Here is a 72,089-nt window from a genome sequence, read left to right as displayed (position 1 = left end):
AGAGTCAACATTTGGAACCTGATTTATTATGTATGCTTATTAAAATCATTGAGGTGTAAAATGAAACAGACACCTTCCATCTCATTCAAAAATAGAAACAAGACTGGAACAGAACCCTTGGCCTCAGTCCAGTTGAAGGAAATCACACTTCTGTAGCTCCTTTGAAGAGTAGAATCTAGACCTATTCCAACAGCTCTGCAAAGGCAGCTTGGACTCTGAGTGGAGCTTTTTTGTGGATAACTTAAGCCCTATAAGACATGGTCATCTGCTGACAAATAGGGATGTCTTTGCAGACAATGGCAAAATCAAGGAACTATTCCCATGGGTATCTCTAATGAATAGGCTGGACAGCAACTGCTGGGCTGATGGGGTCATCATCTTGAGGGACTTGACTGGCACTGGTGGGGAAAAGACTATGTGATGCCTGAGTGCCTTCTTTGGTCTTGGAGAATACTTCATCTTCTTCTTCGATAGCTGGTTGTGACTAGAAGACGTGACAGAGGCTGAAGCGAGTTCATAAAGGTTCTATACACCTGACTGGATCATCTTCTTCTTCTCCTCCTCCTCCTCCTCCTTCTTCTTCTTCTTCTCCTGCTCCTCCTCCTTCTTCTTCTCCTCCTCCTTCTTCTTCTTCTTCTTCTTCTCCTGCTCCTCCTCCTTCTCCTCCTCCTCCTCCTCCTCCTTCTTCTTCTTCTTCTTCTTCAAATCACCCTCCACATCCTGCTATGTCTGGATGAGTATAGAACCCCTTCTTCAATGGGGTATTCAGGATGCAGTGCCTGAGCTCCCCCCAATGCAAGACTGTCTCGTTTAGGCAATCTTGCACAGGCTTGCACAGGCACATGCCTGAGCCTACTGTCTTAGCGAGATCATCAGCAGTGCTCACCACAAACAGTGCACTTTAATCACATCCTCTTTGATCTCAGACTTAAAAAGGAATCAAAGCTTTTCCATTAGCTGGTAAGAAATAGAGGACCAAAATCTGCATACATGAGACAAATAGTTGAGGGTTGAAAGTTTCAATGTGTCAAAGAAAAATACAGCCTTGCCCATTCTATCCATGGTGATGAACAGTTTGTGGTATCTAATCTTGCTCCTAGACTGGAACAAGAAGAACACAGAGTAGTCAGCCCTAGGATGTCTGGACAGGTTCTTACCCTATTCATGTAGATTTATTGACAGCATCTGCTTCCTCAGAAGCCAAAACAGCAAAATGTTGGTACTTTAAGGCTGCCTGAATCTGAAGGCTTAAACTATGAGCCCTGGGGTGAAAGATCTAGTGGACTCTCCTTTCTTCAGCCTGTTTGGCCTGGGGAAAGATGTGGGAAGGACACACCTCTGAGATATGGTCAGGTGACTCAGAGGGCTGCTCCCTGAGGTCAGTCCAGTCATGGGTATGAGTCCCTACACCACAGGGTGCACCCCCTAAGGTGGGAACCAGAAATGCAGTAATGCACCTCCTTAGGGCTTTTCATTCTCTTTCTTGCTAATTAAGGGTGAACTTTCACAATGTGCAAACTGCAGAAATGGCTGTTTCTAAAATATACTTACTCCAGAAGAGGTTGACTGAGTCCTGTCCTCCATTTCCCTGACCTTTTCTTAATACTATGGAACAAGTGACTGCAGATGGGACTCATATCCAGATCCCTTTGCGATGAATGCACAACCACCACCATTTTCTGATGACAAGTCAGGCCAGGAAATCCCCCCCCCCCAGTGTCTGCAGATGACTGCACAGAATCACTGGCACATGCAATAGTATTTCATGTCATGCCCTTCTCCCAGGCAATTGAGACAGCTGTGGAAGAGGTCCTGGCTCATTATGTAGCCACACAAATACTTAGAATATGTCATTGCTTTAGGCATTGAACATGGGAACTTTTCCATGACACAAGCTAGGACTGCGATCCAAACTGTGCAAGTGGCCAGCACTGAGCTACAAACTGTGGGAGTGACCAGGACTAAGATACAAACTGTGCGAGTGATCAGGACTGAGATACAAATTGTGCGAGTGGCCAGGACTAAGATACAAACTGTGCAAGTGATCAGGACTGAGATACAAATTGTGCGAGTGGCCAGGACTAAGATACAAAATGTGCGAGTGACTAGGACTGAGATATAAACTGTGTGAGTGGCCAGGACTAAGATACAAACTGTGCGAGTGATCAGGACTGAGATACAAATTGTGCGAGTGGCCAGGACTAAGATACAAAATGTGTGAGTGACTAGGACTGAGATAGAAACTGTGCGAGTAGCATGAAAGAAGTATCAGGTTCCTTGTGGATTATGCGACATCACAGCCTTTCCAAGTAGTTTTTCTCTGACAGTTTGATTTTTGCAGTAAGAAAATGTCAACCTTTTTGAAATTATTTTAACTGCCATATCCAAAGGATATAAAATGCAGTATTTATTCAGTATTGGAGTATATAAATGAGGTGTAAAATGGCACTGCGATTTAACAGTGGTGGCTAGGTATGCTTTTTGAATTAGACTGCCTTTTAATTTATGCTGTTCTGAGTTTCTTAGATACACATAAGTAAATTGTTTGTTTTTAGATGTTTGCTATCAGCATATTTGGTTATTCACTGTCCATTTCTTGCATTATATGTGAGGAATACACCAGAAAGAAGTGTCTCCAGTCCATGTGAGACTCCGTTATTAACCTCCACTGGGATATATAGGTAATCAGCCCCAATTTGGCTTGGTCTGTCTTCTGGGTTAACTGGTGTTTTATCAACTGAACTGCATATGGATTGATATTTAATACTGTTAATTTGCCATACTGCAATGTGTAAATAGTGCCAAATACCTTAGCAATAGTGTCAAATGCCTTAGCAGAGGAGCTTGAACTCTGTTTCAGACAGCTCTTGACAGTTTAACTGCTATATACCTTAATGACTGTACTTCAGTTCTGCACAAATGTCATTTTAGATATCCTTGCACACTGCATAGCATACAGTTGTGAAGAACATTATGGCATCATATTGTTAACATAGAGTTTCCTTTTCTGTACTGACCCAATAACCCCTCCCCAAAAAATATGCATTCAGTATTACACATTAAATAGTGTTGTAAATCCTGGTCTGTATTCAAGCTGCTTTGTCAACAGTGTCATTGAGCTAAAGCAAATTCAAATTACTGAAGTTATTAATAAACTGTTATTATACAATGACCCCCCGATTAATATTCCAAAACCTGCATGCTGATTGGCCAGCGTGCCCATTGTAAATCCCACAATATACCAACAGAAAAAGGTCCGGTCGCCTGGACTTTTTTCTGTTGGTATAAAGTGCTCCAGCAAAACTAGAACTTCAATAAGTGACCTCCCAAACCTCTTGTATCAGAGGCCCATGGGATATATGCAAATGATCCTTATGAACATCAGGTGTTTCAGCTAATTTGGCAATTCTGAATGCCCATGAATTGTTTCATCATTTTAATGGGCAATTTCAGGCCAATAAAGACAAACCCCACTAGCTGTGGATATGCATATTTCGGCCTTGTTATGACCTCATCGGCACAGCACAAGCAGAGTGTTTGACTAAGCATTAGAAACACAGGGCTGTTATACCCAGCTGATGTCCATTATCATTAGGGTCACTGCAAAAATATCCCAAACAACAAACTAAAACAATGAGTGAGAAGGTCACTGAAAAACCAATCAGTAAAAACAAAATGAAAACTCCAGCAAAGCTAGAACTTCCAATAAGTGACCTCCCAAACCTCTTGTTTGGGAGGTTTGGGAGGTCACTTATTGGAAGTTCTAGCCTTGCTGAAGTTTTCATTTTGTTTTTACTGATTGTTTTTTCAGTGACCTTCTCACTCATTGTTTGTGTTGGTATAAAGTGCTAAAAAACATTTTTTTTAGAAAAAAAGAAAAAACAGAGCAACGGAGACTTTCTTTTCTCCATTGCTACCGTTTCAAAACATTTATGTACTGGGTATGCATGGGACGCAAATCCCCTACGCATGCTCAGTACATCAAAACAAGGAAGCAGTGTACCACAACCAGCAGAAGAACAGTAATGTGTTGATATACAAAGACATTATTTAAGAAAAGTAAGTATTTTTTTCTTAAATAATGTCATTGTATAATAGCAATAACCAACTCCGTGGTTGTGGTATATTGAAATGTACCCACAGTTGGCTTTATTTAATCACTCGGGCTTCACCCTCATGATTAAACCACACCAACCGTGGGTAAATCTTCAATATACCACACCTCGTCGTTGGTTATTGCTTAACTGTAATACACTATCAATTTCTCATCTGAAAAAACAATTCGGGCTTATTATTATGTAAAACTGCTTTTACCCATCATTCTGAGTTTCAGCACATCTTGTTCTCATTTAGTAAGAAGTTACACCTGTAGAAGCAGTAGTGTACGTAGTACGTGCTTTATAACAGATAGCCACAAGATGGCACTGTGGCATTTGGTAACACATCTCAGGAAGCACTGGAAACAGCCTTGATAGCCTGGTCTCTTATAAGTTGCACAACAACCTGGGACATATGGAGACAATGAGGTGCATCCAAACTGACTCTGCAGTATTAGTATTAGCTTAAAATGACACTCTATTAACTTACCCTAAGCAACTTGGCAAACCTGCTGACAAATAATATAATCTAAATCTTAACTGCAATGATACTAGAAAGGTGAGCTTGACGGAGTGTATTAATTTAATTCATGTTATGGAATAATGTCAGTCATTGACACCCTTGTTTTTTGTGCATTTTCATATTTGTATAAACTATAGTTTTGCTATTTGAATGGCAGCTTTGTTAGTTTATTGTTTGGTGGTTAATGCTTGTATTTCAAATGTTTTAATGTGCAAAAAATCTGTAAAAAGTTACAGTTTTAAAAACGTTGCAAAACCATTTGTGCGAGGTGTGAAAGAAATATCTTGCTCTACATTTTATGGCCTGGATACTTCATTTTCATAGCTCCTATTACCCATTATGTGCTTTCTCTCTACATCCAGGGCGATTATTCCGAATATTATTTAAGTGAAACTGAGACTGCCAGGGCCTTTCTTCTACATAGGTTCATAGGTAGGTACTAGGCTATCGGCCCTGGGGCCTATACAAACCCAGCCAAAAAGGTACCCTGGCTTTTGCCACCCAAGAAAATTGTTTTCCTGTGCCACTGAAGAGCAGAGCCACAGAGGTGATCCCCAGGGTGAATTTCTTATTTCCCATCCAATCATCAAGATTTTTCTTGGAGTGCTAATGAGGAGCTTTGTTTGATATAGATAGGTAGTTTATTCCAGAGTATGGGAAGTCTCTGGTCAGGAATCTATCCCTCCGGCATTTTGTAGTTAAAACTGTGAAAGTGTGCAGAACCATTTATCTGTAGTTATTTCAGATTTCCTGGAAAATATGCAGTCAATGTAGCAGTATTATTTCACTTTTCATAGTGATTGCAAAAGTATGTTTCAGTAGACCTACATATTAAAACACGTTTACCCATGATATTAATTTACATAACTGAAAATACGGTATAACTTTCTGCTTGAATGTTTCTTGACCAATGCCATCCTTGCAACCCAAGATCAAGCAGCAGCTTGGGCATTTGATGGAGCTGGCAAGCAAGATGGAAGTACCTGTCTTGGGATGCATAAAGCACAGATCTCTCCCTGCCCGGTTCAGTGTTCAGTTTACGGCCAAGAGACCTCACAAGACATCATGTCAAGCCAATCTCCATGAAGAGATAGACCAAAGGACCATATCACCAAACCAGTTATCATCTTCCTTTTTAAACACCTGTAAATGATCTGGTTTTCTTACATGCACTGGTAATCTATTCCAACTCTTTCCAGGTTTAATTTTAAATATTTCTGATCCTCGATTCTTCCTTGTTATGTAAGCAGACACAAAAAGACTATTTCCAGTTAATTTACTGGACATCCCAAGCATAATGACTAAACATGCTACAATAGATTCATTATGCAAGCATTTAAATATCCATACTAAAATCACATACAGTAAAAATGAACCAAATATAAATGTAAATTATTTAATCTGTCTTCATATTTTAACTTTTTCATATCAGTTATACATTTTTGTAAAAGGCTTTTAAACTTTCTTCAGAATACTAAAATTTGCCCTTCTCTGTAACTAGAAAAGACATTTTCATATTCTGAAAATGTTCTAACAATGCTTTTTATATAGTGGAATCAAGACAATACTACTCTAGAATGCATACGTCCTAGAATTAATTGATTATTCTGTAGCATGTTCTAGTCTGTAACCTAGTGTGCCCTGCAAAGACTATATCATGTGTTATTAAATCTCCAACATCATTATAGTTGACTCTTAAAGGCATTATTCCATTGTTTATTCAATATAGATTTGCTCAACTTTCCTTCCTTACATGAAGAACATGGCACTTTTTTTTTTTTTTTTACATTTAAGCATCACTACGTTATTGAAACATAAATGCATAAAATAAATCTAGACCTAAAATTGAACTTTGTGGTACTCCACTTGATGTAGTATATTCACAGGATTTTATATAACCTATGTATACCTCTGATGTTCTGCCTTGTAACTAACTACTTATTCATGTTATCAAATGTAAGTCCAGCTATAGACGCGAGCATCTCAAAATCCCAGGACAAATGTTTTTCTCTGTTGGCCTAGTATCTGCGAGCTCAAAATCAAATATCTTTCTGGTTGCCTAGTATCAACTTGCCATGTGCACGAATATGTGGTTGAATATTCAGGGGGCCGAATGGAGGCAAAGATTATCAAATAAGATTGAATATAACATGTTGGAGGAATAGATATGTCTCACAGAGAATACCACTTCTCTGGAATCTTCTCATCTCATAATGGTGTGAGACAATATCAAGAAAAATTTGAAGAAAATTTATACAGAGATATTGAGTATAGTAAGAAATAATTTTATAGATACATAAAATGTGGAAGGAGTAAAGACATATCATTTAATAAACTGTGTGTAGATTCTAAACCTTTTTTTCTCAGACACAACAGATTATAGATATATTTTCAAAATCTTATGCAAAACAGTTTGGCATGACAAAGGCGGTGATCTGATCTGTCTTTCGGCTTTTCCCGGTTAGGGGTCGCCACAGCGGAACTCTTGTCCGCTAAATGATTGGCAGTAGATTTTTATGTGCTGGCTTGCCGGGCCTAATGCACAACCTTCAACAAAGGAATGCCCATTCACGCATGTCGACACACAGAAGACGCTCTAACTGAGAATCGAACGTGCAACGTCTAACTGTGATGCGACAACGATAATTTATCCTATTCAGGTAACCTCAGATACTGAAATCAAATGAGATTGTATTGAAAAAGAACTATGCAAACTGGAGCCAAACAAAGCATAGGGTGGAGACAGAATTAGTAATAATGACCTGAGAAAAATTCAGCAAGAACTTACAATACCATTAATATCTATTATTTACTAGGTAGTATAAATATGGGAAGATTCCTCTACATTGACAAAATACACTTATTAAAACCTGTCTTTAAGGGAAAGAGAAGTGGGAAAAACCCTTTCCCAGAGTCATATAGAACCTTAAGTCTACTTTCATGTTGTGGAAAAATAATAGAGAAGGTAATATTGGATAAGTTATTGTCAGAAATGGAAAGGTTGGAACTTGAAACCATATATCAGCATGCATATATTGAAAATAGGTCTAGTACCACCTGTAACATAATGTTCTATAACAGTATAAAAACATATATGAATGATAAATGTGCTGTGATGTAATTTATATAGATTTAACTTTTTCATAGATTCATAAACTGCTACTAGGCTAACAACCCAAGGGGCCTTTCTAAGCCTAGCCAAGTTTTCCCAAAAGAATTATGATATCCTGAATCCAAATAGGACATTGAGGGCCAAGCATTTATAAACTACCTCTCTCCATAAGGGGCATGGGTGCCAGGCCTGGTGTACATTTCCTATTCCCCATCCACTGGTCTGGGTTGTGCTTAAACTGGGTAATAGAAGAACAGCTTCACGTGGATGGGAAGTCTGTTCCATAGAAGGGCAGTCTCTGGGACACATCTGTCTCTCCAGGATGTTCAGTTTATGTCACAGAGAAAATTCAGGTCCTTAGACCTTGTAAAATACTCTGCACTTAGAAATATATAGGAGATTCATAAGTGTGGGGTTTGTGGACACCTTGTAAGCCAGGCATAGATAACCCCTCAGCAATCTATAGGACACTGAGTAGAGGGAAAGGGCTTTACGGTGATCTGCATAAGGCAGGTTTGTTACACCTTGTATTCCTTTTGTAAGGAAACTAAGGTCACTCTAGTTGCTGCATATGCCTGGTCAGGTACATACCAAATGGAGCATTGTACTCTATGATTGGTCCGGTAAGGGCAAAGTACAGTGGGATATGACATTTTTGGACATAGATGCCATGCCTCACTTATAAGTTGCGCAACATAAAATGATTTCCTCACTACTTGTGGTGGTCAAAGGTAAGGCTAGTCTATGTGCATACCAAGATCCCTTACCACTGGGTCAAATCTTAAAGGTGTATTACCAACATGGCAATTGGCCAGGATGGTTGATTCCCCAAAGGGTACAATTATGCTTTTCTTAGCACTGAGTTTAAGATCATGGCTTTGGCACCATTTATTAGTTAGAGATAAAACTTCTTGAAGATCACTAGCATCTGCAGGGGAGTTGATGATAACCTCCAGCTTGTAATTATCCGTAAACTTAATCCCCATAAACCTTCAGCATTTGCTTCCATTTCATGACTGTGTATAAAGGTCTGCCCTATAGTACACACACACACACACACACACACACACACACACACATATATATATATATATATATATATAGATATATATATATATATGGTTCCCCTTCACAATCTCGAATTACTGAATGCTCCAAATTCAGTAACTCGAGACTGTAAAGTCGAACCAACAAAAATCCCGAAACCCACAAGCACGAAAACAAAAAACCCCGAACATACAGAACACATACACCACACAACCCGCACACCATACAACCCACATCAAATAAACTACAAGCCCTACACTACATGCACGCAGGGGGGCAAACCCCCTGTACCCCCCATGTGGGGGGCTGTGCCCCCCACACCCCCCGACTTATATATTCTAACTCCGAGATCGCACTAATACACAAAATAAAAAACACCACACAGACATTTTACACTGTCTCGCACACACACACACACACACACACACACACACACACACACACACACACAAAGACACATCCAACACTCACACTCATACTCCTACCTCCCTACCCTAACCCACACACACAATTTACAAAACACACACATACACTCACTTCCCTTCACTTCTGTAAAACATGCCGACTCACACACTTCCCATCCCGTAGCTGACATGCATAAGTGCAAATTCAAAATATTTGAATTTGCGCTTATGCAGATTCGTACTTATGGGTTTTCGACTTTACAGTCTCGTGTTACTGAATTTCGAGCATTCAGTAATTCGATATTGTGAAGGGGAACCATATATATATATATATATATATATATATATATATATATATATATATATATATATATATATATGTGTGTGTGTGTGGGTCTGCTTATAAATTTCAAACTTTCAAAACATTGGCTTTCTTAAGGTTGAAACCATAAGATCAAAGTTTTGAAACTTCGAACCATTTAAATGGAGACCACTGTACGGCGCAGAATGGTATAGTTACCATTTTCCTCGCTGTAGTGTGATCTCGGAGTTGGTATAATTAATTAGCAGGGGTGGATTTTTTTATTTTTTTTTTATTTAAAGTTTCAAAACTTTGATCTTATGGTCTCAATCACAAGAAAGTCGACATTTTGAAAGTTGTAAATTTAGAAGTAGACCTATATATATATATATATATATATATATATATATATATATATATATATATATATATATATATATATGTATAATGTTATAAACATTTTAATTGCTAGTATTCTGTAATCTAGGTCCATTTTTTGAGATTCTCACTTTATCATTGCTCTGTCTCTTTTCTCTCTCTCTCTCTCCAGGTTTCCTTGAAGAGGATCCATGGCCTTAGTTGCCAACCAAAATTCTGTATATTTGAGCTTGAAGAAGTGGCCCCAAAAATATCTGTAGTTCTGAACCATATTAAAATGATGATGCATAATTTATGCAAAGAGCTCTTGTTTTTTCTTCATTAAGGACAGTACAGTGGTGCAGAGTTACGTTGTCATCTCACAGCAAGAGGTTCTCTGGTTTGATTCTCGGATGTAGAGCCTTCTGTGCAAAGTCTGCATGTTGTCCCTGTGTTCATGTGGGTTTCCTCCATGTACCCCGGTTTCCTCCCACATTACAAAAACATGCATCTGGAGCCTTTCTGCCCGGGCCTCCATTGAAAATTGGATCATTCCAAGTCGGACTTTCCTGGTAAACAAATGTTAAATAAATAAATTAAATTTTTATCCCACCATGTTATTGGCATCATACAACAGCTCAACACTGGTATATACTGATATGATTTCATTAAGAATGCTATTATAGCTGCAAACAATGCTAATTTTTGTTCTTTGTTATGGCTGTGTCAACCCTGTATTCTTGATACCTATTATTGTGCTAATGTTTCTAAATATATCACGAACAGTAAGGGCAACATAGGGCATCCTTGTTTCATGCCCCTTTGTCTATGTCTGTCTATCTTGATAGCCTCCGATTAATTTTAATGCTCAGCATTGACCCCTCTTACATATTTTTCAACAGCTAGCATAGAGTAATAAGGATTCCCATCCTTTGTGAAACTATCTACAAGTACTTCCAGTCCACTCAAATAGCATTATTAGGATTAGATGCAGAAAAAGTAATTCCCTTTCAGTGAGCTCTTCTCTTTGTGTCAAATCTGCCAGCAATATGTTATCAAATGTTTTCCTACCTTTGATAAATCCATATTAATTTACGTTTATTATTTTTAGGAACATGTTTTGCTAGTCTGTTGACTATCATTGATGTAAAACGTTTATAATCATGGCTTAAAATCACTGTTGTCTTATACAATCCTAGGTGTACTGGATCTTTGTTTTATTTAACAATATTTTATAGCAAAAAAGTCATCCGTGGCTCCGGGAGAAGATCAATGATTGCAGTCATTAGAAAAGGCGATCTCCAGGACGACAACTTCTTGTCATATTTTCCATATTTCTATAGGTACTGTCACTCCATAAGGGTTTGCCATGCACTAGGTTCAAATTGTACTCTATTTACTGGTCTGTTGGCTGAATTAACTATTGTCCTGCTTCATTGTTAAGACATTGCAGGTTTAAACCTTCCAGATATAGGTTTGCCCTATTATTCCAACCTGCTTGCATGTCCTGCCTGGACAGCTTTTCAAAGACTACCCTAAACACTGAACTTATTTGTAATGGGGAGAACAAATGCAAGATCCAGAGCAATGTCTTTTACTTTCAATATAGTCCTCTCTGCTTTTTGCTGTTTTAACTTGCATACTAATATTTTATGAAGCCCAGGGTGCTGCTAAGGTATTTTAGGTTCAGAGTTTTTTTTTTAATCATCTAATTAGTTCTACCATTCTTGATGCAACTCTTCCAAGCGTGTTTTCTGCCTTGTTCTTTTCTGCATATCTTTAAAATTTCCTTCAGCCATTGCACTCTTTTTCTAGAAAATTTTCCCATCCTCCCCCATCAAATAATTTGAGATTTTAGTTTTAAGAGTACTCCACTCCTTTAATAGGTTTTCTACTAACTGCTATTCTCTCAGCCCCATACTTTTTCTTCTACTAACTTTTCCTTTTCCTTGGAGTTCTACCAATTACAAATAAACAAAAGTGCCACTGGAGGGCAGACTATATGTGGCACCTCAGTTTGGGTCTATATCATATGAGCGAATCGCACAAATTGCGAACACTCATAATATCAAATGTACCGGACCTCGAACTTCCTATTGTGGGGGGCTGTGCCCCCACACCCCCCGCTAAATATATATTCCAACTCCGAGATTGTACTACAGTGAGGAAATGGCAAATATCCCATTCTTCACTGTACCGCAATCTCAGAAATAGCACTTCAAGGTCTGGTACGTTCGATATTATGAGCATTCACAATTTGTGCAATTCCCTCATATGATATAGACCCCCTCAGTTTTACAGCTTACCAGGATATGACAGCATCCTGGCACCCATTTCAGCTTTACCAAATATTCATGTTCCTTGGAAATTATGTTTTTCTAATTAATTTATTACACACACACACACACACACACACACACACACACACACACACACACACACACACACACACACACACACACATTCTTGAAATATCTGCCCACCCACGCATCTTATTTATCTGCTCAAGCAGCCTTCCCTCAGTAGTCACCTGCACAGTTATAGCCCTCCTGTCTGCATCCTCATCTGTAATGTTGGAATCCCCTGCTATTATTGTTATTCCTTGCTGAGAGTCAAGGATTTCTCCTGTAACCTTCCTCAGCTCATCACTCCCTGTCCTTGGTGGGATATATATGCTTCCTATCAGTATTCTGCACTGTTTACCATTCCCCTTAGCAATATTTACCTCCCATACTTATCTTTGTGGTATCTATTAACCTTTTGTCCTGTCTTGCTGTAAGAATCACTCTTTTTCTACATTGGTATGCTTCAGAAAAATACCCTTCTCCTCCATATCTTTTTAATATCATTCACACTACCACAGGAAATGCACTAAATAAAGAGGAATGCCACTTATCCTAAAAAAATGTCTTCAACTATTCTTTTTGACCTGACTTCATCCACAAGGCCATTCACATTCCATGTAAATTTAGCTTTAGCCTGATCATTTGAATTTCCCAGGTATTTATTTTGCCTTATTACTTTTATACTGGTGCTTGGCCTTCGGTTGTTCTTTTAATTTATTACATATTCCAAGCATTTTTCTCCATGTAACTTTGCTTAGACTTTATTAACTTGTCTTTGAACTTCTGATCTACAACAATAAGTGTGATTACATATCAATAATTGTCACCCCCACTCAAGTCTGTACATGTAGTTACACTTTTATCCTTCATGCCATCAGTGAGATTATTGTCTCTTCACCTTATTTTCTTCGTAATCTCATTACTTATTTTCTAATCATTCCATTTCTCATCTTTTATTCTCTGTTAAATAACTATCTCTTGCCCTATGTTTTCTTTCCCTCTGTCTTATCCCCATATGTTCTAACTTGCAATTTCCCCCTCTATCAGAGAAAACACATCTTTAATATTGACAAAATATTAAATTGAACTAAAAATCTAATGATTACTGAGCTATGCAACTCACTACTAGACTTGCCATGAAGTGTTCAATTCTATGTTGCTTGCAGTGTCCTTACTACAAGGCTTTTCATTATAATTTGAAGTAAATTGCATGTAAAAAACATGATTAGAAGACTTGGTAAGACAGACTGTAATAATAAAGTCCCATTAACTCAATCCGTCCATTAATATTTGTCAGTAAGTCCATTCTGATCCTGTTAATCTTCTTTCTGCTGTACCCCTTAGATAGTCATCTCCTGAATATCTCCATTTCCAGTCTCTTCACTTAATTTCCTGGCATTATCTTCCTGCCTGTCTCTGTCTATCTAACATCCGTTTTCTTGAAAACAGGGAAGGGCTTTAATGGCCACCTTTCCACCTGCACTTTCCTTCTCTGATCATTCTTGGCTTCTTTACCTTCACCTGTTACTTGGACCTCTCTATATCATTCCAGCGCTGACTTGGCTTCAAAGTCAGTAAAGGATTTCAGCACATGACGGAAATGTATTTTGAGAATCATTAATATTTTCTTTCTATTCCCAGCATCTTTTAGATAATGGTAGACATTTGTTTCTTTTGCACAGGTACCTGAGGAATAGTCATTAAAAGAGGACTATTGCCAACTATTATTTACTTCCCTTTTTTTTTCCACAACAGGGTTAAGGGTCTTTTAAAGTAGAGTTTTGGAGAGTTATCACATTCAGTCCAGGGAATTTCTTTCTAACCCCTGGCACTGGAAAAACCCTCTGTGCTCCATCTATAAAACTGGAATCTGGATGCACATCAGTCCACTCCCTAAGCTTGTTCTTAACATAGGCCAAACAGTCCTTTCCTTTAATTCCTCAGGGACATTAGATAACTGTAGATTCTTTCTCATCACTCTGTCTCAGTTCCATCAGTTTTTCCACTATATTATTTCAAGCAGCTTCAAAATTGGCAATTTTACTAATAGTTTCACTCCCTATTTTTTCTTAAGGTTACCAGCTCTTTGGAATGCACCAAGTGCTTGATTTGTAGTGCTTCAATCTGCTGGTCTGTCTTTCATACAGTCCAGCAGAGAGTCACTATTTTTTTTTTTACTTCCACATGCATCGCCCATTTTTTCACTTATTTTGTCACAATGAGTTATACAGTTTCTTAACACTGCATCACACACAGTTGTCCCTTTCTACACACTTTCTTCTGCATTTTACTCAGCATATTTTGAGGTCACCTGCTCTATTACAATTTATTTTTTGCGGGTTTGTGTATTTCTAAAGGGCATTTTAATCTACTTTTGTAGTGTGATGGGACAAGGGAAGATGTACTGGGTGCTTCCAGCTTGACACCATCACTGAAGTTAGTTTCGTCCAGATTTTTGATTTTGTTGCTGGAATCACACTGGGAGGTGGGTGGTTACAAAGGGGCAGCCCTCATAGACTGCCCTGATGAAGTCAGCAATGAAGATGTAGGTAAACCTTTGGAGATCTGAGCTTGGGAAGACAGACACATAGGAATCCATTTGGCTATTTGTGAGCTACAGCATCCTTGGCCTGACCCCGTGACTGATGGCCCACTGTCATATTCACTGCCTGTCTGTAGTCTAGAAGAATATAAATGCATTCCTCTCAGCTCTCTGATGTTCTCTGCAAATGTCATGATGTTCAAAAACGGGTGGAGATGTCTCCCCTGAGAGAGGCCCAAAAGGGTAGTAAGACCAGGAAAACTGCTCTCATTCAAAGAACATTTACATTAAGATACTGCCAAGGCAAGCAACCTCAACCTACCTAGAAAAAATGCAGCTATGGTGACTGTGGCCTAAAGTGTTTCAGCTTTTAGCTTAATATGGTGTGCATGTATATACAGCTGGTAGGATCCTGAGTTCTGAACTGGAAAGGAGTGTTGAAATGTTGGGAATACTGTACCAAACTGTCCAGTGAAGCACCCTCATGTGTAACATAATATTAAGGATCCTAAAAACTAAATCTGCATTAAGACTTCAAGAAAAGTCTCTGTTGCACACTGTGTAGACAAAGAGGCAATGGATGTTCAGTAGCCTATCCTGTCACAGGAAAGCTTAACAGACATGTTTTAATGTACATCTTATGAATGCAAAAATCTGAACCAGTAGCAAGTGTGATTTTGTGAGGTACTCTGAGGGAAATTAACAGCTTAACCAGAGGCCCTTTTTCTAAAGAGAAAATATGTCACTTATTGTAGCAAGTTTCTAATGAAATGAAATATCTGAGAATGGACAGAAAAAAAAATGACACCACCCCACACACACACACGAAGGGTCACTTCAGTCAAATTACAGTAACTAACATTTGTACATATGTATAAATCCTAAACAGAAGTATTCCAGTTTATGCAGCTTGCAGTAGTAAAGTTTTTTTAGACGTCTAAATCCGGAGTGGGACTGCAGTTCAGGAAAAGTTGCAGTGCCATAAATTCTCCAAGAAAAGGTGGATATCTACTTTGTACAGCAGTCCGCTGCCTGTTGTGCTTCTCCAGCTTCTCAAGTGACTCTGAAAAATTGCCAGCCATTTGCAATTACAGCCTGATCACCTGTTTTCTTGCTAACTGGTAAGACTTTTTTCTGTGTCACATTTTTAGTATGGATGCTATTAGACAGTTTGCATATTATTAGACATTTTGGATGTTATTAGACAGTATGGATATTATTAGACATAATTAATGTAGGAGTAAACCAAGCTTTAGTAAATTGCAATGTTGGTATACACAGCACATTAGTAAATATAAAACCTTATTAGGGCAGGTTGATAGTAAGGCATTATTCAAATGTATTACAATATTTGACTGGTATCTCAAAGAAAACCATGTGGGGTATGACAAATGTTTATTGTGTGATTCAACAAAAACAGCATTTTGTGTATTATGCCATAAAAAAAGTATTGCATCATATTGCTAAAAAAATAGACTGTGGAGACAGATCTGTTCATGATACAGAATTAACTAAGGGTAAAGTGTTTCTATTATATTCAGATGTTGAACAATTATGTCCTGTCACCACGTGAGTCAAATCAGTTACTGACAGGACCTCTAGTACCTTTTGTTACAAAAGAATGTAATAAACTTCTAAAAGACAGACACAGGGCCGGATTCACGAAGGCTTGCACGGAGTCTAAGAGTAGAGTAAGACTCCAGCAAGCCAACATGCCTGCCGAGCGATCCAGGAACAGCCGGCAGGGGCGTGCAAGAGAACTCCTAAAACGACTCTTGCACGGACAGGGTTAGTTTATGCAAATTACCTAATTTGCTGCTGAAAGCTATGCAAATGAGGTAAATTTGCGATCCAGGAAACACTAACCTGTCCGAGTAAGAGTAGTGTTATTTGCAGAAATTAACTCGATTGGCAACTGAGTACCGTTCTGCAAATAGCAAAACGGAGCCATGACAGCTCCAAATAAAGGATGCATCCAGTTGATGAAGCATGCCAATGTCCAAATATATGGCCGTTGGCATTTTTATGTGTTGCAAAATAATAAAAAATATTTTTTTTCCTCGATCTCCGATGTTTAAACGTAGCAAACATGCGGCGTACTAAAAAATCAGAAAATCAAAATTTAAAAGCCACAAATATGGATATAATTCAAAATATTCATCTGCCATGCAAGTGAATGGCAGGCTGAAGACAACATGGCTACTGAGTAGTGGTTGCTAAGGGGGGAAGCTCAGTCTGAGAGATGTAACCAAGCATTAGTAGGCAATCCTATGCAAATGAGGATAAGGATAGTGAATCCCAATTTTTCCTGCTATGTGAACCATGTCCCTAGAGTGTAAGAGTAGGATAAGGGGAGTAACAGAGTAGAAGATGGGTGACATCATGAGGGGGTATGTATCAAAAAGACTGTAAGCTTATTGGAGCAGAGTGGCATGTGTTTGCTGTGAGTTACTCAGGACTAAAAGAGGTGTGTCTACAGCTGTCTAAACTGAAACCCAGAAACTGAAGGTGTACGCTGTGGCTATCACTAAAGTTTCTTGCAAAGCTGCTTACACTGTGTGCACGCATGTGCATGCATGTGAACCCGTCTAAGCCTGTGTGCGTGTGTGTGCACCCGTGTAAGCCTGCGTATGGCAGTCTAAGCTTGTATACACGAATGTGCACCCGCCTAAGCCTGTGTAAGCTTGTGTGTGTGCGTGTGCGCTCATGTGCGCTCGTGTGCACGTGTTTGCGCTTGTTTGTGCGGTGCTGCCCCCTGTGGAAACAGAAAGGGAAAAGGAAGGAAAAGAAGTAGTAGGAAGTTAACCAAGGAGAACTAGCAGAGCTGCCAGGTGAAATCAATCAGAATCAGCCAATTACACAGGCAGTACACTAGTCCAGCCCAGCCCAGCCCAGCACTTAAAACACTGCAAACAACATTCCCCCATGTTTTTCTCAGAAACACTGTAACACTGCAGTCAACAAAGAAAAGTGAAAACTTACAAAGCTTAAACTGAGACATAAAAATGTTAGGGGCTGCCATTGCTGTTATAAGGCAACATGTGCAAGATGCTGAGGGTGGTGCCATTGTGGATGCTGCTGAGCAACCCACAGTGAGGAGACGGAGAAGAGTGTACAGACCCAGGGTAACCTACCAGGGGCTACATGAGCTGGAGCTAGTGGAGCGCTATAGAGTGGACAGAGTACTCCTGCAGCAAATTGTTGAGCTGTGCAGGCCATGCCTCACACACAGAACCAACAGAGGGGAACCCATCCCAGTGGAAACCAAGGTATGTGTTGGCCTATGAATACTAGCAACAGGTACCTTCCAGAGACCATCAAAAACAACGAAGAGGCACCAAGTAGCAAGCAGCAAGTAGCAAACAACGACCACAGTATCCAAAAAGTTCTTTAATAAAATCTCTGACGTCTCGGCCAAAGCCTTCAAGGAGAATAAAATTGTATACAAGCATCCACATTTTATAACAAACTAATAACTCAATTAAACAATTAAGCAATTAATTAAGCAACACTCTCCAATTGAACTCAGCATTGAGCCCACAAGGAGACATAGTTTTATACTTTAAAATAAGCAGAGCTTCTTTTTGCAGTAACACAGTTTTAACATCCTGCTGACAATACATTATTGGCTTAACTTGTTCTAAAATAGTGGCTTTTAAACCTTCACTATTTTTATTATGACATTCTAAAAATGCAAAGCTACAGGGCTTTCAATATTACCATTCTTAATGTCCCTTATATGCTCTAACAATCTCAGTTTAAAGGCCCTTTTGTTTCTCCTATGTAATACATATTACATGGACAACATAGAGCATAAATAACCCCTACTGACTTACAACAAAACTGCTTAACAGGAGTAAACTTAACATCATTAATAAATGGAAAACATGATGTGATATATTTGCAACCTTTGCAATTTCCACAAGGGAAAGTGCCAACTTGGCATGGTTCTTTATATAATGAAGGTGGAGGCAAAATAAATTTACTTTTAACCAAAAAATTTTTTATATTTCTACCTCTCCGATAGGAAAATTGTAAATTAACATTCAGCCACTGTTCAACATTTTTGCAAGAAAGTAAAAAAGACCAAAATTGTTTTACTATATCAAGAAATTGAGAAGTAAAACAACCATAAGTGGTTACAAAATACATATTTTCCTTACAGTTATGTAGCCCTGTAGCTTTGCATTTTTTAGAATGTCATAATAAAAATAGTGAAGGTTTAAAAGCCACTATTTTAGAACAAGTTAAGACAATAATGTATTGTCAGCAGGATGTTAAAACTGTGTTACTGCAAAAAGAAGCTCTGCTTATTTTAAAGTATAAAACTATGTCTCCTTGTGGGCTCAATGCTGAGTTCAATTGGAGAACGTTGCTTAATTAATTGCTTAATTGTTTAATTGAGTTATTAGTTTGTTATAAAATGTGGATGCTTGTATACAATTTTATTCTCCTTGAAGGCTTTGGCCGAGACGTCAGAGATTTTATTAAAGAACTTTTTGGATACTGTGGTCGTTGTTTGCTACCTTCCAGAGACCAACTGGTGATATGGTGGGGATTTCACAGGCATCAGCATCAAGGGTACTGCACCAGTTCCTGAATGCCATGTCAGCACATGTCGGTGATCATGTATATTTCTCCAATTCCTGTGAGGTATTGGCCAGCAATATGCATCTTTTCCAGCAAATAGTAGAATACCCTGAGGTAGTGGGTGCAATTGACTGCACGCACATACACATCAAAGCACCAGCTGGTGAGCGGGGTAGGGCCTACATCAACTGCAAGGGCTTCCACTCCATCAACTGCCAGGTCATGTGTGATGCCCAGGGCATAATACTGAATGTGTGTGCTGGCTGCCCTGGAAACTACCACGATTCCTATATCTGGCATCTGTCGCAGCTGTACCAGACATTTGCCAATGGGGACATCCCTGATGGTCACCTAGTGGGGATGCTGGATATGCACTGGAGCTGTGGCTGATGACACCCATCAGAAATGCACACACACCTGAACAAGAACTCCATAATGAGGCACACGCACAAACATGAAATGTAATCGAGCGTGTGTTTGGGATGCTCAAGTCACAGTTCCAGTGCCTGGACACATCTGGTGGAGCCTTACAGTACTCACCAACTACATGTACCCAAATTGTCATGGTATGTGCCATGCTACACAATATGATCCTGCAAAAACAGCTGCAGCAGGAACAGCATGGGGCAGGGCCAAACAGCCCCCCCCCACCATTGCCAAGGCCTGCACAGGCACAGCATGACTCGGAGGAGGAGCAACCTGAGCCTGCCCCAGTAGGCAGAAAGCGGCATGCCCAGTATGCCTTGTCCTTGGCAAAGAGGAAACACATAACACATACACTGGCTCAGTAGGAACCCTGGAAATGATACCTCTCTCTGACTCGCACATAAAATAAAAGGGATGCCTAACTTGACACTGCCTGTTTCCAAACATGTATAGGCAGTGTAGTATGTGCATCCAACATAGGCAGCCCTGCAGCACCACCTGAGGCATGATTGCCATGTTTTAAGCAATATAAAGCAGTGCTAAGCAGCTTTCACCAATATCTAGTATATGTAAACAAAATTGCTCGTGCAATGTTGGGCAAGGTCAGGGCAAGTTGAGCAAAGTCAGTTAAACATGCTCATATCTGCTTTACTGTTCCTTAAGCAGTCTGGTCTGGCCAGCATGAAAATAAAAAGCAGCGACAGGCCTTGAACCCAGGTTACTGTGCCCTATAGTCACAGTACTGAACCACTAAGCCATGACAGCATTTCAGTGGCACAGACACAGCAGGACAATTGTACACTAATGCAAACACAAAGCAATGCTGTATCATGCCCCTAAAGAGGCAAATGGGTAACCTTCTCCGCACGCCTATGCAGACAGAGAACATCAGGCCAGGCGTTGTGATGTGAGTTGTGTAGGTTATGAAGTCGCAAGCTAATATACGTGACATTGGACACTAAGATCTGTAGTACAGTAGTATGCCTCAAGCCAGTATGATAGGCAACAGTACAAACTGTAATGGTGTCCTGTACATAGCAGTGCAGGCACAGCAAATGTGTATAAGTGTCAAGTGAAACCCACATCCTATGTACACCCACAGTAACAATCCGGTGTGCCCACGGGTAGAAATGTACAAAGAATAGCTGTCCCCCCATGTATGTAGAAATGTTGATAAGTCTATGCAAAATGTCTCATGGAAGCCCTGCAGGCACAGCATGACCCCTGTTGATCTATGACACAAAGGTGAGCCCTGCTGTAAAAATACAACTTGATTTACCATACACATATAGTATAAATGTATATACTGTGCGTGCTCACACACTCCAACAAATGTAGTGGATTTCATTCAGCATCACACTGAAAGGTTATACTGGGCATGCTCACACACTTAAAGAAATGAAGCAAATGTCAGGCAGGAAGATACTGAAAGGTCACACTGGGCATACTCACACACTTAGGCTAAATATGGATGTGATAATAAGGGATCTATGGACAAATGTGTATAGTCATCTCTACTTCCAAAAACACATTCACAAAGTGATCTGAAAATCCTGCTATGTGTTCACACAAACTGCCAAGGTCTGTGCATGTAGGTCAAAGGAGGTTGCCACTACTCAGCAGTCATCAGACCTGTCAGAGAGTACCGCAACACACTTGCAATGAATCTGACTAGGCACGTTCAGCAGCTAGAAAGACCAATGAAGTACCTTAACAAGAGGATTACTGGCCTCAAATAGTTGCCCCATGCAACAAGACTGAATGTAACCCAATCTGTACTCTGTTGCATACTGTCTACTCAGGAGATCTCTGCCCAACAGACAGGTCCATGTCATGGTTACACTCAGATCTGGTCTGAGTTACAGCTCAATGGCACTAAATGTACAGAGCCAACTGATATTGCCAACATCCTGGCAGATAGGATCAGTGTTAACTTTACCCCCCTCTCACCGATGAAAGAGCACATGTGTATAATGGAAGACTGCAAAGTTGCTGTTATCCCGGCTGCACAGGTAAAAAACACTCTCCAAATCCAGTATCACAACAGCCATGGGACTAGATAACTTCCCAGGCTGTGTAGTATCTACTTCCCTGAAGTAAACATTAACATGGAAGGCCTGTGGCTACTGAAGTTTCCAGAGGACTGCAAACTAGGAGCCATCATTGTAAACACTAAAGATGTGGACATCCTACAAAAGGGCCTCACTGAGACAGATGGCTGTTGTCCAAGCCATGGGCTGTAGCTCAATGCCAAAAGTTGCATTATCATCACCTTTGTTAAAAACACTGTAGCCAAGAATGACAACATAGGTGGTAGTATACTTCACAAGTCTGGCAAGAGACCCTGGGTCACAGGTGGACAGTGGATATAACTGTGATAAGCACATTCCCACAGTAGTCAGGAAACCCTCTTATGAGGCACACCTCATCACAAAATGTGTCTCATGCAGAATAGAAGAGGACATTGTTCCCCTCTACTCACCACTCACTAGAACTATAAAAGAGTACAATGCCACTGTTGCTATGTACCTCACAAGACAACTACAACAACTGGAAAGCCAGTAGCAATACCTCACAAAGAGCATTAGTGGCCTGAAATACATGCCATACACAGACCATTGCAAAATGCTCCATCCATACTCCCTTGCATATCGCCTACTCAGAGGTGTTCACTGCCTAACATACAAAGCTATGTCAAACACAGAGCTGTTGGATATGATCCATGTAAAACACTCACAATCACTCTGACCTTCGGACCCAAGACCATGAGTGAAATACAAAAGGAAGGGGTGTAGCCATTTACCTTATGGATATCCACACCTTCAGGTTACTGGCACAGAATGAGGCCTTGGAGACCATGCAAGTGCAACTAACATTGGGCAAAGCTGCCCATCAGATTGTAGCCTGGTACAGATCATGTACCTTGTCTCAGGAACCTCACTCAGTATTCTGGAGAACAATGGCAAATATAAAGGTCCTATCAAACACCATTATATGAGGAGATTACAACTACCCAAACATTGATTGGGTGAATTACTCGTATACAACATCCTTTGCCCAATGTGTCCTAGAGTTAAGAAACTCTAACACCCTGGAACAGCTGGTCAGCATGCCCACTAGAGGTGATAACATACTGGACATGATCATCACCAACATGGGGTACCAGTGTTCCACAACAGAGATAACCCCCTCACTGGTAATATCAGATCATTAAGTAATCACACTGGACATCCACATCCCGCCCCACACCCAGTCAATGAAACCACTGTGAAGACATTTGCAAAAGCAAACTGCACACTTCCCAAGACCAAAGTGGAACATTCCAAAGACCTCTTGCTATAGGATAATGGTATGCAATCTGCAAAATCATTTACAAGTGCATCCTATGAGCATCTACCGGGATGCATGAAATGAGACATCACAAATAAAACCAAGATGCACTCCTCCAAAAATAGGACATCCAAAAATAGGACAACAAGCAGGTGTTTGTTGTCCATAAATAAACTAGACAAGAGAAGGAGGAAACAAACACATGATAGATCCAACTTCACTAAAGTAAAGGCATCACTGATCATTATCAGGAAGAAACAATGATCACTCATAAAATAATCCAAGGACGGTTTCTAAAGACAAATAGCCAAGGAATGTAAGAATAACAACCACAAAGCCTTCGGTAGCTATACCAGACATGTAGGTGTCAACTTCTAAATATGCTGTCAGCTACTGAAAAAAGGAATGACATACACCAAACCAACTTTCATTGCCCACATCCAGGGGGACAAGTTCAGTGTAAACTCCCCCCATCCCCCCCAAAAGGGCCTGTGTCCATCACAGAAGGATGCAGAGACCCAGATGTCATTGACATGCAGATAAAGACAGCCCTCACCAAAGCTAAGAACATAGCATCAATGTGACTGCATGTTGTCTCAGGCTGCATCCTACATTAGGCCCATAAGGAACTACACCCTCACCTACATTCACTGTCCAGACTCAAGTGTACCACAGGCTATGTACCCAAAGAATAGCATACACTAACAGTCATCCAGCTCCACAAAGGGTGAGCCAAAACAGAACCTGGAAACCATTGCCCAATATGTCTACTCAGCCGGGTCTACAGAGCTATTGAGCAAATTGTCATGGAACCCATACACTGAGACATTGGAGATCTCCAGACACTGGACTCTACACAACTTCGCCTTGTTAAAGGCAGAGCCTGGCTCCCAAACCTAGTTGACTTATTTAAAAAAGTTACCATGAACATAGATGGAGGTGAAAGTAGTCCACACAGCCCACCTGGACCTCACTAAGGGCTTACCACACCATTCCCCACTCTGTCATCATGGACAAGTGTACCAGCTTGAACATTAACAGCTATGTCACAGGATGGGTGGCCAAGTGGCTCACAGATCAAACACACATGTTCATAGTTGTGGGTGCCATGTCCAACTCTAAGCCAGTCACAAATAGCATCACACAGGTCTTGGTCCTGGGACCCCACCTGTTCAGTAGATACTGCTCAGAGGTACAGGCAAGCACAGCAGGTGTATGGCTGAACAGGTTTGCAGATGAATGGTATCTGTGGTCAATAATTGACTGTACAGCTGACACAGACATCCTCCAGAAGTGTCTTACAGAGACAGATACCTGGTGTCAAAACAATGCCCTCAAGCTGAATGGCAAAGAATGCATAGTCATCCCCTTTGGGTAAAACAAAGTGCACACAAATTACCACATAGGTGGTAATCCAGCATGTATGGAGAAAGTCATTATGGCCCTGGGGACACAGGTAGATAGTAAACTCACCATTGATGATCACATGGCCAAAGTGTTTAGACATTCCTTCAATGTAGGCCATCTAATGTTACCTAATGTAACCCACTTCGTATAGTCTGATGATGTCACCATCCTACAAACATACCTGTGGAAAAGATAACTCCTAGTAATGTGTATAGCACATTGTGTTAATGCATACTCCTATAGTATCATGAAGTAATTAGATAGGGGTTTGAATCCTGCACTGGACAACTGTGTGTGTGTGTTTGTGCGTGGTCTCCTTGGGAAGGAGCAACCCTCTAGGAGAGTAGTAAAACACCTCAAAAGTGGTAAACTAACCTTTCTCAAGTCTGATGATGTCACCATCCTACAAATATCCCTGTGGAAAAGAGAACTCCCAGTAATATGTATAGCGCATTGTGTTAATGCATACTCCTGTAGTATCATGAAGTAGTTAGGAAGGTGTTTGAATCCTGCACTGGACAACTGTGTGTTTGCGTGTGGTCTCCTTGGGAAGGAGCACCCTTTTAGGAGAGTAGTAAAACACCTAAAAAGTGGTAAGCTAACCTTTGTCAAGTCTGATGATGTCACCATCCTACAAATATACCTGTGGAAAAGAGAACTCCCAGTAATATGTATAGCGCGTTGTGATAATGCGTACTCCTGTAGTATCATAAAGTAGTTAGGTAGGGGTTTGAATCCTGCACTGGACAACTGTGTTTGTATGTGGTCACCTTGGGAAGGAGCAGCCTTTTAGGAGAGTAGTAAAACACCTCAAAAGTGGTAAACTAACCTTTGTCAAGTCTGATGATGTCACCATCCTACAAATATACCTGTGGAAAAGGGAACTCCCAGTAATATGTATAGCGCATCGTATTAATGCATACTCCTGTAGTATCATGAAGTAGTTAGGTAGGGGTTTGAATCCTGCACTGGACAACTGTGTTTGTGTGTGGTCTCCTTGGAAAAAAGCAACCTTTTAGGAGAGTAGTAAAACATCTCAAAAGCGGTAAACTAACCTTTGTCAAGTCTGATGATGTCACCATCCTACAAATATACCTGTGGAAAAAAGAACTCCCAGTAATATGTATAGCGTGTCATGTTAATCCGTGCTCCTCTAGTATCATGGAGTAGTTAGGTAGGGGTTTGAATACTGCACTTGGTAAGTGTGTGACACTGTAGGTCAATGTGTTGTGGGTTTACTTTTACTACTGTATAGACATATCAGTATGCATTGCACATGTGAGCTAGCTGTGTGGCAAATACATATACGTATGTGTTACCTCAAGCACACAGCTGTCATCCTTGCCAAACTGTGCTGCTGCTTCCCAGACCTTAGGTCACATCTGTATGCTTGTGACAAGCCCAGCCACTGCAGTCATCCCTGGCCTAGGTCATCCGTGTCACACAAAGTCATTACGGTCCCTATTGGAATGTGTGTGTGAGGGTCTATGGCCAAGGTATATGTCAGACCTGTTCAAACGCAGCAAAGTCTGTCAATGATGACTATTCATAATAGGTGTTGAACAACCTTTGTGGATATGCATGCAGACCCCTTATTGCTTATGTGATCCACCGAGGGATTTCAAAATACCTTTGGAAATGTGATTAACAAAGGACAGATGATGTAACACTTGGTTACATGTACACATCGGTACCTGTTCATCATGTTGGTGGCTACTACCTATGTGGTACTGTGGGGATAATATGTTCCATAAAGGTGGATGACTATGCTTAGATTGGCTTATAGCTTTACAGCATGGGTTTGACAACAGGCATCTGTCTGTATGATACCCTTGTGGAGGATGTGTGTGTCATCTGGAGAATGCATTATAGGCCACAGTATGCATTACCAGACGTGGACGGACATATCCCTACTGTGAATGCTTGTACCTAAGAAAGCTATATGCCAAACAGGAGTGGTGTCAGTAATGGGTGCAGGTGAATACCAGTGGTTACTGGCATAGTATAGTACCTGAAGGATCCAAATGTTGCTGTGTGTCCTACATCTGTGTGTCGGTTGTCAAGACATCATCTAACGATTGGTTATGGTCAGGCTGTGGAAGTGATGTATACTACCAGAATGCAAAACAATGATAGATAGTAACAGTATCACCCACAGCACAGTGTCAAACCATGTCATACACACATGTGTAGTCAGGTTCCGAAATGTGTGTAGTACAATGCATACTGGCCACCAATGGAAACTATGGAGTGTTACTGTAATACAGAGCATGTCACCCTGGCCATGTGTCCACTATGCATGTACATGCAGACAGTGCACCTCCACCATGTTCACAACTGTACACCTGAAAATCTGTGCTACACACATCCCACACATACTGTCCACTCTCTAACACATGCTGCCAATACTGCACACATCAGCCAAGTGGCACGTGGCCGGACAATACACAATTGGAACCAACACTGATGTAAACAACACTACAATGACAATCATAGCATTAATGCATCATGCCTGCTCAGCTACACCTTCAAGAATATCATTACACTGTACTGCTGACAACATGCTAACATTGCTATACTGCTATAAAGACACCCTGTGCATCAGCACCATGGTAGCCTGATCCTGCATCGATGTTACAGATGACAGGAGGCAGCACAGGTGTCACCATATGCACAGGGTGTGTTGTTGATTTGCCAGAGGCCTACAGTGAGCCATCCAATCTACATGTATGTGTGTGTGTGTGTGTATGTGTGTGTGGGGCAAGAATACTGGAATGGGCCACTGTTGATGTAATGTGTGTGGGTATGTGTTAGCCCTAGGTGTCTGGAGTATGTGTGTGTGTCTGCATGCACACATTTCCACCATGTGGCTGCCATATACGGGTATTTGTGAGACAGCCACAGACTGTACCTGCGAGGCTTTACAGATCACCGTCTCTGGCCACGGATATGGTACCTGTGCCTGGCAGGGGTGCTACTGACACTATCAGGTACTAAGCCAGACTGGGTACTATCCCCAGAGGTCGATGGATGTACACTGGACACAGGTCCCTGCTGGGACTATCCAGAGCCACATGCACATGGTCTTCTAGAACGTTCTATGGACAGCCCACCCCAACATTGCTGGGGTTGGTACTGGCACTACAGGAGTGGCTGTGGCTTGAAGGACATCCACGGCGAATGCCAGCTGCTGATGTTTCTGGCATACATCCACGTCAACGACTCAACCATCCCGCACTGTCCTGACACATGGACATAACATTGCGGAGGATATCTAATGTCTCTCCCCAACGTCTATCAGTGACCTCGGTGTAATGACAGATGGCACCTGCTAGGTCACGGATACTGTCAATGACGGCGGTATGTGCCCTCTGTGCCCTTAGTCCCTGTCTGGTGTACCATTCCATACGTGCCTGTGCCTCCACGACAGCCTGGAACATGCGTGACGTTGGCAGACTTGTGGCACGTCTGCCAGTGGCATGATGAGCAGCAGTGCTCTTACGAGAACCCCTGGACATCTGCCTATGTGGTACCCTTCCAGACATCTGGGTATGGCTGCTGTGTTGGGATGCATGTCCTGGCCAATGCTAACTGTATGCTGTCCCTCTGCTATGGGCATTGGTGATGGATGTATTGGCAGTATGACTGTATGCATGGATGGGGTGGACAGCTGTGTACTGTCGCCTGGTGGCCCAACGACAGACCCTGGCAAACATGCCTGTGCCTCAACACACCTATCATCAGTATCACTGTTTTGCTAAGTGACATCAGTTTCCCTGCTGCAGTGAACCAGCCCAAAGTCAGCACCTGTGAGAGGAAGACAGGAAACACACTTTACGACCTATACATGATGTCTGCACACATGAACACATGCACACATGCACACAAATGCACTCATCACTAAAACACACACACACACACACACACACACACACAGCACCAGCAATCCAAAACATACTCAATAGCGGGTGATGGTGGGGTACAGTATCACAAGGCAAACAGTTATATCACATGAGTCAGCATGCACGCCTTGTGTTTCCCAACAGCATGCAGAGCGGGTGTTGAAAGCCCTTGCCAATAACACTATACATGTCTTTCATGCATGTGTGTTGTTGTTCAGTGATTGGCCTCACCCTGGAATGCACTGTGTACATGGACACGACAGTGCTGTGCAAGTATTATAAGCTCTGCAATGTCCTGTGCACCATCTCTCACAGGTATACATACCATGGCTGGATGTGTATCTGTGTGTCACATAGATATCCATTTCTGATTAGAGCATCTGCGTCTTCAGCAGATAATTGTGGACACAGGATTAGCACATGCATGCTATGTATACACACAGGATGAGTGGTGCATGTTTACCTGATGGAATACCATTGCTCAACATGGCCATTGTACAGTGGTTATGGTGGGTGTAGGACATATTGTGGACATGCCAGTGCCAGACATGACATGGCATGCTACAATACAACTGCAACATTACACATCACACAGACACAGTGTGTGTCATGTGACCTATACACTCAATAGCATTACAAGACATATGTGTGTCACTTTGTACAAATGGTGATTGCTATGCATATTGTGTATAGGTGCCTATGTTTGCATACACACAACACTGAGGTGCATAGCAGGTAATGCTATGTGTAGTACTGTGGTCACTGTAACTGGATGGGGTGTACTACCATGAGCCAGCATCATGCGGTCACTCAAGGCTACTAATGTGTACCAGACCAGCACATACCATGCTGTATCGAACTGCAGTACTATGGCTACATTCACCATTTTTTGGGAGAGAAAAAAGTAAAAACCCATTTTTTTTCAAAAGGGGGGGGCCGTAAATTTTTTTAAAACCCTTTTGGGTTCAAAAGTTTTTTGAATTGATGTCACCATCCTACAAATATACCTGTGGAAAAAAGAACTCCCAGTAATATGTATAACGTGTCATGTTAATCCGTGCTCCTCTAGTATCATGGAGTAGTTAGGTAGGGGTTTGAATACTGCACTTGGTAAGTGTGTGACACTGTAGGTCAATGTGTTGTGGGTTTACTTTTACTACTGTATAGACATATCAGTATGCATTGCACATGTGTGCTAGCTGTGTGCAAATACATATCATTACGTGTTACCTCAAGCACACAGCTGTCATCCTTGCCAAACTGTGCTGCTGCTTCCCAGACCTTAGGTCACATCTGTATGCTTGTGACAAGCCCAGCCACTGCAGTCATCCCTGGCCTAGGTCATCCGTGTCACACAAAGTCATTACGGTCCCTATTGGAATGTGTGTGTGAGGGTCTATGGCCAAGGTATATGTCAGACCTGTTCAAACGCAGCAAAGTCTGTCAATGATGACTATTCATAATAGGTGTTGAACAACCTTTGTGGATATGCATGCAGACCCCTTATTGCTTATGTGATCCACCGAGGGATTTCAAAATACCTTTGGAAATGTGATTAACAAAGGACAGATGATGTAACACTTGGTTACATGTACACATCGGTACCTGTTCATCATGTTGGTGGCTACTACCTATGTGGTACTGTGGGGATAATATGTTCCATAAAGGTGGATGACTATGCTTAGATTGGCTTATAGCTTTACAGCATGGGTTTGACAACAGGCATCTGTCTGTATGATACCCTTGTGGAGGATGTGTGTGTCATCTGGAGAATGCATTATAGGCCACAGTATGCATTACCAGACGTGGACGGACATATCCCTACTGTGAATGCTTGTACCTAAGAAAGCTATATGCCAAACAGGAGTGGTGTCAGTAATGGGTGCAGGTGAATACCAGTGGTTACTGGCATAGTATAGTACCTGAAGGATCCAAATGTTGCTGTGTGTCCTACATCTGTGTGTCGGTTGTCAAGACATCATCTAACGATTGGTTATGGTCAGGCTGTGGAAGTGATGTATACTACCAGAATGCAAAACAATGATAGATAGTAACAGTATCACCCACAGCACAGTGTCAAACCATGTCATACACACATGTGTAGTCAGGTTCCGAAATGTGTGTGAGTACAATGCATACTGGCCACCAATGGAAACTATGGAGTGTTACTGTATTACAGAGCATGTCACCCTGGCCATGTGTCCACTATGCATGTACATGCAGACAGTGCACCTCCACCATGTTCACAACTGTACACCTGAAAATCTGTGCTACACACATCCCACATACTGTCCACTCTCTAACACATGCTGCCAATACTGCACACATCAGCCAAGTGGCACGTGGCCGGACAATACACAATTGGAACCAACACTGATGTAAACAACACTACAATGACAATCATAGCATTAATGCATCATGCCTGCTCAGCTACACCTTCAAGAATATCATTACACTGTACTGCTGACAACATGCTAACATTGCTATACTGCTATAAAGACACCCTGTGCATCAGCACCATGGTAGCCTGATCCTGCATCGATGTTACAGATGACAGGAGGCAGCACAGGTGTCACCATATGCACAGGGTGTGTTGTTGATTTGCCAGAGGCCTACAGTGAGCCATCCAATCTACATGTATGTGTGTGTGTGTGTGTGTATGTGTGTGTGGGGCAAGAATACTGGAATGGGCCACTGTTGATGTAATGTGTGTGGGTATGTGTTAGCCCTAGGTGTCTGGAGTATGTGTGTGTCTGCATGCACACATTTCCACCATGTGGCTGCCATATACGGGTATTTGTGAGACAGCCACAGACTGTACCTGCGAGGCTTTACAGATCACCGTCTCTGGCCACGGATATGGTACCTGTGCCTGGCAGGGGTGCTACTGACACTATCAGGTACTAAGCCAGACTGGGTACTATCCCCAGAGGTCGATGGATGTACACTGGACACAGGTCCCTGCTGGGACTATCCAGAGCCACATGCACATGGTCTTCTAGAACGTTCTATGGACAGCCCACCCCAACATTGCTGGGGTTGGTACTGGCACTACAGGAGTGGCTGTGGCTTGAAGGACATCCACGGCGAATGCCAGCTGCTGATGTTTCTGGCATACATCCACGTCAACGACTCAACCATCCCGCACTGTCCTGACACATGGACATAACATTGCGGAGGATATCTAATGTCTCTCCCCAACGTCTATCAGTGACCTCGGTGTAATGACAGATGGCACCTGCTAGGTCACGGATACTGTCAATGGCGGTATGTGCCCTCTGTGCCCTTAGTCCCTGTCTGGTGTACCGTTCCATACGTGCCTGTGCCTCCACGACAGCCTGGAACATGCGTGACGTTGGCAGACTTGTGGCACGTCTGCCAGTGGCATGATGAGCAGCAGTGCTCTTACGAGAACCCCTGGACATCTGCCTATGTGGTACCCTTCCAGACATCTGGGTATGGCTGCTGTGTTGGGATGCATGTCCTGGCCAATGCTAACTGTATGCTGTCCCTCTGCTATGGGCATTGGTGATGGATGTATTGGCAGTATGACTGTATGCATGGATGGGGTGGACAGCTGTGTACTGTCGTCTGGTGGCCCAACGACAGACCCTGGCAAACATGCCTGTGCCTCAACACACCTATCATCAGTATCACTGTTTTGCTAAGTGACATCAGTTTCCCTGCTGCAGTGAACCAGCCCAAAGTCAGCACCTGTGAGAGGAAGACAGGAAACACACTTTACGACCTATACATGATGTCTGCACACATGAACACATGCACACATGCACACAAATGCACTCATCACTAAAACACACACACACACACACACACACACACACAGCACCAGCAATCCAAAACATACTCAATAGCGGGTGATGGTGGGGTACAGTATCACAAGGCAAACAGTTATATCACATGAGTCAGCATGCACGCCTTGTGTTTCCCAACAGCATGCAGAGCGGGTGTTGAAAGCCCTTGCCAATAACACTATACATGTCTTTCATGCATGTGTGTTGTTGTTCAGTGATTGGCCTCACCCTGGAATGCACTGTGTACATGGACACGACAGTGCTGTGCAAGTATTATAAGCTCTGCAATGTCCTGTGCACCATCTCTCACAGGTATACATACCATGGCTGGATGTGTATCTGTGTGTCACATAGATATCCATTTCTGATTAGAGCATCTGCGTCTTCAGCAGATAATTGTGGACACAGGATTAGCACATGCATGCTATGTATACACACAGGATGAGTGGTGCATGTTTACCTGATGGAATACCATTGCTCAACATGGCCATTGTACAGTGGTTATGGTGGGTGTAGGACATATTGTGGACATGCCAGTGCCAGACATGACATGGCATGCTACAATACAACTGCAACATTACACATCACACAGACACAGTGTGTGTCATGTGACCTATACACTCAATAGCATTACAAGACATATGTGTGTCACTTTGTACAAATGGTGATTGCTATGCATATTGTGTATAGGTGCCTATGTTTGCATACACACAACACTGAGGTGCATAGCAGGTAATGCTATGTGTAGTACTGTGGTCACTGTAACTGGATGGGGTGTACTACCATGAGCCAGCATCATGCGGTCACTCAAGGCTACTAATGTGTACCAGACCAGCACATACCATGCTGTATCGGAACTGCAGTACTATGGCTACATTCACCATTTCACAGCCAGTTGTTACATGGGTTTGTAAGGTGCACAATAGGGGCACTGCCTACCATGAATGTGTAATGTGTCGAAAAGTGTCGCACAGCCACATGTGAGGCATCTATCCCTCAGGTATATTATGTGTGCTGTGTGGATGAAGTGTGGTATACTGTAGTGTGACCTTACAGCGGGTGTCTGAATATGCCATGTGTAGCATGTTAACGTGTACTGCGTATGACAATGTTGCGTATGTTGTGTGCATGTGTATCGACTCTGCCTATCCAATGTCCACATCAGTGTTGCCACAATTGTGTGGAATGCTCTGTGTATTGTATGTGTTTTAGGCAGCTACCCACATTACTGGGATGTGCATAGTCTCACAGCAAACATGCACAGCATGCATTATGCGTATGTGTGTTACGTGTACATGGCCTACACCTCACCTATGACATGCACATTTAATTAGCAGTATTAAAGGTAGAACACACTCACCAGCATGGGTTGGCTGCCATGCTGTCACACCAGAGGGACCTACAAGGATATGAGACACTTTGTCAGTGGCAACAACTGTGGCATTGCTACTGTGTGTTTGCAATCGTACAGTAGTACAACGGTTGACAATCACAGGCCTACAGATTGTATTCCTAATTATTACTATTGCCCAACACTAGGCACCACATCGTCTAACTACACAGTACACATCTCACATAAGCATGCTCTAACAATAGAGGTAACAGTAGTCTACAGCTATGCCATGTTACCTGCATACTCCATGTCAGCTTGCTGGGTGACTCCGGCCTCCATGATGACACACGTTAGTTGTTGGGGTTGTTGTTGGCCTGGGGCCACCTGGCTCAGGAGCAGCTCCTCCACTCTGGTGAGGGGGGAATGGATGGCTACCCCCCCCCCACCTGTGGCAAGCTGCTGTCTGCGGATATCAGACACATGCTGCCGGACATGTCTAATTAAATCACTGCAGTGATGGCGTACCTGCTCATATGTCCGGTTATGCATGCCTATGTCATTTACCTGACAGACAAGCTCTTGCCACAGTGCAGTCCGCTCATGCTCATCCTGGCTGGTTCTAGAGAATAGCAGGGCATACTGCTGCACCAGGCTGGATGTTATAACCTCTTCCTCCGCCGTGCTATAGGCGGGATTACGATGGTGGGACATAACCCTGGAAGACAATGAAACAATATGTGCGAGCAAGTCATGAGGCACACGTATATTTCTAATGTACAGATATCAATTAACTGTCATATATAGCAACCTATTGGCTGTCAGAAGATACACACTTTCAACATGTCAGTACTCAACCCAAAACTGCCTGACAGTGCCTGGCACACTCTATATATCAAACCACGTTTTGACCAGCAACAAACTTACAGCAGTATTTAATACTATACAACAGTACATGGCACACAGTATGAGACACAATGCACAACCTAGACACAGGAGGTATATATCATGCTAATGCATCATGAAAAGTGTAATCCATTGCAATGATTGTAAAGTCCAGTGACAGTATCACCAGTATACCACACTAGTCGTTGATGGCAGACCCCTGCCTAACATATGTGCACATTCATGAATATAGGTGGCATACAGCTATACTACACTATACATGTTGTTAGATACGCAGTTATATCCTGTAACACACATATGACTGAGGCTATGGTACAGGCATACACACATACACATCAGACATGCATACCAGACACATAGGTATGGCAACACAGTTGACCTTTACCTGTGTACCTGACAGTACTGTGTGTCAGTAGTTACGTGACCGTATGCCTGAGGTATGTAATCTGTGAGGACTACAGGGAACACACGGAACAGTGGTTCCAATAAATGTGGATGTACACCATACTGTGCTGTTTAGTCATACAGCTTCAGGTAGTACTACAGTTCATACAGGAGTTGGATTTGCCAGCAGTAACACTCAATAAGCATGCATGTACTGCTTTAGCCTACAATAGGCACCCCAGTCGACAACAAGGGACTATGTCAGAATGTATGGCATACTGCTTTTTCAGCCTAGCAATTGTATACACATCTTTTGGTGGGATCACAGCTAGGACACATAATACCATGACAGAAACAGTTTCCCCACTAAGCTATCACACATAAACCAAACTCTGACACATTCACCAACACATTCACCATCACACTCAGTCAAACTCACATAGCAATTATTGCAACAAGTACATGTGGGTGTGTATCACTTCATAGGTAGGTAAGAGGCTATTGGCCCTAGGGCCTATAGAAGCCTAGCCATACACTACCCTGGCCTTTGACACACAGGTCATTGCATTTCACATGGCCCTGTCAAGCAGAGACACAGAGGTGATTGCCTGGGTGTATTCACTATCTCCCATACAATCTTCATGATTATTTATGACGACTGCTAATTAGCAGCTTTGTTTGCTATGGATAGTTGGTTTGTTCCAGAGTATGGGATGTCTCTCAGATGGAAATCTATCCCTCCAGCATGTGCTGTTTATTGTGGTCAAAAGGTTTGGGTCCCTAGAGTGTGTAGCTCGTAGAGATTGTGATCTGTTTACGTGCAGCATGTCCAACAGCTCTGGTTTTTACATAGCTTAGTATGTTAGGCAGAGGTCACCTCTGGGTAGGCGGTATGCGACACAGTGTAGTTGTGGGTTTGTGAGATGGTCTGCATAGGGCATCTGTTTGAGGCTGGTATTACTCTTCATGAGGTATGTCTTTGTCATTTCCAGTTGCTGTGGCTGACTTGTGAGGTACATACCACATGGGGCATTATACTCTATAATGGGCTTTATGTGTGATGAGTAGAGGGGAACACTGACCTATATTTCCCTGGATGACACATGTTTTGTGATGAGGTGTGGCAGGTAGACAGATTACATGACTAGTGTGTCACTGTGATTATCAAAGGGGAGACTACACTCCACCTGTGTCCCATGGTCTCTTATCCCACTTTCAGTGTTAAGTAGACTACCACCTATGTGGTAGTTCATGGGTACGGAGTTTTTGCCAGAAGTTTCAACATTGAGCTTGAGTCCATGGCTTTGTCACCAGGCATCTGTCGCAGTAAATATGACTCTTTCTCTCTCACCCTCTCTCTCTCTTTATATATATATATATATATATATATATATATATATATACACACACACATAAATATAAACATACATTGGTGTACATATTGATATACATATAGGCATATATACGGTTCACCTTTCATGGTGGGAATATCAATTATGCGAAGGTTGCGAGGTATACTGTTAAGTACTAATATTGCACAGTGTTGTGCGGAATGCATTGAAGGTGTTCTTAGCACATGTAGCTTTAGCAGGCCTCACTGGCTGCAACACTGCAAACCTGACAATTCATACCCACAGCGTTTAACCACCACATGTCATATACCAGCACTGTATGCAGTCTTGTTTGCCACACACTACAACCTACATAGAAGTATGGACATAACAACCTTCAACAACATATATATGTCCACTCTTCACAAACAGTTGCAGTATGTCCCTTGCTCTATGCACATGTACAGATGCTAATATATCTGACACAGACAGATCTCTCCGTATGTGTGTGCCATACACACACAAGGTCCACACTGTTGTAAGTCCATTGACCTCATGGCTGACCTGTTGGGCCTTGCTGCAACATGAACAGGTGTCACATGTGAGCACACAGTAATATTAGAGGGTGTAGATATAGCTGCAAATGCTAGATTAGCATACTAGCCTGGTACAGTTGTTGCCAATGCTAAGCTACACATTAATATGATGCATGTCATATCATACTGGATATCATGCATTTGTTACTCTGTCACATCCTTGTTTATATAACTGTATGCGCTACTCCCCCAAACAGCCATTGTACACACTACTGTACAGAACACAGATAACATGGATCAGATGTTTGACATTTAATGCTGAACTACATATATCATAGTCATATCCCACTGCACACAGCTACACACTGATTTCTCCATGGCAGTAGTTATGCAGGACATCTGTGCATAGATACATACTGCTGCCACATATGGATGATTCAAAGTATGTAGAGTACTCTTCAAAAACATCTACTACATGCCAGTAAATACATATCAGTTACATACCTTTACTTTGTATGGGTTTGTATTATTACTTTTCGTGTGTGTAGTAATAATTTTTTTTTATTTATATATATATATATATATATATATATATATATATATATATATATATATATTTTTTTTTTATGTTGATTTTTTTTTCCTGTTGCTGTTGCTGTTGTTGTTGCCAGTGTCTGTCTGTCTGTGTGTGTCTCTGTGTCTCTCTTTCTTGCTTGCTTGCTTGCTCTCTCTCTCTCTGTGGCTGCAATGAAATGATTGCATGTGTGGACAGCAAGTACAGCCTGCTTTTAGAGGTATCTGCACATGTGCATGTGATGGCCTCTGCACCAATTGGTGGCCACCATTTGGTAATTGCATGCAGCCTGCTGTGTGATAATTGCAGTACTCACTGTCATAGCAACCCAATGCTATAAATTGCTAGGTCAGGTAGGCGTAGGCCTTTCAGCTTTCCAAAGTGGGGCCCATGCTTGTTTGCTGTGGACACCATAGTGTAAGGCAGAAGGTTGGTATACTTCTTATATATGAAGCTAGGGGTGTAGCCAGTGATTTGAATGTTGTACTCAGACCTGAATGTTGCCACTTCCAGTACACAGTTGATAGTGTAGAATTGTACTCACCCCTACAAATGCTAACACAAGCTACATAGAAGTATTTATTTTCTTTTCTACTTATACAATTAGCTGCCATATGTATGTAGTTATTGAGATGTTTTCAATTGGCACATGAACTGTTTGGGAACTGCTATACTGTGGATATTAATGTATTCACTTCTGCACATTTTGTGCTTTTTATTTTGTCGACATTATCACAGGATACTCATGGAAACTGAACAATTCCAGTACTAAGTATGATTACCTACATCCTTTCTGTACCTTAAACACAGTGGTAAGTTGTATATTTGGGTGGGATACTGTGTGGGGGTTGTAGAGTGCTGCAGTAAAAATATTTCCTGATAGAATGTGTGGTTCTGTTATCACAGTCATGTAATGCAATTCCACAACAGCTGCTGGTAAAGTTCCACAGAACAGGTTTTGTGTTATGGCATTCCTATCTTTCCTTGACATTCACACATTCTGATGCAGGATATATATATTTCAGCAACAACCTGCTGTATATCTACTGTGGCCTAGGGGTACTTCATGCAGTCTAGTGTGTCCAAGGTCCGGGGTTTGAGACTGACAGTGGTGTTTTATTTTGCTGCTGAGCAGAACAAGGGCCCTCATATGCAGGGTGACTAAGGCATTTTTAAGCAGTTGTAAGCGGGTTTTCACAACGCTTAGCAATACTTAGCTAAGCGCACACATGCGCACACTCACGCAAGCCTGCTAACTACTGCTTAAAAGTGCTTACTCCCGCTAACACCTGCGCTAATATCTTTGAAAGAAAAGAAAATGGGGAGATAGGAAAGTGGTGAAAAGGGGGTACAAAGAGGGTAAGACAGTAGGGAAAACAGCTTGGGATGTGCAGGACGGGTGTAGGGAAGGTCCATAGCTGCCCATTTCTTTAACAGCAACAGCTGTGCATATAGTAGCAATTTGGAGGGAAATTTGAAACCTTCCACCCCTGAGAGAGGGGTGAGGACAACAAAGTATGTTGTACTGCCAATTGAATTTCAGTGTCTATGTCCAGCGGACATTTGTGTAAAATGGGCAGCTATGTATGGGGCGTGATTTTTTTGTGGGAGCAGATTGCCCATTTTTTTTTTTCAGGTGAGAGTGGAATGTGAGGTAGGGGAAGTAGGTATGTTGTGGGAGGTAGGTTGGGGAGGTAAACAGACAAGACAAAAAGACAAACAAGATGAATACAGGGGCGGAATATGACACATGGGGTGGGTGAACACAATTGACAGGGATGGATGTTTGGAAATCGTAAGCCCATGAGCCCACAGATGGTAACAGTGGAACTGAGATCCCCACCCATGGGCAGTCACCACTGCACCTTCACAGCCCAGAGGGTGGCTGTGCTGGGGGCTGCGTAGGAGGGGCAGGCTCACCCATGAGTTGCTCCACTCTTGCCTCGAGCTGGCGTAGGGGATCAGTGACTGAACGCTGGATCTCCCTACACACCACAGCCCGGACCCTTCGGAGGGTGACAGGTGGCCCTCTGCTGGCCACGCTTGCACGGGGGGATGAGCCCCATCCCCTGCCGTTCTTCCGCCCGAAGGTGGCACAGGACCAATGGAGGTGGGGGTCCCGGGCTGGCCACCGGACCTGCTGGTGCCAGATGCAATTGCCAGCTGAGGTGGGACAGGTGGGTCCGCTGGGACCGGCCTTCCCATACGTTCTGTGTTTAGGTTTATTTAATGACAACATAGCCAACAGCATTCCAAATTAGTTGTAACAGCATGCAGTAATATTCCCATTAACCCAACACACCAGAGTTCCAACAGTTGAACAGCAAGCATAACACATGCATATATTGAACAACAGTGGACATTCCAACAGCATGCAGAAATGGTTGGTGGCAACAGGCCACCAAGATTGTGGTGTTTGAACTGGGCACATGCATCAACATTATGAGATATTTATAAACCAATTGGACATATGTCCCAACAAATGTTTTGAGATTACACATACCCATTGAGGTGTGTAATTGCATTGTTTATGAGCATACAGTAGGGTGTAAAAAGATACCTCCATTAACAACTTATATGAACTTATAGTTTACACTACATTCCTATTGATTGCAGGTATATATCCACTACATGTATTATTACACTGGGCAATGTCCAGTACGTTGTAGGATGTGTTTTGCTAGTTAATTATGTACCTGACCTGTATCTAATGTACAAACTGTCCAGGATGCAGACGTTACTGCTACATATTTATATATTTTATTTATATTCATATGTCTACATATCTGGATGTGTTCAGGTGACATTACCAGTTACATTTTAACAGCCCCCTACATTTTTTGCAGCGCACTGACATTTCCGGTGCACACAATTACAAGCTACTCATGTAACAGATTTACCTATACATGCCTGCCTTGAAACTACAGTTGGGGACTGTATATATGCTTAAGAGATACTGCCACTCCCTTTGTACTCTTTCTATGGGCCTACCCAGGTGTGGGTTGACAGCGCTTAATACAACACTACTATTTCTATACTGCAAGAGTACATCTACATTTCAAAGAAGGTGACACAGACACACTACAGGTGTTATACCTTTATTAATTAAATTACACACTTTTCTAGTGACTTTCTCATTTATTTGTTATTACAGTGCATGCAGACATCTTATTCAGGATGTATTATACCTTAATTTATGGTTTACAACACTCTTTTTCTGGCTCTCTCACTTATTCTATATAACAATACATGCAGGGGAAATAATTCAGGACTTATTATACCTTTATTAACGGATTACAACACTCTTTTTCAGGCTCTCTCACTTATTTTACATAACAGTTCATGCAGAGAGGTTATTCAACCCTTATTATACCTTTATTATTGAGCTGAGACACTTTTAGCCAGGCTCTCTCACTTATTTTATAAAACAGTACATGCAGAAAAATTACTAACCTGCCTGGTGGCGCAGCCTTAGCAGCCTATCTGCATAGGCTTGCTGATTCGCAGCATGGACACCTGCAGCTGTGAAGTAAATGAAGTGATATTGAGACATATACCTATCCATATTATCGACTACACTAGCAATTTTTACATACTTCAGTCCATGGCTACCTACTCAGTAGTGGGGCATTTTGTATCCCACGGGCCTCCTGTATTCATTGGTTCAGTAGGTCCTGCTTGTGTCTCTTCAGGTCTGCATGGTGATGTCTGACCTGCTCACCAGTCCGAGGGATGCCTGTGGCACTGGTGAATTCATGTGCAAGACGGTTCCAGGCCTCCACTTTGTATTCTGTGCCCTGGAACTGGCACTGCAGGAGTCTAGCATCATGATGATGGACGAGGAGCCAAACCATCAGTTTTGACTCCTCAATGCCTCACCGTTGCGCTCTGAAGCGAGAGCCCTCTCCAACACCAGCCATTGCTGCCTGCAGATGGAAGCTGCAACCAGTTATGGCGAGTATTCCGGCCTATGGAGCTTATATATGCCTCATTTCCCGCACTTATTTGTGATTGGCCGGATTTGAAAGTTCTCAACTGAGTGCACACCTGCTTAGCACTGGGTAAACTTTGATTCATATGTATATGTGTGTTGACAGTCCATGCACATCAAATGCTGTCATGGCTTAGTGGATTAGTACTGTGATTATGGTGCACACCATCCCGGGTTCGAGACCTGTCATTGCTTTTTTATTTTACTACTGGCCTGACCAGTAGGGGGTGTGGCTGTGTTTAGCCGACTTTGCTCAGCTTTGCCCAACGTTGCTCGACGTTGCTCTACTTTGCTCTACGTTGCCCAACATTGCACTAGTTAGCACGGTGCGCACCTCCGCGCAAACATGTTTGGTTTTCGCTAGTTGGCGTGATGCGCAGCTCTGCGCAAAGCTATTGTGCTAGTTAAAGCAGTACTTAGCTATGGGCAATTATATTGCACTAGTTAAAGCAATGCTTAGTTATGGGCAATTCTTAAATGTGCTTAATACTGGTAAATGTTGCTGAGCAGTGCTTCACATTGCTTAAGATAGGTTACTTATGCATTCATTAGTATGCATGACCGTTTCACTTTCTTATATATATTTAAAATATCATTCACTACTACATAGGCCATTTCAATGCATTTTAATAGAATTTAAAAGGTAAATGTCAGGAATTATTTTTATGCACAGATTTCCTAATGAAAATGGAAAGGGGAGTGGTGGGACCCGAACCGGGAATGCCTCCTCTTTGTGCGAAGGCTCTACCACTACGCTATGGCAATTTGGCTTAATTTGCATATTAGTAGCTTATTATCCTCATCGATGTCTAAACTGCTTACTGTAGCTAAGCAATGGGCACACCCGCGCAAATACGGGCAGCTATTTTGGGAATAATAAAAAAAATTGTTTTACATTTTATTTCATTTATACAGTGCTTTTTAATGTGGGGGAGTGTAATGTTGGGGGTATACACATTTGAGAGGACTCGCTCATATCTGCTGACATTTGCAGAGTTAGGCACTTGCAGGGGCATGGATATTTGGACTGCTCGGCAGTCTGACAAGCCCCCTGCACTCCTACATGCTCCGTGTTAGCCAGGGAGTTGAGTCAGCGCGCTTTCATGCATATGCATGATGCACTGACATCATACTCTTAGACAGCCGTCTCCGAGTAGGGCTTCGTTCATCCTACACGGAGGATTACTGAAGCCCCCCACAATGAGTTCAGGAAGTTTAGACAAGTTATACATACATCTTTTCAAAAGTGCATAGGAGTTTCAGATTCAGCAGAACAGGTTACTAAAGAATCTCAGAAAGACCATGCAACATTACAGGAAACTCTTGAATAGCAGTTACAAAATAAAGAAAATAAATTAGCTGAGCTTAAGAGAACATTGGGAAAGAGCAGGAAACTACAGCTGATCTGTACAAAAGAGATATATTTTATAATATGTGTTTTGAAAATGGTTAAGCATACATGCTAAGATGGTAAAATCTAATGTCTGAACAAATCATTCTCAAATGTGTAAAACTTCCATTCAGTTAAATCAAGACATTTATCAGTACTACAGTAAAGTAGAGCATATGACTGCCATTCTTAGCATAGTCAAAAGGTACATAAAACTGTTCTAGTGCATAAAATTAAATAAAAATAGTTAATAAGAGTAAAGACTTAAAGTCACAAGACTGACATGCTTAAAGATTTAAAGTCACGAGACTGACATGCATGTATTTTCATTTCATCTAAAATACATCTGTTACAATGCACAAGATTAACAGACAGACAGCAAATATAAATAATGTAAATATAAACATGTGTTAGTTAAGCTAATATCTGTTTGTTTTTTTTTACAATTTTTATATAATTGTATATATAGTAACACCACACCAAACCCCAAAACTCGGACTTGGCCCCAAAACTCGGACCGAAGCACAAAAGGAGGGGGAGTATCCATATTCATCAAAGATACCTACACCTCCAGGTTAGTGGCACTGCACGAAGCATCGGAAACCATCCATGTGCAACTAACAGCGGGCAAAACTGCCTTTCAGTTTGTAGCCTGCTACAGAACACCCTCCCTATTACAGGAACCCCACTTGGCATTCCTGAAAACACTGGAGAATATGAAGGTCTCTCCAAACACTATGTTATTGGGTGACTTCAACTACCCAAACATTGACTGAGAAAACTACTCAAGCCCAAACACCCTCGCCCAACGGTTCCTTGAATTTATAAACTCTAACGCAATGGAACAACTGGTCACCACTCCCACAAGAGGGAACAACATATTGGACCTGGTCATCACCAACATGGGGACTCTATGTTCCACACCAGAGGTAAACCCCTCATTGGTAAGATCAGACCATAAACAAATTTCCCTGGACATCCATATCCCGTCCCCACCACCTGCCAAGGAAATCACTATAAAGAATTTCTCCAAAGCCAACTTTGCACTTCTCAAGACTGAGGTGGAATCCTTCAAAGCCCCTGGGTCAGAGGATAATACAGCCCAATCCGCAGAATCCTTTACAAATGCATTCTATGAGCACCTGCAGGAATGCATGGATCGTGCTATCCCAACTAAAACCAAGACTCACTCCTCCAAAAACAGGAGACCGGTCTGGTGGACCCCGGCCATAAATAAGCTATACAACAGAAGGAGGAAGCTACTACATGACAGAGCAAAATCCCAAAAAGGGAAGGCATCTCTGATCAGTATTAGCAAGAAACTTCGATCCCTCATAAAATCATAAAAGGCCAGTTTCAAAAGAAAAATTGCCCTAGACACTAAAGATAATCACAAGGCCTTCTTTAGTTATGTCAGAAACATTGGCGGAAACTCCCAGATATGCTCTGAATTGTTGTATAACGGTACAAAATATACCGAACCTACAGACATAGCCAAGATCCTGGCAGACAGATTCAGCACAAACTTCTCCCCCCCTTCCCCCCCAAAGGAGCAAATGCCTACCCCAACTGAATGTAACCTCCCTGACATCACAGATGCACAAGTGAAAGCTGCCCTCTCCAAAGCAAAAAGCACAGCATCTATTGGACCGGACGGTGTCCCAGGCTGTGTCTTACATGAGCTCCAAGAAGAACTGAACCCTCACATTAAGTCACTGTTCAAACTTAGCCTTACTACAGGATATGTACCCAAAGAATGGCGTACAGCTACTGTTAGATATTATGAATTTAAGGTTGAAATGAATTCTGTTGTAAATATGCTGAAAGAAAAAGCTTGCTTAAATGCAGAAACAGAGTTTAGTAATATGTGATCAGCAACCATAGTAAATGACTGTGGCTTAAAAAATAAGGAACTTGCTTATGAGTGTATTGCACACACATCAAGGAAACTGACTTCTTACAGACATGACAAGAATGTAATCTGCTTTCACTGGACAACAGGACATGTTTTTCTAAGAAAGTTTAAAAATGTGCTTTTCTAATCCACAAGGCATTTCCTTGAAGACAGTTTACTTATCATCATTTGCACAAGAACAGATGTGTTAGCATTTGCATCATCAAGGCAGTATCTTTCCAAAACCAAGAGGGTGTGTGTTTAACTAAAATATGTATAAGAAGTCTGTATTAAATCTAGTTATGTTAGAGGTATGGTAAGGACACAAGTCCTGAGGTAAATGTTATATCTCTCACATCATCTGTACTATATGAGAAGTAAAGTTGGAACAGTACTTTTAAGCTGCAACGTTTGTCCAGTTTGGTTTATTATAAAAAGTTATTGGTTACTGCTCTTAAAGTCAGATGCTGTATCAGTGTATATTCTGCAAGTTTCTTTGGTAAACAGACTGTGATAATTAGACTTTGATTTCAGCAGCCAGAAAGACTGAGTGTCTTAAGAAGACTTCAAATCCATCACACCAAGCAAGCAGTAAGCAGAGATCTAAATATGTTTTCAATGACGAGCCAGCTGAGTGTCTAAAGCCATATATTTTTTCAATGGCAAGCTAGCCTGCATCTGAACCTACACTCTGCATTCAAACACAGGGGAGTGATGGTAAGCCCTGCAGAGGATTACTTCAGTTAAATTGCAGTAACTAACATTTGTACGTATGTGTAAATCCTAAACATAAGTATTCCAGTTTATGCAGCTTGCAGTAGTAAAGTTTTTTAGACGTCTACATCCAGAGTGAGACAGAAGTTCCAGTCGCAGTGCCATAATTTCGCTAAGAAAAGGTGGATATCCACTAGCCCAACAGTCCACTGCCTGTTGTGCTTTCCCAGCTTCTCAAGTGACTTTGAAAAAATTCCAGCCATCTGCAACAACAGCCTGATCACCTGTTTTCTTGCTCACTGGTAAGACTTTTTTCTACGTCACATTTTTTTGTATGGATGCTATTCGACAGTTTGGATATTGGACAGTTTGCATATTATAAGACAGTTTGGATATTAGACAGTTTGGATGTTTAATTAGACAGTATGGATATTTTCATGCATAATTCAAGCAAATGTAAAAAATTGCAATGTTGGTATACACAGCATATTAGTAAATGTAAAACCTTAGTAGGGCAGGTTGATAATAAGGCATTATGCAAATGTATTACAATATTTAACTGGTATCTCAAAGCAAACCATGTGGGGTATGACAAATGTTTATTGTGTGACTCAACAATAACTGCATTTTGTGTATTATGTCATAAAACAATAGACTGTGAAGACAGATCTGTTCATGATAAAGAATTAACTAAGGCTAAAGTGGTTCCATTATATTCAGATGTTAAACAGTTATGTCCTGTCACCACATGTGAGTCAAATCAGTTACTGATAGAACCCTTAGTACATTTTGTTACAAAAAAATGTAGTAAACTTCTAAAAAAGAGACACAATGAGTTCAGGAAGTTTAGACAAGTTATACAAACATTTTTTCAAAAGTGCATAGGAGTTTCAGATTCAGCAGAACAGGTTCCTGAGACATATCAGGCAGACCATGAGGAGACTCTTAAACAACAGTTACAAGATGAAGAAAATAGATTAGCTGAACTGACAGAGACTGACTTCCTACATTCATTGGGAAAGAGTAGGAAACTACAGCTGATCTCTACAAAAGAAATATATTTTATAATATGTTTGTGTTTTGAAAATGGTTAAGCTTACATGGTAGGATGGTGAAATACAAATCATTCTCAAATGTTTAAAACTTCCATTCAGTTAAAGCAATATATTTATCAGTTCTACAGTAAAGTAGAGCATATGACTGCCATTCTTAGCATAGTCAAAAGGTAAACAAAACTGTTCTAGTGTATAAAATTAAATAAAAATAGATAATAAGAGTAAAAAGTTAAAGTCACAACACTGACATGCTTGTATAAAGATTTAAAGTCACAAGACTGACATGCATGTATTTTCTTTTTATACAACGCACAAGAATAACAGGCAGACAACAGCAAATATAAATAATGTAAATATATAAATGTGTTTGTTAAGCTAATATCTATTTATTTTTTTACATTTTTTTTTATAATTGTATAGTAACACCACAACAAACAGTTAAAGTTCTGAATTTTAAAAAGAAATAAAATCACGGATGGTATTAGTCAAACAGTCTTTGTAAAATGAATGTCAGAACAGTTAAATAAATAAATAAAAATACTGAAATCAAAAGTTAAAAATATGTAAAACTTATTATTTAAAACATAATTGTTAAAATGTTCACATGCAACACTATTTGGTAATTATAATAAAACATCACAATTGTGCATATATGTCACTGATAAAAAATAATAAAAAAATAAAAAAACTTAGTTACATCAAATATAGCCAACAGATGGGTTACATACAGTTCAAATAAAGTATACAGGAGGGTACAAATAACTACTACTAGTAGAAGTAGACAGCAAAGGCAACAGCAAAGATGAGACAAAAGTCTATAGTTTGGTAACCTAATAAAATAAATGTATAACCAAAGTGTTGGGCTGACATACATTCTATTCTCACAGTATAAAGCAGATAAACAGTGCTGCAGTACTACAGGGGGAGGGGTACTTTCTCAGTTTTACACTGACTGTATAAGCAGTATTGCACAAGAGTCAAAAATAAAGCTACAGAAAAAAATAAACAACAAGAGTCTGAAATAAAGTTACAGAAAAAAATAAACAAGGGTCTGAAATAACGCTACAGAAAAAAATAAACAACAAGGGTCAGAAATAAAGCTACAAGAAAAAAAATAATATTTCATTCCTTCTTGACAATACTCTTTCGGGGGAGGGAAAAACAGGTATTAGTGTATTAGAAACTGGATTAAACCTGACAGGATAAGATATTTTACAAGTTAATAGCTATCATAATGGTTATTATTGTATTGTTTAGTATTAAATTGTATTTACAACCTGTTAAACTGTAAAGTTATACAAGAGATAGTTTAAAAAAAACAAGAGATGGCTTAAAATTGATAACAGCTATACAAGAGAGAGTAAAGATATGTAAAAAAATTGAACAAGATTGGTCACTATTTCAATATGTTTTTGGCAATATTAATGCTATTAAATCTGTAAGATTAGACTAAATGTACTTTATAGTCTTTGTATGTACAAATGTAGAAAACTTCAGTACAAATGATAGTCTTTGTATGTACAAATGCAGAAGAATTCAGTACAAATGAGATTAATGTCTAGTAATGAATATGTGTGAAAAACCATATTTAAAGAAAAAAATGGGTTCAAGGTACCTTCTAGATTAAAATGCATGAATAGCAGTCTGTGTAAATACATACTGTACAGAATACATTGTAATAAGTTTAAAAGTAATTTGTCAAGTTGTAATATCACTGGTTTTACCCCAGTTAGAGGAAAATTACATTAAAATATTGTACTCATATACAGCTAATGGACTAATATGTACATAACATTCTTTAATGAGCAGTCCAGAGACAAACACAATGTTATGGTTAAAATGACATTGAAACTGTATATTTTCAGTAGTGTATAAATGCTTGCAGTAGCACATGGTTCTTGTCTCTTATAGTTAATTCAACAGTTGCAAAGAGTTAATGAAACAGTTCTAAGTCATAAATTAAATTCGGTAATTGCAAAGGAATACATTAATCAAGTTAAACTAAAGCAGAGACAGCTCATAACTGATAAAATAATTTCACAGAATGGTCTACAAAAGAAAAAGTTGTTAAATACATTCAGTTTTGGTAGTGATACTTAATATCATTGTATTAACTATGTAAAATTGCATTTTGATCAAAAGAAGACTAAAAGTTTGTTTCTTGTATTTTCTATATAATGTGATAAAAAATACATATCAGTATAAACTGTTTTGAGTATGTTTAAAAACAGAGGGAATTGTTAGATATTATAAATTTAAGGTTGAAATGAATTCTGTTGTAAATATGCTGAAAGAAAAAGCTTGCTTAAATGCAGAAACAGAGTTTAGTAATATGTGATCAGCAACCATACTAAATGACTGTGGCTTAAAAAAATAAGGAACTTGCTTATGAGTGTATTGCACACACATCAAGAAAACTGACTTCTTACAGACATGACCAGAATGTAATCTGCTTTCACTGGACAACAGGACATGTTTTTCTAAGAAAGTTTAAAAATGTGCTTTTCTAATCCACAAGGCGTTTCCTTGAAGACAGTTTACTTATCATCATTTGCACAAGAACAGATGTGTTAGCATTTGCGTCATCAAGGCAGTATCTTTCCAAAACCAAGAGGGTGTGTGTTTAACTAAAATATGTATAAAAAGTCTGTATTAAATCTAGTTATGTTAGAGGTATGGTAAGGACACAAGTCCTGAGGTAAATGTTATATCTCTCACATCATCTGTACTATATGAGAAGTAAAGTTGGAACAGTACTTTTAAGCTGCAACGTTTGTCCAGTTTGGTTTATTATAAAAAGTTATTGGTTACTGCTCTTAAAGTCAGATGCTGTATCAGTGTATATTCTGCAAGTTTATTTGGTAAACAGACTGTGATAATTAGACTTTGATTTCAGCAGCCAGAAAGACTGAGTGTCTTAAGAAGACTTCAAATCCATCACACCAAGCAAGCAGCAAGCAAGCAGTAAGCAGAGAGCTAAATATAATTTTTCAATAGCGACCCAGCTGAGTGACTAGAGATCCATATAATATTTTTTCAGCTACAGTGGTCCCACTCCACAAAGGTGGTGCCACAACGGACCCCGGAAACTATCGCTCCATAAGCCTGACTAGTCTGGTCTGTAAAGCTATGGAGCGTATTATCATGGAACTCATAAACAAAGACATTGGGAGCCTCCAGACACTGGACCCTACCCAATTTGGCTTTGTTAAGGGCAGATCTTGCCACTTAAACCTAGTTGATTTCTTTGAAACAGTTACCAAAGCCATAGATGAGAGCAAGGTAGTCCACACAGCCTACCTGGACCTTGCAAAAGCCTTCGACACAATACCCCACTCAGGCATCATAAATAAGCTTACCAGCTTAAATATCAACCCCTATATCACAAGATGGGTTGCAAACTGGCTCAGAGATAGAACCCACATGGTCAGAATCGCAGGTGCCATGTCCGAATCCAAACCATTTACAAGTGGCGTCCCACAGGGCTCAGTTCTGGGACCTCTCTTGTTCAGTATATATTTCTCTGAGGTTCAGGCTAACACGGGGGGATTATGGCTGACAAAGTTCGCAGATGACTGCAAACTGGGGGCCATAATCGAATCTCCAGCTGACACAAGCATCCTCCAAAAGGGTCTCACAGAGACGGATGCTTGGTGCCAGAACCACGGCCTCAAGCTAAATGCTAAAAAGTGCATAGTTATCCCCTTTGGGAAAAACAAGGTGCCCACAAATTACCACATAGGTGGTAATCCATTAAGTAATGAAGACGTAATTAGAGATTTAGGGACCAACGTAGATAGTAATCTCTCCTTTGATAATCACATTGCCAAAGTGGTTAGAAAGACCTTCTATATAGCCCACCTTATCACAAAAGGGTTCGCATCTAGATCAAGAGAGGTCATTGTGCCCCTATACTCGTCACTCATCAGGCCCATAATTGAATACAATGCCCCTTTTGGGATGTACCTTACCCGACACCTGCAGCAACTGGAGAGACCCCAAAAGTACTTCACCAAGAGGATCATGGGCTACAAACAGATGTCCTATGCAGCTCGACTAAAGAAACTCCAGCTCTACTCAGTTGCTTACTGCCTACTCAGAGGCGATCTATGCCTGACGTACAAAGCCATGTCAAACCCAGAATTAATGGACATGCTCCACCTCAAAAAATCCAAGTCCCTTAGAGCTACATGCTCCAGGGACCTAAACCTCAACACAAAAATAAATAGGACATGCTGGAGGGACAGATTCATTTCCCAGAGGCTCCCCTCACTCTGGAATAGAATCCCAATTCATGTTAGACATAGCCCCTCGCTGACCCTCTTCAAGCGAAATTTGGACGCATGGATGGGAAATCGCAAATTCACCCCTGGGATCTCTCCTGTGTCCCTGCTAGACAGAGGCACAGTAAACTAATCTTAAAAGGGTACCTTCTGTGACCTACTTTACAGAGGCACAGTAGGCTACTCTAATATGGAGGCGGAAGCCAAATACACTCTGGCTAGGCTTATAAATGCCCTAGGGCAGATAGTCTAGTATCTACCTATGAACCTGTGAACCTATGAACAGTTAAAGTTCTAAATTAAAAAAAAAATAAAATCACAGATGGTATTAGTCAAACAGTTTTTGTAAAATTAATGGCAGAACAGTTAAATAAATAAATAAATACTGAAATCCATGTAAGCTAATTATAAAATAATGTCTATTTATGTAGTATAAATGCATAGTTATGCAAATCACAATTACTTATTAACTGAAATGTGAGCTCAGCCCTTCCTAGACTAGATGAATAGTTACAGAAAATGTTGGAAAGATAAGATAAACAAGACTGATTGCCAGACAAGTAGCTTGAGTTTTTCTAAAGCATAATTGTTATTAAAACATAATTATTAAAATGTTTACATGCAACACTATTTGGTAATTGTAATAAAATGTCACAAGTGTGCATATATGTCACTGGTAATCTATTTGCAAGTAAATGTTAAAAAAAAACTCAGTTGCATCAAGTACAGCCAGCAAATGGGCTATAGTATACATACAGTTCAAATCAATTGTGCAGGAGAGTGTAAAGACCTACTAGTGGTAATAAACAGCAAAAGATTTATAAAAATTATCAAATCAGACAGGGGTCTAAAGTTTGGTAGCCTAGTGCAGCAGATGTGTGGCCAAAGTACTGGGCTGGTGTACATTCTAAAGCAAATAAACAATACTGCAGTATACTACAGGGGGAGGGGCACTTTCTCAGTTTTACACTGACTGTATAAGCAGTACTGCACAAGGGTCTGAAACAGAGCTACAGGAAGAAATAATATATCATTCCTTCTTGACAATACTCTTTTAGGGGGGAGGGAAAAACAGGTATTAGTGTATTAGAAATACTGGTAAACTGGACTAAACCTGACAGGATAAGATATTTTACAAGTTGTTAATAGCTATCATAATGGTTAATATTGTATTGTTTAGTATTAAATTGTATTTACAACCTGTTAAACTGTAAAGCTATACAAGAGATGGCTTAAAATTACTTTATTACAGCTATACAAGAGAGAGAGAGAGTAAAGATATGTAAAAATTAAACAAGACTGGTCACTATTCACTATTTTAATATGTTTTTGGCAAAACAATGTTGGTATAAAAAAGCATGAATCTTTCTAATTGCTGAAGATGTAGTTTAAAATAACAGGACATATGTCTTTGGTGCCAATTCCACTAGATATTTCTAAAGAGACATAAACATTTTCCAAGATTTTGCTTAATATTAATGTTATTAAATTTGTAAGATTAGACTAAATGTACTTTATAGTCTTTGTATGTACAGGGGCGGCCATGGTGGTGCAGCGGTTAGCATTGCCACCACACAGCAAGAGGTTCTCCGGTTCGATCCTCAGCTGGGTTTCCTTCTGTGCAGAGCCTGCATGTCCTCCCTGTGGTCACGTGGGTTTCCTCCAGGTGCTCCGGTTTACTCCCACATCCCAAAGACATGCTGTAAGTGGATTGGACACTCTAAATTGGCCCTAGGTGTGAGTGTGTGCATATGTGTGCCTTCTGTGGAAGGTTGGGCGCCGGGCTGGCAACTCGACACCATAAAACTCCACTGCCAATCGTGAGTGGACAGGTGATCCGCTGTGGCAACCCCTAAGGGGAAAAGCCGAAAGAAGAAGAAGAATAGTCTTTGTATGTACAAATGCAGAAGAATTCAGTACAAATGAAATTAATGTCTAGTAATGAATATGTGTAAAAAAACATGTTTAAAAAAATTGGTCCAGGGTACCTACTAGACTGAATACCCCAGTTAGAAGAAAATTATATTAAAATATTGTACTCGTACAGCTAATGGACTAATATGTACATAGCATTCTTTAGTGTATAATCATGTTTTTTTAAATCCTCAAGTATTAAATATACTGAAATAATTACATTCAAATATCTAAGCCCAGTTCAGTACTTTATGTTCACTTCACTGTCAACCAAGATGTTAATGGGCAGTTCAGAGACATGACCACAATGTGATGGTTAAACTGACATTAAAACTGTATATTTTCAGCAGTGTATAAATGCTTGCAGTAGCACATAGTTCTTGTCTCTTATAGTTAATTCAACAGTTGCAAAGAGTTAATGGAACAGTTCTAAGTCATAAATTATATTTTGTAATTGCAAAAGAATAAATTAATCAAGTTAAAAAATAAAATTAAAGCAGACACAGCCCATAATTGATGAAATATTTTCATAGAATGGTCTGCAAAAGAAAAAGTTGTTAAATACATTCAGTTTTGGTAGTAATACTTTTATATTATTGTATTAACTGTGTAAAATTGCATTTTGCCTTGTATCAGAAGAAGACTAAAGGTTTTGTTTCTTAATGTGTTTTCTATATAATGTGATCAAAAATACATATCAGTATAAAGTGTTTTGAGTACATTAAAATAAAAAGAGGGAATTGTAAGATTATGCTCAACAGGGTTTTAAGGTTAAAAGTAATTCTGTTACAAATATAAACTCAAAAAGCTTCGGTCCAAACCGAAAACAACTTAAAACAAATACTGGATACTCGGTGACTGAATAAAAACCAGAAGTAACCAAACAGCCAGATATAAATTTAGCGCTTTATTCCACTCTTTATTTTTAACGTGAACTTCCTCAGAAAAAACAGGAAGTCTCCCAAACTCCTGGTTTTATACTTACAAACAGGATATGATGTAACTTTGCTTATACAATTCATAATAAATATTCTGATGAATATTCTATTGGAATAAATATTCTATTCAAATATCAAAATGAAATGACATAATATTTTATAAAAAGAGCATTTCTATATTCAAAATGTATACCATCTATATCTAAATGTTCTTCTACAAATTATGAAAATATTTAACACACTATCTAATGTACATGAATGAGTTATTACAATAACTTAATGAAACAATTGATTAAAAATTATTATTGAGGAAACTAAAAATACAAATAAAAAGGTGTGCATGTATTTCCCTTTTATGTGTATGTGTCTATCTGCATTTCTCTTTACGCTCCCCCCCCCCACACACACACACATCCACACACACACGCACACACACACCCCTATGTATATTGGGAATAAATACACCCATAGATATTCTGAACACTTGTATAATGTGCGTGTGTGAAACTTGATGTGTGTACACAAAAAAACACATACATATGTATATATATGTTTGTGCACAAACACGCACCCCTCTGCGTGTTTGTGCACAAACATATATATACATATGTATGTGTTTTTTTGTGTACACACATCAAGTTTCACACACGCACATTATACAAGTGTTCAGAATATCTATGGGTGTATTTATTCCCAATATACATAGGGGTGTGTGTGTGCGTGTGTGTGTGGGGGGGGAGCGTAGAGAGAAATGCAGATAGACACATGCACATAAAAGGTAAATACATGCACACCTTTTTATTTGTATTTTTAGTTTCCTCAATAATAATTTTTAATCGTTTCATTAAGTTATTGTAATAACTCATTCATGTACATTAGATAGTGTGTTAAATATTTTCATAATTTGTAGAAGAACATTTAGATATAGATGGTATACATTTTGAATATAGAAATGCTCTTTTTATAAAATATTATGTCATTTCATTTTGATATTTGAATAGAATATTTATTCCAATAGAATATTCATCAGAATATTTATTATGAATTGTATAAGTAAAGTTACATCATATCCTGTTTGTAAGTATAAAACCAGGAGTTTGGGAGACTTCCTGGTTTTTCTGAGGAAGTTCACGTTAAAAATAAAGAGTGGAAGAAAGCGCTAAATTTATATCTGGCTGTGTGGTTACTTCTGGTTTTTATTCAGTCACCGAGTATCCAGTATTTCTGTTACAAATATATAACATAAATAAGGTATAAAATAAAGCTTGCTTAAATGCACAAACAGAGTTTAGTAATATGTGATCAGCATCCATACTAAATGACTGTGGCTTGAAAAATAAGAAATCTGCTGAATGGACATCTTTCCTTACATACTTAAAAACAGGATGTATGCATTTCGTTGTCAGTGAGAGCAAAAATGTAAAATCTGCTTTTTTAAAGAATGGACAACATGACATGTTTCTATCATATGACACTGTTACAATGTGTTTCCTTAAAAAACATGCTTTTCTGCACTTCAGCATTTGCACAAGAACAGATGTTCTTATACAAAGATCCAAATAGAATACTAAAGACAAAAAAAACAGGATGTTCACACTGTCAGAAAAGCTGGCTTCTTATAAATTCAGCAAAAATGTGACAATACATTGTTAAACAAGGAAGCCTAAAAATAATATTATTAAGTCAGCATTTGCATCAGCATCTGCGACAATCAGTATTGTTTCTACAGGATGAGCAATTCTCCAAAATAGAATACCAAGAGGAAATGTATATGGATGTGCATGACTAAAATTGTATATAAAGATCTGTATTAATCCAGTTATGTTAGGGGTATTGGTAGGGACACATTTGTCCCGAGGTAAATCTTATATCTCTCACATCATCTGTACTATATGAGAAGTAAATTGGAACAGTACTTTAAGCTGCAACGTTAGTCCATCTGGTTTATTATAAAAAGTTATTTGTTACTGCTCTAAGTTGATTCTGCAAAGTATATTCTGTCATCGGTGTATATTCTGCAAGTTTCTGTATGCAACAGACTGTGAATGCAAATATAACCAGACTTTGATTTCAGCAGAATCCAGCCAGCAAGACTGAGTGTCTTAAGAAGACTTCAAATCCATCACAGTAAGCAGCATCATATCATTTTTCACCTTACTTATCCAATCTTTTTAGGTGGTGATCAAGTTCATGACTGAAAAAGAGAGGTAGAGAGAAATAGAAATCTAAAAAACACGCTTTAGTTTCCCTTTGAGCAAAGTCCAAAAGACACAGCCAAGGGTATCAGAATAAGGGCAAACTAGAGCTGGCCACTCCAGTTTACCTTCTGCTGCACTCTAAATATGTGCCTTGAGGCCTACTCATATTGCAGAAACAGCAGCCTAGATTTTTAACCTGTCCTTCAAAGTGGCAGTCTGGTACACATTGAATGCATCAGCCAAGTCATTCTGAAAATATACTAACTGCAGAAGGCAGTCCAGTGCTCAAACAGTGTGATAGATTCAAATCTTCCCACTGTCCTGGACTGCTGTTTGGTGGGTGAACATCTGCCATCTAAGGAGTAACAGCATTTTATAGGGATGGCACCACAGTTGTGGAATATGGCTTAGGAGTCTGACAGAAAAAAAATACCATGACATTGTTGGTTAAAAACCTCTGTCCTCTTTCTTCAGTGTAGAAGCAACCACATCAAAGTTCTCCCATAAGAGTCTGGTAGCATCCCTTAGTATTTCCACCAAGGGTGAGAGCAGTCTGGATGACTGTAGAATAAAATGCCAAGGTTCATTCCAACATTCTCAGTGGACAGTACAAAGGGTCAAAAAAACAACTCATTTCTGTAGAATTAAACCAGAAATGATCCCAAACTTCAGGATCTTCAGAGTGAAGGAGGATAGCTGGTCCCTTCTTCATCAAGGTCTTCTGTTGAAGAATCTCAAAGATAATTTTATTGGAGCTTTCCCAAGATTTTCAGGAGAAAGCTCATAAGACCGAATAATTCTGAAGCTGTCTGAGGAATCATAAGGAGTCTTTGGGAGGGGAATATGTGATGCTGGGCCTACCTATGTAGTGATCCCGCAAAGGTAACTTTCAGAATGCCAGCTAGGGGAGGAATAACCAGCCAACAGTAGCAGATTCATGGTCTTTCCTCTGATGACAGCACCTGGTATCCCAGAGACCCTGCCCAGCCATCCCATTCTGGAGGCAATTAGGTGTTCTCTTTCCCCTCTACCTGTAAATCATGCAGGAGAAGGAGAGAAACACAAAAAGGAGAAAGATTATACTACCTCCCTTCACATTCCATCCCCTGCCAGATACCACTCTGTTTGATAGAATGGGAGAAGTCTTAAACCTACTGTGGAGAGGGGAAAAAACACTACCACCAACCATAGCCATCCAAGACATCCCACCAGGCAATTAGGTGCAATACTTCCTGGGTTTTTCAGAAAGGAGACCAAGTGCTCTTTAAGGACCTCCAAAGATGCCTTTCTCCACATCATGACTGCCAAGGAATTCCAAACAAGGTTGCTATGCTTCTGGATGAAAGCTACACATTTTAGGATTCTACAATTCAGTTTCACCTCAGCCGTCCATGATGTACATCATAGATAAAGGGAGGAAAGTAGTTTTCTTACAGAAACAGTGAGGAGAGCTGTTGAGATGTCTCCGACCAACATATTTTAGTCCCTGGAGGTTACAGTGAAGTGACAGAAAGAGCATCAGTCACCTCACAAGAGGTCCTTGGCTAGATTGTTGTTAGTACAACTCTAAATTCCTCCCTGCATTTGTGTGGTAGGGGGATTGGAGATTCTTCACTGTCTGTAGGGGTAGAAATGTGCATCCATGTGCAGGAATGTGTGATACAGAAAAAAAAGCCTGGCAGTCTAACTCTTTGGATGACAGCAGCTGTTGATGAGGCTGCTAAATGAGTCTCCTGCAACTAGACAGCATTGGATGGATTATCTTTCAAAGGGTCCTGGAATTCATGGCAGCCACAATCCAAGTATGCTACTCAGAGGTAGTTTGCAATGATAGTGAGCTCTAAATGTGTTGTTTATCTGGCTAAGTGCTTGTTCTGCGAAAGTTTTTATATAGGTAAAATAGAACGCAGATTTAGAGAATGACTATATGAGCATATTTATAGTATTAATAAATTTCATGCTCATAATGCCCTAGCCAAACATATTATGAACTTCCCAGAATATAATTTTAAATTAAAAATAATTAAGCAAGTTTTGTCTGATGAAAGAGGGGGTCCTTGGACTGTTAAACTGGAGTGCTGTGAACTTAAGTAGCAAGTTCAATTAAATGCTTATAGTTTTCCTGGGTTGAATGATACATGCTCAATACAGTGCTTATTAAAACTGAAGGCACTGGATAGGTAATATTTTTGGTTTTAAGTGTTTACATGTGATGTTTTTTATGGTTGTATTTTAATTCAATGTGTTTTCTGTTCTATCACACTATATGGTAGTCAGGTACTTTTATGAATGAAGTGACTGTTTACTTAATTGCAGTTCAGTCTTTGAACCACAAGATGGTGTTTCTGAAGATTTGTTTCAGTGATGTAACTTCCTTTTGGGGTCACATGATTTAATGGAGGGTTATGTAAACTGTGTTCTTTACTTTGCTCTTGCTGTCTGACGAAGTTTGTTTTAATAAATACGGACAAAAGTGCTTACATCATTTAAAATTTAGTGTCTGAGTCTTGATTTACCCTTCAGCTTCTTCCTAGTACTTGTATTACCAGTTTTTGAAGTTTTTTTTGTTTTTAGTCAGTTTGTCATGGATTTGGTGGTGGGGATAGAACAAGGCACTCCTTTGCTGTTTCCACAAGAAGTGCCGAGTTTAAATACAGCAGTCGGCAAACTTACTTTACTCGTGCAGCAATTGTCACAACTGGTGGATGATTTATCATGCAGAATTTCCCCATCTTTTTTACCAGCTTCAGGAACTGTTGTTAATTCATGGAATATGAGGCAAGACACTTTTGTGGACAATGGAAATCAGTGTTTTGGTTCTACTGCCTCTTATGTGTCCCAAATGAATCATGTGCGAGCAGACATTCACCCAAACAGTGGCAATGATATTAATGAAGGCACTAGTGGACCGGGTGACTCTTCCACACTATCGCCATCTTCCATGTGGCTTATTGGTGTTCCAGTATTACAGGAGTGGCTAAACAAGCAACCGGAAGGTATGAGCAGTTCTGATGATTTAAATTTAGGAGCATTCGCCAATGGAAGTGACATTAATACGAATTTGAAACTGACTATAAGTTAGTTAAATATAAGAAATTACAGCTAGAAATCATTTATTTGAAAGAATGTTTATGAAGGCAGTAAATCCCTAAAGGATTGAGACAGTGGTGTTTTCCTAACGGCCTTGAGCATAATTCTCCCTTTTATTTTGAGCTGTTGAAATTGTTTATTAAACAAGGTTATGACTTTATAGAAATACTGAACAAGCATTATTCTAGACTGCTGGACTCACTTGCAGGGGATTTGGATGTCCTCGATAAGTTAATTAAAACTGATGTCAATTTCCTAAGGTATAAATATGAATATAGTAGATTATTTGAAAACATTGACCAGTATTTGAATAAACTGAGAGAAAATAAAGTAAAAAAACTTGAGAGGGACAAATGTGATTACGAGAAGGGAGTAGCCTACCCCCAAACCCCCACCTTCACAAATTTGGGGTAATTTGGGTGGTAACAATAAACTAAGAGATTCTGATACTACTGTCAGTGAGGACATTAGTATAAATACCCATGAGGACCATCATGATGTCATATCGGAACATCAACTTAGACATAGTGAACACTTAAGAGAGCAAAGAGGCCAACAGCCAGGGTCTACATCTAGTACCACTAACAGCCAGACTAATAAAAGGATTTTCATACATTTTCAATGAGGCGTCAAACCAATACAAGGAGGAAAGGGGGCCAATGGCAGAACCCACAGCCCCAGAGGTCAAACAGTTGCCAGAGATGAGTCCCGGCGACATGACTGACCATTCTGGACCTGAAGTCAACAGAGAATGTGTATGGGTTGTTACTAATACACGAGGTGACTTTAAAATTTTCAGTTATGCTGATGTTGATGTTGAAATTTCTTTAGCCAATATTTTGGCTAAAGGGTTAACTTTTGTTCCATCAAGGAGAGCAGACCTTGCTAGTACTATTTTGGTCTTGAAACTGTTCACACATAAAATTAACTTAACATTATTGTTTGGTTCTGATACTTGTCCTGATGAACAATTCAGAGTCAGTAGTTCATTTAATCCACCACTCCTCCCTTTATTTGTTACTTTTGAGCATATTTGTGAAATGGACATGACGTCACTATTGTGCAAACAATGTAAATGTGATGTTATGTATAACTTAAATAAGGATGAACAAGATTTGATTTGTTCTTTATGTCATTCTAATGTAAGGGTCATGAAGCCTGATAAAAAGGGAGGGCTGGTCTTTATGGATATGGGTGACTGCCAGTCTAGGATGTTTAAAATATTGAATACGGATACATATGAACCTGCGTCATTTAAGGAAGTGAATGGCACTTATGTTAGAATTAAATCTCATAGCAATGACTTGTTGATTGATTTCCGTATTGATATAAATTTGTATAATTATTTGAATATGCCTTCACCATTAATCTCAGTTATTTTTGGGAACCCCAAAATCCACAAGGACTTACATGACCCCCCTGTACGACCAATAGTGGATGGAAGAAATTCCATCACTTATGCTTGCGTGAAATTTGTAGATAGCAAGCTGACAAGATTTCTCGAACATGAACTCAAAATTTGTAAAGATTCATGGTCCTTTCTTGAAAAAATGAATGAGCTTGAATTTAGGGCCGAATTTAATTTTCTAACTGCTGATGTTAGAGATCTAGACACAGTCATCCCCCACAAGTTGGGGATTCAATGAGTAACTGATTTTTTATTAAGGAAAGGAGCAACCAGTGATGACATCAGCCTAACAGGGGAATTATTAGATTTCATTTTGGCTAATAACTTCTTATATTTTGATGGTCAGTATTTCTTACAAAAAAGAGGGTTTGCTATGGGTTTACCATGTCGGGCCAGTTTTGCTAACATTGTCATGGCATTGTAGGAACAGGAGTTTTTATTTACGAACCCCCATTATTAGAGAGAAGATATTTTGTACACGCATTACCTGTATGATATTTTTATCATCATAAGGGGTAATGCCGATACAGGTTTAGAATTACTTGAATATTTTAATAATTCTACTGATTTTCTGGAATTTACTTCTGATTATAATTCTGATGTGATTTCATTTTTAGATATTGAATTAAGGAAAGACAAGACAAATTTTAGATATACCTTGAAGATTTTTAGAAGAAGTAGATATTCCAATTATTTTTTGCATTTCCTCTAGCTCCTATCCTTTCCACCAAAAATGCTCTGTTTTAAAAGGCCAATTGGTCAGAGTGGCTAGGATGGTCAGTTTGGAACAAGACTTTTGCAATGAGTGCGACAGTTTAAGGGATATGTTTCTTAAATGATGGTACCCATCTAATTTAGTGGACCAATTAATTAATGAAGTACAAAGTAAGAGATCTACTGGGTTCTTTAAACCAGTTTTAATCATGATGGCTGGCTGGAAAGCCCTGGAAGGTTTGGTGACCAAAGAGTTCAAGAGAGTAATTTATCGACAACTGGATTAAGTTTGAGTTTCATTACCCATTTTAGTATTGATGCTATTTACCTTAACGACATTTTATATAAAAATTGGAACCTATTGTTGGATGATATTAATTAAAAGCAGAAAATGGGTGAACATCCTAGGCTGTTTTTAAGAAAAGTACCAATTTAAAAAAAATATTTGATTCTAAAAATTCATTTGATTCTAAGAAATTTCCTTTAACTAGATGCCCTGAAATGTATAAGTGTGAAGGTTGCCCTTATTGCAAATATGTTGATAATTTTACAGTCCATAATATCAATTATGACATCAAGGGTAGGTTTAACTGTAACTCTAACATTGTTTATCTGGCTAAGTGCTTATTGTGTGAATGTTTTTATATAGGTAAAAAGTACAGTTGTGTACACTTACCATAAATGTAGATGTTAGAGTGTCTTCACTGTTGCAGTCATGACTGTAGGGTTCTCCCCTGCTGGCAGGCAGTCCTCGGTCGGCCAGAATCCCAAAGTCTGGGTCCGGCGTCGGCTGTTCAGCCATGCTCCCTGATGTCAGAGCGCCAGGAGTACAAAGCTGACAGCCGATGCCATGTTCTCCAGTTTTTCTTGCCCCAGATGTCAGAAGTTCCAAAATGAGTAAGGTCCCATACCTTTTGCAAATACACCTCAGAAGAAGGGTGAAAAAAGGAACCACACAAAAGAAAAAATAAGAGGGGACAGGAGGGAGGGAAACCCAGACTGCAACAGTGAAGACACTCGAACATCTACATTTATGGTAAGTGTACACAACTGTACTATGTTCATCGTGTTTCACTGTTGCAGTCATGACTGTAGGGTAGAATCCCAAAGCAGAAAGAAAGGGAGGTGGTCATAAAGTATAGGTGGGGCGGCTATAAGGCCCTGCAGAACTGCAGAAGCAAAGCCTGCCCTAGACTCACAGTAGAGAGGTAGATTGTAGTGCTTGGAAAAAGTATGCACTGAACTCCAAGTTGCAGCTTCCAAAATGTCTTTGGTAGGAACTCCCCTGAGGAAGGCAGCTGAAGTGGCAGCAGCTCTGGTAGAGTGAGTTCTTATACTCCCTGGGATTTGCTTTCCATGGTGTGAATAGCAAAATCTGATTCCATGAGCAATCCATTTAGAAATGGTCTGTTTTGAAATGGCTTTTCCTTGGGAACTTGAAGCATAAGAAACAAACAATTGCTCTGATTTCCTGATGTCCTTGGTTCTGTCCAGGTAAAAACGTAGTTGTCTGTGTACATCCAAGGAATGTAAGATCCTTTCCCCTTTATTTTGAGGAGTGGGAAAAAAGTTGGCAAGTGAATAGTTTGATTTAAAGCCACTTTGGAAACCACCTTAGGCGTGAAAGTAGGATTAGTCCTTAAAGACACCCTGTCTTGATGAAAAATAATATAAGGCTCCACAGCCATAAGAGCTTGCAACTCTGAAACCCTCCTGGCAGAGGTCAGAGCTAATAGGATGGCTGTCTTCCAAGATAAAAACTTGATGTCAGATGAGGCAGCAGGCTCAAAAGGAGGTAAGGTGAGCTTTTCCAAAACATAGTTGATATCCCAAGCAGGAATGGGAGGAGATCTAGGGGGGCTTAAGTTCTTAGCTCCTCTGAGAAATTGTCTCATGAGCTGATGGGAAAAGATAGGAAGGTCTGTATTATAATGAGCAGAAATAGCAGAGGCGTGCATCTTTATGGAAGAGAAAGAGAGACCCTTATGTAAGAGGTCTGACAGGTAAAGTAAAATCTAAGGAATGTTAGGAATAAGAGGATCAGAATCCTGAGCCTGCATCCAGGAACAAAATCTTTTCCATTTTCCTGCATAAGATTTTCTAGTGCTAGGACGTCTGGCTTCTAAAATGACATCCATAACCTGCTTGGGTAGGAGAGAATGAATCAAAGATCCTGGATTAACCAGGCCGCCAGGCTGAGAGTTTTGACATGGGAGTGTAGAATCTGACCCTGGTGTTGGGACAGAAGGTTCGGAATCTGTGGTAAAACCCAGGGTGGCTCTAGACAAAGGTTTCTCAGTGTTGGGTACCAAAACTGTCGAGGCCAATTTGGGGCCAGCAAGATTATCATCTTGGGCTTGTCCTGCTTGATCTTTAGTAATACCCGTGGAAGAAGAGGAAGAGGCGGAAAGGCATATCCCGAGAGGTTTCTCCAACTGAATGATAGAGCATCCGCTTTCCAAGCTTGATCGTGGAAAGTCCTGGTGCAAAAAATTTGTAGTTGATGATTGAGGTGGGATGCAAAGAGGTCTATGTGAGGACATCCCCAGACTGCTGTAATCATCTTGAATATTTCGGAGTCCAACATCCATTCATGTGGATCTGAAAGGTTTCTGCTCAGACTGTCTGCCAGGAAGTTTTGCTTCCCTGGTAGAAACTGTGCTTGAAGGTCCAGATTGCAAGCTAGAGCTGTGTTCCAAAGATCCATGGCTAGTCTGCAAAGGGGATAGGAATGAGATCCCCCTTGCTTGTTTATGTACCACATAACTGTGGTGTTGTCTGTCCGTATCAGTAGTTGTCCTGGTTGTAGAAGATTCCTTAAGGCCCATAGAGCTTTCCGAATGGCTAACATTTCCTTTAAATTCATATGCAGGTGCTTCTGATCCTTTGTCCAAAGGCCCTGCAGACAGTTGCTCCGAAAATGGGCTCCCCATGCATAATCTGAGGCGTCCGTGGTTAGAATCTGAGTGGCAGGAGGCAGACAGAAGGGTTTTCCTTTGTTTAGAGTACATGCCTTGGACCACCAAAGGAATTCCTTTTGAAGACAAGGCAGGACGGAGATCAGTATGTCTAGACTGTGACAATGCTGAGACCATACACTTTTTAGGTACCACTGTATTTTCCTCATATGTAGTCTTGCATATGGCACGAGAAGGATGCAGGAGGCCATGTAACCCAGAGCCTGCAGGAATCTCCTTGCAGATAGCTGAGTTGTAGTTGCCAAGGTTTTGAAAGTTGAAGCCAGCTGTAACTGTTTTTCGTATGTCAGAAATGCCATCTGGGTTGTTGTGTTTAGAGAAGCGCCCAGAAAAATTATCTGTTGTGAGGGTGTCACATTTGATTTTTTTATGTTTACAGTGAATCCCAGGAACTTGAGAAGATTCTGTACAAACTGTAGATGCTGGAGTAAGACATCCTTGCTGTCTGCCTGAATAAGACAGTCATCCAGATAAGGGTAAATTTGAATTCCCTTGAGTCTGTAATAAGCTACTACTGGAGCCAGGCACTTGGTAAGGACCCTGGGCGCAGTAGACAATCCAAAGGGCAGCGCAGAGAATTGGTAGTGCCACAATCCTGCCTTGAACCTGAGGTATTTTCTGCGTTCCTGTCTGATGGGAATGTGTAAATATGCTTCTTTTAAATCCAAAGTTACCATCCATGCATTTTTGGTCAGCATTGGCAGTAGCTGCTGTAGAGTAAGCATCTTGAATTTTGGTATCTCTAGAAAAGTGTTCAAGACTGATAGATCCAGAATGGGTCTCCATGAATTTTGCTTCCTGGGGACTAGAAAGAGCCTTGAGTAAAAACCTTGGCCCATCTCTGAAAGTGGAACTAGTTCTATGGCTTTCATAGCCAAGAGAGCTTCCACCTGATTTAATGCCTCTGACCATTGATGTCTTGGAAGATCTGGCCATCCGCTTGGCCTTGGTGGGGTATGAAAATGGAATTTGTAACCTCTTGAAACCACATCCAGAACCCACTTGTCTTGGGTTATATGAGTCCAAATTAGAAGAAAAAGAGAAAGATTTCCTCCGAGAGGGGCTTCCAGGCAAGAAGTTCCTGCAGCCCAACAGAGGGAGTCATTGAGTCTGTTTTCTATGAGCTTGCGACCTGTCTTCTCCTCCCCTAGGGGTGGAAGCAGTCCACTGTCTTGGTCTATAAGAGGCTTGCGTTTGAGGCCTACCTCGGGGGCGTCTATATCTACCCCTCTGAGGCCTGTCTGAATTGGGAAAGGACCAATTTTTTGTAGGCCAATTCCTGCTAAATCTGGGTGGCTGTACTTGTAAGAAATCTTTAACTGTTTGCATGGATTTTGCCTTGTCCTCCATTTTTTTAATCATGTCTTCAGCTTTAGATCCAAATAAAACATTATGCTGAACAGGAGCATCCAATAATTTAGCCTTTACCTGATCTGGCAAATTTTGTTCCTTTAACCATGCATGCCTTCTAATTACTGTGCCAGAGGCAGCAGCCCTACAAGAAGCCTCCAAGGCATCAAATCCACAGTGTAAACCATGCTTCCCAACTTGTTCAGTGGCATGCAATAAGTCATGTAGTTCCTTATCATCTGCACAGGCGGAAATGGAAGTTAGCTTTTGCTTTAAAACAGACAGGAGAAATTGCTGGTATTTCAGCATATGAAACTGACAGTTTAAAGCCCTAATAGATAAAGTAGCAGAAGTGTACACTTTTTTGCCCCATCTTTCTAAAGATCTAGAATCCTTCTCAGTGGGAATGGGGTTTTTAGCAGAAGCGGCCTTAACGCCCTTAGTACCCTGAGAAATGGTTTCAGGATCAGCAGTAGGGTTCTTGTATAAAAACTGGTGGGAATCAGGGACCCTATAATATCTGTCTGGCTTAACTGGAGCTGGAGGAAAAGAGTCAGGAGTTAAGTTAGCCTCCGAAAAAGCATCATCCACAATATCCAAAATAGGAGGAATGGCCAGGGGCCTATGTTGGGGAAGAAGAAGAAAATCCCTTAGTCTTTTCTTAGATTCCGAGTACTCCTGTCCTTCCCAGAGGAAATGTTCCCTCATTTCATGCAAAGTTTCCCCAAAAGAGAAATCCTCAGGGGGAGAAGCTGAAGGAATGGATTTCTCAGCATCAGAATCCTCATAAGGAGGGAAAGAATATTCCTGGTCAGAAGAAGAAACTGAAGAAACAGAAGCCTGATCAGAGGAGTCATAATAAACTTCCTGCCTTGGCCTTTTATCTGGAGGGGGATGTGAACCCCTAATCATAGTAAGTAAGTCCTCCGCCATTTTAAGTAACTGTTTCTGAGACTTGGGAGCCGGATCAGAAGAGGCCTGGGTTGCAGTCTTTGATTTGGAAGGAGTCTTTGCCTTTGCCTTTGTAAGAAGCTGAGTAGGCCTGAAAACCCCTTCGGAAACCGGTACCTGCACAGCGGCTCCGGACCCATCCGAAGGAGCATTGTCCGAAGGTCCAACTGAAATATTCAAAGTCCTAGTTGGCTCCTCGTGGGAGTCCGTTTCGGCTATCGGTTCCAAAATGGCCTATGACAGGGGCTGCAAAAGCACCTCGCTGATGACAGCCGAACCTGCAGCTGGCTCCGCTTGTGCGATATCGTCTGATTTGGACCTCGGAGACCTGTCTTTGTCCTTGCGTCGTTTGTGAACTCCGGTAGCCGGAACCGTATCCGATGACATTTTGTAATTAAAACATCTACCGAAGTAATGAAAAGCAAAATCGTACCTTCGTTTAATAGTACGTTGATTGAATCTAGCACAAAACCGACAACTAGCTACGTCGTGGTCAGGGCCTAAGCAAGGAATACAGTAAGAATGAAAATCCTTATGAGGTATTTGCTTCCCACATGAAATACAATTATTAACTTTTTCTGACATCGGACTGGAGCAAGAAAAAAGTTTCCCCAACGGGGTACTTAGCTTTGAGTAGGAGAAGAAAGTCTTCGGACTGAAGTTTGATTAGAAAAAATTGTCAGGAGTCAGCCGACCGGCACTTGCGAACTGCTATCACCGCACGGCAAGAAAGACTGGAGAACATGGCGTCGGCTGTCAGCTTTGTACTCCTGGCGCTCTGACGTCAGGGAGCATGGCTGAACAGCCGACGCCAGACCCAGACTTTGGGATTATGGCCGACCGGGGACTGCCTGCCAGCAGGGGAGAACCCTACAGTCATGACTGCAACAGTGAAACACGATGAACATCAGAATGCAGATTTAGAGAATGACTATATGAGCATATTTATAGTATTAATAAATAGCACGTTCATAATGCCCTAGCCAGACAAAGATTCATAGGTGTTTACTAGGCTAATGACAACAAGGGCCTTTTTAAGCCTAGCCATGCATCCCAAATCTCTGGCGAATTCTGATACCCTTGATAAGTGTAACCATGGGCCTGGGAGATGAACCATTTACAGGTTACCTTTTGCATCAGAGACATAGGTGCCAAACCAGGGATGAATTTCCAGTTTCCCATCCAATTGTCCAAGTTGCACTCGAATTGGATTAGGGAGGAACTCTGCTTCACATGGATGGGGAGCCTGTTCCACAGATGGGGTAGTCTCTGTGATACATACTTACATACATATTATGACCTTCCCAGAACATTTTAAATTCAAAATAATTGAGCAAGTTTTGTCTGATGAAGAGGGGGTCATTGGACTCTTAAACTGGAATGCTGTGAACGTAGTGGCAAGTTCGATTAAATGCTTATAGCTTTCCTGGGTTGAATGATACATGTTCAGTGCAGTGCTTATTAAAATTGAAGGCACTGGATAGGTAATGTTTTTGGTTTTAAGTGTTTATATGTGATGTTTTATATGGTTATATTTTAATTCAATGTGTTTTCTGTTCTATCACACTATAGGGTAGTCAGGTACTTTTATGAATAAATTGACTGTTTAATTGTAGTTCAGCCTTTGACCCTCAAGATGGTGTTGTTTCTAAAGATTTGTTTCAGTGATGTAACTTCATTTTGGGTCACAAGATTAAATGAAGGGTTATTTAAACTGGATTCTTTACTTTGCTCTTGCTGTCTGAAGAAGATCGTTTTAATAAATACGGACGAAAGCGCTTACATCATTTAAAATTTAGTGTCAGATTCTTGATTTACCTTTCTGCTTCTTCCTAGTACTTGTATTAATAGTGAGGAAGGAGGGCATTTCTTAAGTACACTTCCCTAGGCAACTGATAAAGCAGCTTGCTTACGTGGGAAAACTAAAAGCAATTCTTAGTATAAAGCTAGTCAATAATTTATGTAGAAACAGATGGACTGTGTGGTTAAGACAGAGTACTAAGAATGACAGAGTATGGGATGGGTGGTCATACTGCATTGTGCTTACTACCGAAGTAGCTAAATAGCTAGTGTACAAATAGGGTGAAAAACTTGGAGGTAATCAAAACAGAATAGTGCTATGAAATCTTATAGGAATATTTGGTGTCTACATTAAATGATTTTAAAAGTAAAAAAAAAAAAGAAAAAGTGCACAAAAAGGGGTAATGAGATAGTATTGGGGGGGTACGAATGGAGATAGAGAAACAGAGTGAGCAAGTCCCATCTTACATGGTTGAAATACAAAGCTGTTTAGTGAAATTTGTGACTTAACTGGTTTGATTGAGGGTGAGGAAAAAGATGGTTTTCATAACCACATCCAAGATAAAGCAGCACAATGGATTAGGTATCCTGAAGAACTCGTTGAGGTTTGCTTCAGCTAGGCAACTCTTAACACCACAAATTAAGATGATGTATAATTATCTGACATAATCTTCAGCATTTGCCAGGGTCCTACACAAAACACGGATCAATAAATCAGAACAACTAGGTATTGATGTACTCTTGATAAGATGGATAGCTGCATGGCTTAGTATCATACAGCAAATGGACAGGGGAAATCCTTGGTTACATTCAGGGTGTCCCACAGGGCTCTGTCCTAGGCCCTCACTTGTTTAGATTGTATCTTTCAGATCATTTTTACCTGAGGTGTTCTACAGTCTGTGTGCAGATGACTTGATATTGGGTGAACTGATTACATGTATTACACATAGGGCATGTCTGCAAAAGAACTTGACTAAAATGATAATTTGGGCACAGGAGTATAATATGCTGATAAATACATCAAATAATTACCATATGAGGTGTGGGAGCCACAAATTGAAATGTGAATATTTAATACAGCACACAATGATTGAAACTGTAGATTAATTTAAAAGCTTGAGTGTATGGGTAGATCCAGCTTTGTGTTTTTCTCAACTTATCAACCAACTGGTTAATAATAATTATAGAACTATAGGTTGTATAAAAAGATTTATAAAGTCTTGGAAATCAGAAATTATGAAGTTGTTTGTTAGTTACATTAGACCCAAACTTGAGTATGGAATAACAATATGGAAACCTTATAAGAAAACAAGCACGAGTAAACTGGGAAGAGTGCAGCAGAAATATACCAAGGGCATCCATGCACATGAATAAAGTTATTATGAAAGACTAAAATATCTGAACTTGCACAGTGTTTCATATAGATATTTAAGAGGAGACCTTACTCAGGTATATAGGGCATTTAGAGAAAACTAACTCTGTGAATGTTTGGGGTTATCAAAACGTAACAGACAGATTCTGGAAATCTATCTCAGCACTCCTGACCCCAGGGCCCACTCAAAATCCTTCTCCAGCACCTGACAAAGATCCATCTGAAATAGCTAACCTCTTTAACTCCCATTTCATAGAAAGTATACTTAAAACTAGTAAACCATCCTAAAACAAATACAAACTCCACCTCAACACTAAACTTTTTCATAAGTTCTGAGTCACATATTTGTATAATGTTCCTAGTGAGTTTTATGGTTCTCAGTCTTGCAAATCCTTGTTTAACTAATGTCTATCATCTTGTATTTTGTTTGTGGAGCTTTTCTCCCCGGGCCTCCACTGAAAATGGGCTCATTTCAGCCCAGTGGACTTTCTTGGTCAACAGAAACAAATAAATAAAAAATAAAATAAATCAAGTCCCATCTAATTCACTAAATAATAATACCAGCACTACTAACAACATTAATCTGGGAACCTTCACAATTATCACAGCAACTCCCACTTTCTCTCTACAACCTTTTCCCACCTCTCTAATACATAAGCTTCTTCTCAAATTAAAACCCTGCTCCCTCTCCTCAGATAACATACCTTCAGAATATCTAAAACTCACAGCAGATGCTATAGCCTACCCTGTCAGCATAGTGATTAATACATCTATCACAGAATCCGAAGTTTCTCAACTTTGTGGAAAAAGTCTATTGTAACACCCTTACATAAGGGTGGAAAAACCAAAGAGCTGGACAAACTCTCTACCCATCTCTGTCCTCTCCGCTTTATCTAAAGAACTGGAAAAGTCTATTCATATGCAAGTAATGAAACAGCTGACTGATAACAATCTCATTGCTCCCACCCAACACGGTTTTCGCCCAGCATACAGCACATCCACTGCACTCATATCCTTCACAGATACTCTAAACAAAGCCTTGGATTCTGGCCAGCTAACTTCAGTAAACCTACTGGATCTAGATAAGGCCTTTGATACAGAATCACATCAAACATTACTACGATTATCTATAGTAAGATGCTCTCCTTCAGCTCTAAAATGGTTTGCCAACTACCTAACAAATAGACAACAGTGCATTCAATGGTAAAATAATCTATCACAATAACTGGTAAATAAAACCAGAGTCCCCCAGGGTTCCATTCTTGGTCCCTAGCTTTTCAATACCTTTATTAATAATCTCCACACTACCTCCTTTCAAAGCACACTCATCCAATACGCTGTGGATTCCACCAGTATCTCCTCCTCCAACAACCTCCTACATCTCCTAAAAATAAGTCACTATGCCTTCGCCTCTATTGAGACCTGGCTATGCAATGCACAGTTATTACTTAATTCCAGTAAGACCAAACTGCTACTGTTCACCCCAAAACTTCTACTTCATGACTTTGAAATATGCTCACAAAACAATGCAGAAATAGAAATCATAACTCGAGCAAAGTTCTGGGTATTACCATTAATAATAAACTCTCCTTTGAACATTATATACTAAATACCATTAAAACACACATTTTAAACTTGGCAAACTCATAGACACAAGCATTTCATGGACATCTACACCAGAAAAACACTTGCCAATATTTTCTTGCTCTCCTCCCTCTTGTATGGGGCCCCTATTTTCCCTAAGCACCACATAACTCTAAGAAACAAATTACAACCATGCTACTAAAAAATTGCTAGATTTGCAACCAGCTTATTTTATCCCACACATCACTGCTATGCCCTCAATTAATTAAACTGGTGAGACTCCCCCATTACCTCAGTTTTCTACAACTAACTCAAGCACATAAAATATATAACCCTGACAGCTGCCCAGCATTAAAACTTCTCTGCCCTAGTAATAAACAGCTTTTAGAAGTACATAAACCTAACGAAAGAGCTGGTCAAAGTGTCTATTCCTTTGCTATTGCAAAACAATGAAATACCCTGCCCACAAATATTACTATCTTAGACTTTTTTTAAGACCTTCAAACTCACTCCAAAAAAATCACTTTCTAAAAACTCACACCTGTCCTTGATCCTCTCCCAAAAACTTAACATACTCTACACTTGTCTCTGTATAGATCATACTACCTGTTTACTTCCCTCCTGCCACCTCCTCACCTCCCCACATTTCTCACTCTCTCCTCCCTATCTCATCACCTAGTATCCTCCACTCTCTAACCTAAACTCCCATGTTCTACAGCTCAAACTATGTGTACTTATACTCATATACCTGTCCTCTTAACATTTCTGTCCTGACACTAATATCTTTAGCCATCACATTCCCTCTGTCTCAGTAATCCTACGCTTAAACGTTTTTCTCTCTCTAAATCCTGAAAATATCTCTCTAAACCCTGCAAATATAGCTACAAACTATACCTATGACTTATGACTTAAGTCACCTTCTTACAAATACAAAAGGCTATTTACTAATTAAGCTGTGTTATCTCTGTTACTGTATGTATTAGTGTATTAAAGTTAAAATGTAATTATCTGTTATAGCATGTAATGTGTACACACAACTGTTAATTGTCAAAATGTCTGTACCTTGTGTGGACTTTTTCTCCCCAGGCCATGGCTGAAAATGGATTTCTGAACCAGATGGACTTTCCTGGTCAACAAATGTCAATAAATAAATAAATAATAATAAATAAATAAGCAATAGAGAATTATCAGGCAACCTGTGCAGAAGAT

The sequence above is a fragment of the Protopterus annectens genome, chromosome 1.part2, assembly GCF_019279795.1.
Source record: "Protopterus annectens isolate FY-2018-M chromosome 1.part2, PAN1.0, whole genome shotgun sequence".
Taxonomy (NCBI): Eukaryota; Metazoa; Chordata; order Ceratodontiformes; family Protopteridae; genus Protopterus; species Protopterus annectens.
Note: the sequence above shows the minus strand (reverse complement) of the source record.